We start from the raw sequence: 71293 nt of genomic DNA, 5'->3' as shown, positions 1-71293 counted from the left end.
GCGATAAACCAGCATTCGTCGAACCTTGGATAATCGTGGAAAATGAATTAAGACGCGTTATTTGGGGCAGAAATTGAATAGTTTTACTCCTGCAATTACCTCGGACACGTGGTTGAAAAACGGGAAGAAAAAGAAACGTGGTCCGGTACGACCTCCTGAACGGCTCAAAATGAAGTCTAATGCACAGTTTTCGAGATTTTAGGGTCTCGAAAAAATTTCTCTGGAAATCAAACAAAAGTTTTCTCGGGTCACATAAAGCGGCCACACAAAATTTGAACAACGGAGGACATTTGAGGGTGCTAGTATGCGATTAACCAGCATTCGTCGAACCTAAAAAATCGTGAAGAATGAATTATTACTCGTTATTTGGGGCTGGAATCGAATAGGTTTACACCGGCAATGACCTCGGACACGTGGTTGAAAAATCGGGAACAAAAGGAACGTGGTGCGGTACGACCTCCCGAACGGCTCAAAGGAAGTGTATAATACACGGTTTTCGAGATTCTAGGGTCCCGGAACAAAATTCTCTGAAAATCACACAAAAGGTTTCTCGGGTTAAATAAAGTGGCCACAAAAAATTTGAGGAGCATTGGAGGACACTTGGGGGTATCGGTATTCGATAAACCAGCATTCGTCGAACCTTGGATAATCGTGAAAAATGAATTAAGAATCGTTATTTGGGGCGGAAATGCAATAGTTTTACTCTTGCAATAACCTCGGACACGTGGTTGAAATATGAGTAGAAAAAGAAACGTAGTCCGTACGACCTCCCGAACGGCTCAAAATGAAGTGTGTAATACACGGTTTTCGATATGATAGGGTCCCGGAACAAAATTCTCTAGAAATCAAACAAAAATTTTCTCGGGTCATATAAAGCGGCCACACAAAATTTGAGGAGGAACGGAGGACATTTGGGGGTACCGGTATGCGATAAACCCGCATTCGTCTAACCTCGGATAATCGTGAAAAATGAATTAAGACTCAATAGTTCGGGCGGAAATAGAATATTTTTACTCCTACAATGACCTCTGACACGTGGTTGAAAACCGGGGGGAGAAGAAACATGGTGTGGTGCGACCTTCCGAACGACTCAACATGACGTGTATAATACACGGTTTCGAGATTTCAGGGTCTCGGAAAAAATTCTCTGGAATTCACACAAAAATTTTCTCGAGTCATAGAAAGTGGCCACACAAAATTTGAGGACCAACGGAGGACATTTGGGGGTACCGGTAAGCGATTAAGCAGCATATGTCGAAACTCGGATAATCGTGAAAAATTAATTAAGACTCGTTATTTGGGGCGGAAATCGAATAGGTTTACTCATGCAATGACCTCGGACACGTGGTTGAAAAACGGGGAGAAAAATAAACGTGGTCCGGTACGACCTCCCGAACGGCTCAAAATGAAGTGTATAATACACGATTTTTTAGATTTCAGGGTCTCGAAAAAAATTCTCTTGAAATCACAAAGTTTTCTCGGGTCACAGAAAAAGGCTACACAAAATTTGAGGAGCAACAGAGGACATTTGGGGGTACCGGCATGCGATTAAGCAGCATTTGTCGAACCTCGGATAATAGTGAAAAATGAATTAAGACTCGTTATTAGAGGCGGAAATCGAATAGGTTTAAACCTGCAATGACCCCGGGGAGAAAAAGAAACGTGGCCCGGTACGACCTCCTGAACGGCTCAAAATGAAGGGTATAATACACGGTTTCGAAGTTCCAGGGTCCCGGAACAAAATTCTATGAAAATCGCATAAAAGGTTTCTCGGGTCACATAAAGGGGCTACACAAAATTTGAGGAGCAACAGAGGACATTTGGGGTACGGGTAAGCGATTAAGCAGCATTCGTCAAACCTCGGATAATCGTGAAAAATTAATTAAGACTCGTTATTTGGGGCGGAAATCGAATAGGTTTAATCCTGCAATGACCTCGGACACGTGGTTGAAAAACAGGGAAGAAAAGAAACGTGGTGCGGTACGACTGATGCGTGCATTTTATATAGACTTTTTACGCCGTATTTGCACGCATTTCTATGCATATTTCGTAGTATTAAGCTACAAATGTCTCTCGAATTGTCTACTTTGGTTTCTCTTGTCCTATTTGCAGGTATGAACTGGAGAGGAGCATAATCAAGCTTAGAACATCTATGCATGCATTTAGGAGATGAGTTGAGTCGGAACTTGGAAACTACTAATTTGTGATGCGCGTAGAAGTAAGGTGGCTAGGCGAGCAAAGGAAGAGCTTCAAATTACTAATACTTATTTTGAAGAGCCATATCTTGAGTTCTACAACATATATTCAAGTGATTCCAACTGCAGGTGAAAGCCTATCTTCTTAGCTTTCCAACGCCATGAAAATCGCTTGTTTTCGACAAGTAACGAAGAAATGACAGCCGTTTAAAGTTAGGTGCGCGAAGCAGGGATTACGCGCTGAAAACCACTCGATCGAGTACTTTTTGTGTTCGATCGAGTACTTTTATTCTCCCGATCGATTACCTTGATTCTTACTGTACTCGATCGAGTGCTTTTGTGCTCGGTCGAGAGCTTTTGAGGAAGAAATACTCGATCGACCAACTTTATGTTACTCGATCGAGCAAAATCAAGTCTGACGCAGCATATTTCAAGTCGAGACCTTTTAATTTTATCTTAGTTTATCTTATAATAATTATCTCTTATAAATAAGAGATTATTAGGTCATTTAGGGGGGACGAATGATTCAATTTCCAGTTCTCAGACACTTGTTCGTCGCTTGCTCACTTTCCCGAATCTTAGTTTGTGTAATCCATTACTCTTTCCCTTTTAATTTATGTTAATTCCTTTGCAACGATTCAAGTCTCTTGCTCCTTAATTTCCTTTAATCCACCTTTTTACCATGTTTACTTTAGTTTCGTTTATTGTTATTGTTTTATTTACTGTTATGAATAGCTAAATCCCTTGTGCTGGGATACAGGGGAGTCATGGTAATTAGGGAGATTGAGATTTAGATGATTAGACTAGGTTGAATTGGTTTTGTGTTGGTAATCACTGCAATTAACTGTAATTAGGGAGATTGAGTCGACGCATTTAGCTAGTTAATTTCGTTACGCCTTGACCTAGATCGGAATATTGGAAGGGGTAAGACCTGCAGTGAACATTAAGGCATTCTAATGAGGGCGAAAGCTAAGTTAGTAATGTTTTAGGGCAAATAGCGGACCGGAAGCACCTTTTCACTACCCCGCATACCGAATTTATGCCGACCTTTGACTCTAGTTTTGGATCCCTAGGAAACCAAGTGACACAGACGGATCTAATTAGACAAATAGATCACAAACAGCCTCCCTGTGGAATACGATACCCGACTTACCTCTACTGCATTAGTTAGAGCCGGTTAGGTTTATTTTTGATAGGGTTGCGACAGCCGTGTCAATGACCTCCCGAATGGCTCAAAAAGAAGTGTATAATACACGGTTTTCGAGATTTCATAGTCTCGGGAAAAAATCTTTGAAAATCACACAAAAGTTTTCTCGGGTCACAGAAAGAGGCCACACAAAATTTGAGGAGCAACGGAGGACACTTGGGGATACCGGTATGCAATAAACCAGTATTCGTCGAACCTCGAATAATCGTGAAAAATAAATTAAGAGTCGTTATTTGGGGCGGAAATTAAATAGTTTTACTCCTGCAATGACCTCGGACACGTGGTTGAAGAACGGGGAGAAAAAGAAACGTGGTCCAACGACCTCCCGAACGGCTTAAAATGAAGTGTATAATATACGGTTTTCGAGATTATAGTGTCCCGGAACAAAATTCTCTGGAAATCAAACAAAAAGTTTCTCGGGTCATACAAAGCGGCCACTCAAAATTTGAGGGGCAACGGAGTACATTTAGGGGTACAAGTATGCGATAAACCAGCATTCGTCGAACCTTGGATAATCGTGAAAAATGAATTAAGACTCGTTATTTGGGGCGGAAGTTGAATAGTTTTACTCCTGCAATGACCTCGGACACGTGGTTGAAAAACGGGGAGAAAAAGAAACGTGGTCGGGTACGACTTCCCGAACAGCTCAAAACGAAGTGTATAATACACGGTTTTCGAGATTCCAGGATTCCCGAACAAAATTCTCTGAAAATCACACAAAAGGTTTCTCGGGTCAAATAAAGCGGCCACACAAAATTTGAGGAGCAATGTAGGACATTTAGGGGTAAATGTATGCGATAAACCAGCATTCGTCGAACCTTGGATAATCGTGAAAATTTATAAAGACCCGTTATTTGGGGCGGAAATTGAATAGTTTTACTCTAGCAACTACCTCGGACAGGTGGTTAAAAAACTGGGAAAAAAAAGAGGCCACGGAAAAATTTGAGGAGCAACGGAGGACATTTAGGTGTACCGATATGCGATTAAGCAGCATTTGTCGAACCTCGGATAATAGTGAAAAATGAATTAAGACTCGTTATTTGGGGCGGAAATCGAATAGGTTTCCTCCTGCAATGACGCCGGGGAGAAAAACAAAAGTGGTCCGGTACGACCTCCCGAACGACTCAAAATGAAGGGTATAATACACGGTTTCGAGATTCCAGGGTCCCGGAACAAAATTCTCTGAAAATCGCACAAAAGGTTTCTCAGGTCACATAAAGGGGCCACACAAAATTTGAGGAGCAACTGAGGACACTTGAGGATACCAATATGCGATAAACCAGCATTCGTCGAACCTCGAATAATCGTGAAAAAAAAATTAAGAGTCGTTATTTGGGGCGGAAATTAAATAGTTTTACTCCAACAATGACCTCGGACATGTGGTTGAAAAACTGGGAGAAAAAGAAACACGGTCCTTTACGACCTCCCGAACGGCTTAAAATGAAGTGTATAATATACGGTTTTCGAGATTATAGTGTCCTGAAACAAAATTCTCTGGAAATCAAACATAAGGTTTCTCGGGTCATACAAAGCGGCCACACAAAATTTGAGGGGCAACGGAGGACATTTGGGGGTACCGGTATGCGTTAAACCAGCATTCATCGAATCTCGGATAATCGTAAAAAATAAATTAAGACTCGTTATTTGGGGCGGAAATTGAATAGTTTCACTCGTGCAATGACCCCGGACACGTGGTTGAAAAACAAGGAGAAAAAAAAAACGTAGTCCGGTACGACCTTCCGAACAGTTCAAAAAGAATTGTATAATACACGGTTTTCGAGATTTCAGGGTCTCGGAAAAAGTTTCTTTGGAAATCAAACAAAAGTTTTCTCGGGTCACATAAAACGACCACGCAAAAATTGAGGAGCAACGGAGGACATTTGGGGGTGCTCGTATGCGATTAACCACCATTCGTCAAACCTCGAAAATCGTGAAGAATGAATTATTACTCGTTATTTGGGGCTGGAGTTGAATAGGTTTACTCCTGCAATGACCTCGGACACGTGGTTGAAAAATCGGGAAGAAAAGAAACGTGGTGCGGAACGACCTCCCGAACGGCTCAAAGGAAGTGTATAATACACGGATTTCGAGATAGGGTCCTGGAACAAAATTATCTGAAAATCACACAAAAGGTTTCTCGGGTTAAATAAAGCGGCCACAAAAATTTTGAGGAGCATTGGAGGACACTTGGGGGTACCGGTATGCGATAAACCAGCATTCGTCGAACCTCGGATAATCGTGAAACATGAATTATGAATCGTTATTTGGGGCGGAAATTCAATATTTTTACTCCTGCAATGATCTCGGACACGTGGTTGAAAAATGAGTAGAAAAAGAAACGTGGTCCGGTACGACCTCCCTAACGGCTCAAAATGAAGTGTATAATACACTGTTTTCGAGATTATAGGGTCCCGGAACAAAATTCTCTTGAAATCAAACAAAAGGTTTCTCGGGTCATATAAAGCGACCACAAAAAATTTGTGGAACAACGGAGGACATTTGGGGGTACCGGTATGCGATAAACCAGCATTCGTCATACCTCGGATAATCCTGAAAAATGAATTAAGACTCGTTATTTCGGACAGAAATTGAATAGTCTTACTCCTGCAATGACCCAGGACACGTGGTTGAAAAACGAGGAGAAAAAGAAATCTGGTCCGGTACGACCTCCCGAACGGCTCAAAATGAATTGTATAACACACGATTTTCGAGAATTTCGGGTCTCGGAAAAAAATTCTTTGGAAATCACACAAAAGTTTTCTCTAGTTAAACAAAACTGCCACACAAAATTTGAAGAGCAACGGAGGATATTTGGGTGCGCCAGTATGCGATTAACCAGCATTCGTCGAACCTCGGATAATCGTGAAAATTGAATTAAGACTCAATAGTTCGAGAGGAAATAGAATACTTTTACTTCTACAATGACCTCTGACACGTGGTTGAAAATCGGGGGGAGAAGAAACATGGTGCGGTGCGACCTCCCGAACGGCTCAACATGAATTATATATTACACGATTTCGAGATGTGAGGGTCTCGGAAAAATTCTCTGGAAATCACACAAAAGTTTTCTCGAGTCACAGAAAGCGGCCACACAAAATTTGAGGAGCAACGGAGGACATTTGGGGGTACCGATAAGCGATTAAGCAGCATTCGTCGAAACTCGGATAATCGTGAAAAATTAATTATGACTCGTTATTTGGGGCGGAAATCGAATAGGTTTACTCCTGCAATGACCTCGGACACGTGGTTGAAAAACGGGGAGAAAAAGAAATGTGGTCCGATACGACCTCCCGAACGGTCAAAATGAAGGGTATAATACACGATTTTCGAGATTTCAGGGTCTCGGGAAAAATTCTCTTGAAATCACACAAAAAGTTTTCTCGAGTCACAGACAGAGGCCACAGAAAATTTGAGGAGCAACCGAGGACATTTGGGGGTACCGGTATGCGATTAAGCAACATTTGTCGAACCTCGGATAATAGTGAAAATGAATTCAGACTCGTTATTTGGGGCGGAAGGCGAATAGGTTTACTCCTGCAATGACCCCGGGGAGAAAAAGAAACGTGGTCCGGTACGACCTCTCGAACATCTCAAAATGAAGGGTATAATACACGGTTTCGAGACTCCAGGGTACCGGAACAAATTCTCTGAAAATCGCACAAAATGTTTCTCGGGTCACATAAAGGGGCCACATAAAATTTGAGGAGCAACGGAGGACATTTAGGGGTACCGGTAAGCGATTAAGCAGCATTCGTCAAACCTCGGATAATCGTGAAAAATTAATTAAGACTCGTTAATTGGGGCGGAAATCGAATAGGTTTACTCCTGCAATGAACTCAGACACGTGGTTGAAAAACAGGGAATAAAAGAAATGTGGTGCGGTACGATCTCCCGAACGGCTCAAAACGAAGTGTATTATACACGGTTTTCGAGATTTTAGGGTCTCGGGAGAAATTCTCTAGAAATCACACAAAAGTTTTCTCGGGTCACAGAAAGAGGCCACACAAAATTTGAGGAGCAACGGAGGACACTTGGGGATACCGGTATGCGATAAACCAACATTCGCCGAACCTCGAATAATCGTGAAAAATAAATTAAGAGTCATTATTTGGGGTGGAAATTAAATAGTTTTACTCCTGCAATGACCTCGGACACGTGGTTGAAAAACGGGGAGAAAAAGAAACGTGGTCCAGTACGACTTCCCGAACGGCTTAAAATGAAGTGTATAATATACAGTTCTCGAGATTATAGTGTCCCGGAACAAAATTTTCTGGAAATTAAACAAAAGGTTTCTCGGGTCATACAAAGCGGCCACACAAAATTTGAGGGGCAACGAAGGACATTTTAGGGTTCTGGTATGCGATAAACCAGCATTCATCGAATCTCGGATAATCGTAAAAAATGAATTAAGACTCGTTATTTGGGGCGGAAATTGAATAGTTTTACTCCTGCAATGACCCCGGACACGTGGTTGAAAAACAGGGAGAAAAAGAAACGTGGTCCGGTACGACCTCCCGAACAATTCAAAATTAATTGTATAATACACGGTTTTCGAGATTTCAGGGTCTCGGAAAAAAATTCTCTGGAAATCACTTAAAATTTTTCTCGGGTCACATAAAGCGGACACACAAAATTTGAGAAGCAACGGAGGACATTTGGGGTTGCCAGTATGCGATTAACGAGCATTCGTCGAACCACAGAAATCGTGAAAAATGAATTATTACCCGTTATATAGGGCTGGAATCGAATAGGTTTACTCCTGCAATGGCCTCGGACACGTGGTTGAAAAACCGAGAGGAAAAGAAATGTAGTGCGGTACGACCTCCCGAACGGCTCAAAACGAAGTGAATAATACACAGTTTTCGAGATTCAAGGGTCCCGGAACAAAATTCTCTGAAAATCGCACAAAAGGTTTCTCGGGTCAAATAAAGCGGCCACACAAATTTGAGGAGCAACGGAGGACATTTAGGGGCACCGGTATACGATAAACGAGCATTCGTCGAACCTTGGATAATCCTGAAAAATGAATTAAGAGTCGTTAATTGGGGCGGAAATCGAATAGGTTTACTCCTGCAATGACCTCGGATACGTGGTTGAAAAACAGGGAAGAAAAGAAATGTGGTGCGGTATCAAAATGAAGTGTATAATACACGGTTTTCGAGATTTCAAGATCTCGAGGAAAATTCTCTGGAAATCAAACAAAAAATTTCTCGGGTCAAATAAAGCGGCTACGCAAAATTTGATGAGCAACGGAGGACACTTGGGGATACCGGTATGCGATAAACCAGCATTCGTCGAACCTTGGATAATCGTGAAAAATGAATTAAGACTCGATATTTGGGACGGTAATTGAATAGTTTTTCTTATGCAATGACCTCGGACACGTGGTTTAAAAATGGGGAGAAAATGAAACGTGGTCTGGTACGACCTTCCGAACGGCTCAAAATGAAGTGTATAATACACGATTTTCGAGATTATAGGGTCCCGAAACAAAATTCTCTGAAAATCACACAAAAGGTTTCTCGAGTTAAATAAAGCGGCCAGCCAAAAATTGAGGAGCAACGGAGGACACTTGGGGATACCGGTATGCGATAAACCAGCATTCGTCGAACCTCGAATAATCGTGAAAATGAATTAAGACTCGTTATTTGGGGCGGAAATTAAATAGTTTTACTCCTGCAATGACATCGGACACGTGGTTGAAAAACAGGGAGAAAAAGAAACGTGGTCCTGTATGACCTCCCGAACGGTTCAAAATCAATTGTATAATACACGGTTTTGGAGATTTCAAGGTCTTGGAAAAAATTTCTCTGGAAATCAAACAAAAGTTTTCTCGGGTCACATAAAGCGGCCACACAAAATTTGAGGAGCAACGGAGGACATTTGGGGGTGCTAGTATGCGATTAACCAGCATTCGTCGAACCTCGAAAATCGTGAAGAATTAATTATTACTCGTTATTTGGGGCTGCAATCGAATAGGTTTACTTCTGCAATGACCTCGGACACGTGGTTGAAAAATCGGGTAGAAAAGAAACGTGGTGCAGTACGACCTCCCGAACGGCTCAAAGGAAGTGTATAATACACGGTTTTCGACATTCTAGGGACCCGGAAAAATATTCTCTGAAAATCACACAAAAGGTTTATCGGGCTAAATAAAGCGGCCACAAAAAATTTGAGGAGCATTCGAGGACACTTGGCACTTGGGGGTACTGGTATGCGATAAACCAGCATTCGTCGAACCTCGGATAATCGTGAAAAATGAATTAAGAATCGTTATTTGGGGCGAAAATTCAATAGTTTTACTCCTGCAATGACCTCGGACAAGTGGTTGAAAAACGAGTAGAAAAATAAACGTGGTCTGGTACGACCTCCTTAATGGCTCAAAATGAAATGTATTAATACACGGTTTTCGAGATTATAGGGTCCCAGAACAAAATTCTCTGGAAATCAAACAAAAGGTTTCTCGGGTCATATAAAGCGGCCACACAAAATTTGAGGAGCAACGGAGGACATTTGGGGTTGCCGGTATGCAATAAACTAGCATTCGTTGAATCTCGCATAATCGTGAAAAATGAATTAAGACTCGTTATTTGGGGCAGAAATTGAATAGTGTTACTTCTGCAATGACCCAGGACAGGTGGTTGAAAAACGGGGAGAAAAAGAAATGTGGTCCGGTACGACCTCCCGAACGACTCAAAATGAATTGTATAACACACGATTTTCGAGATTTCCGGGTCTCGGAAAAAAATTCTCTGGAAATCACACAAAAGTTTTCTTTAGTCAAACAAAGCGGCCACACAAAATTTGAGGAGCAACGGAGGACATTTGGGTGCGCAAGTATGCGATTAACCAGTATTCGTCGTACCTCGGATAATCGTGAAAATTGAATTAAGACTTAATAGTTTGGGCGGAAATTGAATAGTTTTATTCCTGCAATGACCCCGGACACATGGTTGAAAAATGGGGAGAAAAAGAAACGTGGTCCGGTAGTCGGTACGGTCTTCCGAACGGCTCAAAATGAAGTGTCTAATACACGATTTTCGAGATTTCAAGGTCTCGGAAAAAATTCTCGGGAAATCAAACAAATGTTTTCTCGGGCTAGATAAAGCGGCCACACAAAATTTGAGGAGCAACGGAGGACATTTGGGGGTGCTAGTATGCGATTAACCAGCATTCGTCGAATCTCAAACATCGTGAAAACTGAATTGTTACTCTTTATTTGGCCCTGGAATCGAATAGGTTTACTCCTGCAATGACCTCGGACACGTGGTTGAAAAAACGGGAGGAAAAGAATTGTAGTGCGGTACGACCTCCCGAACGGCTCAAAACGAAGTGTATAATACACGGTTTTCGAGATTCAAGGGTCCCGGAATAAAATTCTCTGAAAATCACACAAAAGGTTTCTCGGGTCAAAATAAAGCGGCCACACAAAATTTGAGGAGCAACGGAGGACATTTGGGGGTACCGATATGCGATAAACCAGCATTCGTCGAACCTCGAATAATCGTGAAAAATGAATTAACACTCGTTTTTTGTGGCGGAAATTGAATAGTTTTACTCTTGCAATGATTCCGGACACGTGGTTGAAAAACGGGGAGAAAAAGAAACGTGGTCCGGTACGATCTCCCTAATGGCTCAAAATGAAGTGTATAATACACGGTTTTGAGATTTCAGGGTCTCGGAAAAAAATTATCTGAAAATCACTTAATAGTTTTCTCGGGTCACATAAAGCGGTCACTCAAAATTTGAGAAGCAACGGAGGACATTTGGGGGTGCCAGTATGGTATTAACGAGCATTCGTCAAACCTCGGAAATCGTGAAAAATGAATTATTACTCGTAATTTAGGGTTGGAATCGAATAGTTTTACTCCTGCAATGACGCCGAACACGTGGTTGAAAAACGGGGAGAAAAAGAAACGTGTTCCGGTACGACCTCCCAAACGGCTCAAAATGAATTGTATAATACACGGTTTTGGAGATTCCAAGCTCCCGGAAAAAATTATTCTGAAATCACACAAAAAGTTCCTTAGATCAGATAAAGCAGTCACACAAAAATTAAGGAACAACGAAGAACGTTTGGGGATTCCGGTATACAATAAATGTTAATGAGTAAAGACTAAATGAATCTATAATCTCGTATTGACCAATATTATCATTTCATCAAAATAATTAGGCTACAAAAAAAATACATTTACTGAAAAAACAAAAAAAAAAAATAATATGGCTCCAGAAACATCTCGGCCATCTCTGATAATTTTCGCTCATTATCGACTGAATCTTATATTCGTTGATTCTTTGACCGATACTTTTCAGGGATACGGCATGTATCGAGTGAATCTTGAGCCATGTATGCATGATTCACCTAAACATCAGACTGAATTTGTATGCAGCTCTTCTGTATTAAACAGTATTTGCTATGTCAAAAAGGTTATTTTCTTCTGGAGTCTTACTGTCTTGAGGCAAAATGTGTTGAAAAGTTCATACAAAATCTTCAAGAAAGACTAATATTTCGTATGAAGTATAATAGTATTGTTTTGATTATAATTTTTGATGAATGATCGAATATGAAGAAGCTATGTTTAGAATCGTATATGCATAAATCTCTATTTATTGCGTGATTTCGAGAAATGTGTAATTAGTTTTGCTCATCTTATACTACTAATAATAAGTAGGATTATTCATGTGAATAATCCATCATACCTGCAAATAACACTTCATCCTATCAATAATTTCAATTAAATCCATCCTATTCCCTTTTCTTCACAGAACAAACTTACCCAATTTTTTGACCGGTTATATTAGGTCACCACTCACCACTCACCTCCCCCTTCTCGTTATAACCAAACTCTTCCTTCTTCCTCATTTCCAGATTCTCCTTCACCACCATCACAACTCCCATTCGCCCATCACCACCACTCAACAACCTCCAAAATCAGCACCGTCAGAAACACCACCACACCTTCGTTGAACTCCGACAACTCTTCAAAACTAGCGCTGATCCGACATCAGGGATTGCGAGGTTAACGAGTAAGGGAAGAGAGGGCGTGTGTAGTGATGGTGTCAATGAGTTGCCGGAGAGCAGAGAGCACCACCACCTTCGACCTGGAGTTCTTATCAGCGCCGTCACTTCTCCTCTAATTTTAAACCCACTTTCAAACACTAAGTTTCATTTTTTTTTCAATTTCTATTACCAAATTCGACACTTCAATTGTCAATCTTGTCTCGCAAGTTCTCAGTTGGTTTTTGGTCCAACCAAATAAACTCAGAAAAATTTGGATTTGCTTTGGAATTATGTGATTTTGTGAATCAAATTAAAATTATGTGAATCAAATTTTTGAATTTTTTTTCAATTTCTATTACCAAATTCGACACTTCAATTCTTTTTAAAAAAAATTGTGAATAAAATTAAAATTTGGAATTGCTTTGGAATCCTTCACAGTTAGGGTCACTGATGTCGTTATAGCAGTTTCGATTAGGCGGTAATCCGTATTTAACAGGACAAATCCCTTCTCAGTTATTGGGTTTGCTTACTAATCTGACTACATTTGGAGTTGCTGCAACTAGTTTATCAGGTGTTATTCCCTCAACATTTGGGAACTTGGTTAACTTGCAGACATTTGCAGTGTATGAAACTGAGATTTTTGTGTCGATTCCACCCGAGCTTGGTTCCTGTTCTGAGCTTACTAATATGTATTTGCATATGAATAAGTTGACGGGTTCGATTCCTGCTCAGTTAGGCAAGCTTCAGAAGCTCACCAGTTTGCTTTGATGGGGAAATTTTGTGTCAGGTTCTAATAGAACGGTTCTATTCCGAAAGAGATTTCTAACTGTTCTTCGCTCATTGTGCTTGATTTATCAGCTAATAGTCTATTAGGGGAAATTCCTGGTGATTTGGGGAAGTTAGTTCAGTTACAGCAACTTCATTTGTCTGATAATTCGCTATCAGGGTCGATTCCGTGGGAGTTGAGTAACTGTACTAGTCTTATCACCCTGCAGCTTGATAAGAATCAACTGTCAGGTTCAATTCCATGGCAAATTGGTAACTTGAAGTCATTACAAAGCTTAATCTTGTGGGGGAATTCGATTTCTCATATTCATGGACTTTCATTCCTTTTCAAAAACCCGGCTTTATTATCGACAACATATTAGATTGCTTGAAAGATGAAAATATCATCGGAAAAGGATGTTCTGGAGTTGACTATAAGGCTGACATGCCTAATGAAGAGTTGATCGCTGTCAAAAAGCTATGGAAAACAAAGAAGGAAGACGAGATAGTGGCATTTACAAGGGTAACTTGTTCTTCAGGTTGCCCGTCTTCCGAGAGTGTTATGAGAAGAAAGGAAGATAGGATGGATTTAATTGGAATTACCGATAGGATGAGGTGTTATTTGCAGGGCACCCATAGGATGGATTATTCCCATGAAATAATCCTAATAAGTATTAGAGTTCATCTATAAAGTTTTGATCCTTACTTTACTCTCTTACTTTTTGTCCCAAATGTAATCTTATATATACTACGGAGTATATTATTATAACACAAAATGTGATATTTTAAATATATGTAACCTTTCCTTGGAATTATTCGGAATAGTTGTTAAAGTTGCTCACATAAAAGTTCACGGCCGTTTCTTTGCAAGATAAACATAGGGCCAAGTACTTTAAAATGCACCAAAATGACAATAAAAGTAATATCTCCATTCAAGGAATAAAAAGGCAAGTTGCAATGTTTGTTGATGAAGAAAACCATTCATATTCTATGATCTTTAGGCCGGTCAAAGCAATGGTTAAATAATAGTAAAGAGACAATGGAAGAATCACTACTTAAAGAGGCAATTGAAGAACCATTAATTAAACAGACAATTGAAGAATCATTAGCAACTCAAATGAGAAAATTGAGAGTCATTGATTTTCTTTCTATAAAATCTCATCAAAATACCAATTCATATTGTCTTATTTGATATCAGGTTGTCCAAACCAATATTATCCGTCCTTACAAAAGTCAGTTTTTTTTTTTGTTCTCTCTGTAATTTAGAATATTTTATTGGAATTTTGTGTCTCCGTTTTCCTTTTCTTTTTGTTCATGTATTTATATTTAATAGTGTTAATTGGAGGTGCCAATTCAATTAATTAACTTGATAATTTAATTAATGATATTATTGTAGGAGGTATGTATATCTTAATGCGATCCTAAAATGAATGTGCTTTGAACTTCGCGTAATTATTTTGCATACCCAATAAGAAATATTTTTACGAGACTAGCATAATTATCCATTAGGATTTTGACGGGAGTATTTATTTAAATTCTATATCTATATGTGTATTTACTATAAGTGAAGTAATAAGAAGGTTATATTTTTGTAGAGAAATAAAGGATAATGAATGAAAAATAATCACGCTATATATTTCGACGTTAGAAGGTTTTTAACTGCATATGTAGTAGAAAATAAATTTCAATGCGATTTGTTCATATGGAAGGGTGACTTCTTTTAATGTTTTGTTTTATTGGTAGAAACTTGTACTCATATTTTTAAATCCTTTGAAAACAGGGGACGACAATTGAGTGCAAATTCATGTTCCAATACTTCTATGGCGTCAAGATTGTTCATAAGACCAAAAGTACCCGAAAATTCAATTTGACGGATTGTGTCCTCGCTTCAAAACAACCAAGCTATTCACATTTTGGTTTGCGTATCATCCCGAATCAAAATTTTGGAGTGTATTAAACTTTTGTTTAAAATACCGCTCCCTCAGTCGTGTTCATTTATTTACCTTTTTTTTAATTATTTGTGAGTGGTTTTTTAATTAAAATTAAACAAATGATTGAGAGAGGGGGACTACTCCATATAAGTTATTCACAAATTAAACACTTAAACACAGTCAATTATTAACGATCCCGTGATTTTCACGGGCTCCAAAACTAGTTACAATATAATTAAAAGGCTACTTAAAACATCTTATAAATGTGACGTGGCAAATTTAGTATGACATGGACATCCAAATAAATGTAACGTGGCAAATTTAATGTGACATGACAATATTATTATCCACATATTATAAACTAGTATAGATCCCGCGCAAATGCGCGGTTTTTTACATAAGAATATTAGAGAATTTAATAATTATATTATTGGTATTTAACTCCATTTGAAATTTTATTATAAAATTTACTATTAATAATTTTGTATTAAGAGCTAGAAAAGAGATTTTTCAACACTTTTTACTCTGTATAAGATTGACAGTTTTACTAAAATTATTTAATTAACTTTGTTTTAATAAAACGTTGTTTTTAATTATATCACTATATCCTGAAGGCGTTATATAAACAATTAAAAAAAAGTAACCAAAATTTAAGTTTTCATATAGTATGGAGCAAAGATGAATATTAAGTTAAAGTGTAAAAAAAATATATCATAAGTAAAAATATTTATATCCGTTAATATGTCTATGCAAATTAAAAGAATATTATCCCTTTGTTAAATGGTATATAGAAATTATTTATTGTATGAAATTAATCAGTATGGCCCAGTTGTAGATATGATATTATGAAGCCCATTTATAGCTTAAGTCGAAATTGATCAAGATGACCCAGTTGTAGATATGATGGTATGAAGCCCATTTATAGCCTAATTCATTTAGGCGGGAAAACTTTACAGATTTCTTATTCTTTTAGTTTAAGGGGGATTTATTGTTAGATTTAATTTACTCATCTATAAATATAATAAAAAGGCAAGACAATTAACCACATTTCATCATTCCCTTTTTTATAAGATTTTTAAAAAGCCACATCATCTATCTATAAATATAATAAAAAGGCAAGACAATTAATCACATTGCATCATTCCCTTTTTTTATAAGAGTTTTAAAAAGTCACATCATCTTCTATAAAAAAGAAAAAGTTCAAGGAACTTGTAGCATTAAACACAAGTTAATGCTCAAACATTAAAATGTGTTTTTTTAATTATTAAAGCAAATTAAATATGAGAATAAATTTTATATTTTAGGTTTCTTTTAAAAAAAGTTATATAAGACAAATAAAAAATAAGTCACATTATTCTAATTTTTTACTTCATTTGTAAATCTTATATACCCCTCAATTCAATACATTGGATACATACAGAGACAATAAAAAGAAAGCAACTTATTTGTCCATGTATAGTAAATCCTACTGCAAGATAATAAATAGCATATCCGAAAGGAACTCATCTAAACCAAGTTATCCTTAAAAAAATGTAATGCGATGATAAAAAAAAAAAAAAAAAAAAAAAAAAAAAAAAAAACATGCTATAAGTAAAAACAAAGAAAAGCGCAACAAAAAGAATGGTCAAATGAAAAAAACTCATTGCAGTGAGATATTATGGCACCAGAAACATCTCGGCCATCTCTGATGATTTTACACTCATTATCGACTGAATCTTATATTCACGGATTCTTATACCGATACTTTTCAGGGATACGACATGTATCGAGTGAATCTTGAGCCATGTATACATGATACACCTAAACATCAGAGTGAATTTGTATGCGGCACTTCTGTATTCAACAGTATTTGCTATGTCAAAAAGGTGTTAAAAGTTCATACAAAATCTTCAAAAGGACGGTTTCACAATAATTTAGTTTAACACTCATACAACGGTGTCGTTCAGTAGTCATTACAGCTGACATTGAGTGCGTAAAATTACAACAAATGACTAGTGGAGCTGGTAATCTGAGTACAAAAATGAGTAATGGGCCGCTCCAATGAGTGAATACCTCCTGAAAGATTTTCGATTCAACGTTGTCAACCTCGGGTTTTCCTCGAGAATAAATGAGGAATAACGAACTCATCTTAATTTTTGAGAGGGGCCTTCTTTTGTCTGTCAGAAATTCTTGCCGGGGCATCTGAGTGCGACTTGAATCGCCCTCTCCCCCCTTCATCTATCTCCTGGGAAACATAAATTACGATTTAATTACACAACTACAGAGTAATCAATAAGCAATGCTGGGTTCCATGGGCGAGTTTTTTTACTTGCAACAGAAAAAAATGCTACTGCAGAAAATGACACTTCATGTTAGGGCAGAAATATCCAGAAATATAAATTTTAGAATGGCAGTGTGCAACAGATTCGCATCCGGGATTTGCAGCCAAATCGCATTTAATATATGCTAAAACTTTTGACTGAAATGAAGAAAGCACACTAACCTTCTTTTTAACAATTTGGACAACATCCTCATCCCCAAGGGGATGAGAGAGTCCACAGTGCTGAGGATAATGCCTCGCACTAATGCCCCAAACCAGTGCATACTTCAGATCTTTCACCAGCGTTCTGTGTATATGGTTACAGAAATCCTCGACCGTGCAGCCACCCCGATCCTAGAGGCGAATAAGAAAGAAGTATCAAATAAATTAGAAGAATGTCGGCTGTGTGACCAACAGTAATGTTACAAGATCAACAGCCTACACATGGAAAATGGCAGCATAAGCTATAAAGTGTGAACCCTAAACTCCGAATGTGAGATTGAGTGAGTCTTGTATGAGATAGTCTCACGTGAGAGCGTGAAACAACCCAAACCCTAATGTCTCATTTAGTTATAGGATTAAGGGGTTGGGTTGGTCAGATCTAAGACCGCCTCAGAATATTTGTGATAAGACATACCATTGAAAGAACCACAGGTTCAGAGAAATCTGGTTGCTGGCCCTGAGGCTTTGTATAAACTCTAACTAGTCCCATTTCCTCCCACATCTTTGCCAGTAGTCTATCCAAATTCAGCTGTTCACAAAAAAAAAAAAAAAAAAGGAATTGAACGTCAGTGTCAACCAAAACATAATGTTGTCAGTGCACAACCAAATAACCAATCAAAACTGTAACAATATATGGACTCTAGGCCTCTAGGGCAAGTTCAAATTACTATGTTTGATACTTGAATTGAAGAAGAGTTTCAGAATGGTACCCTCATATTGGCACTAATGACGATAGAATTTGGCTGCCTGGCTAGCCTGTCAACATCATCGATACCAACAACATCTATCTTGTTGTATACATATACACATTTTATATATTTACGGTTCCCTTCAATCACATCAATTAGATCATCAACTGATGCATCCTCACGGAACAACACCTGGAGCAAGAAGCAAGAAACAAACATTAACTGAATAGGTAAGAAAATTTCGATGTTCTATAAGGCTAGAAAATTCGATGTCAACACACGCACAAATCACTGCGCACATCTGAAGGCTCTAGAAATAACATGATTAAGGTAAGAAAATTTCGATGTTCTATAAGGTTGAAAAGTAATGAATGTGCTTACGCTCCTTGACTAATTCTTGAACATCAATATAAGAATCACTGTTGGCAGGTAGCATATTCCATGTTAAAAGGCAGCAGCGCAAATTATAACAGCCTCTTAACAGTTGCATAGGTTGCTCGCCTCTACGAGAATCCACGCCAACGAGTTCTCCCCCCACCCTCCCATAGAGCATAAGACACCCTTTGGCCCTTCTAAAGGTAAGGGTTTGCTTGGAATGCCGGTTAATGTTATGAGGGAATAAAGCTTATAACAAACAGAAAGAGGAACAAGTGGTGGTGGTAGTGGATGGTGAAAAGTGGGGGTGATGGGTGGTCTATCTATGTTGGGGTAATGCATTACCCCATTAGCACGGAGGGAGATGGGTTAGTATGATCACTCTTTATGGGGTAACTATTTTCCTCCCTTCATCAATTTCACCCTCTGCCACCACTATTCTCCATTTTCTTGTTTAGAGGGTCTATAACTCACATAACAATTACCTTCATCCCGAGCAGTCCCTAAGGAAACACGATCTATTTAGAAACCTGGCTTTTGTAGAAGAGCCGAATTCGATAGAATTTCTTGAAACGCCAATAGTCCTAGCTGACCTTAGGGTATTGTTAAGGAACAAATGCACCAATGATAAGTTTCTTATTAGAGCAATAGCTTCACGTCTCCGACGGAACCTATACAAGGGTCCTTACAAGAAATATACCGCAGAAAGAGATATATATATATACCATGAAGGAAGGCTAGTGAGAAGATATTTCCTTTCACTAAATTTTACATCAGAAAAGAAACAAAGCTTAATCATAAATCTATAGCAAAGGAGTTGGTTTTTATTCAAGAGGTCACAGTAGAGTTTAAGATAATACCTCTGCATTATGGATCTTATATTCGTGGAGAATCTGGTAGCAAAGCTTCTCATCAACATGGGTCAAAGGCATTGTGCTGTTAAATGAAATACCCCCAGTCTTTTTCTTTTTGAAGTAAATCTGACAATGAACCACAAGTTAGCACGACGAGCAAGAATTTAGTTGAACACATACTTCCTCGTATCAAGTTGAGGACAATTAAAAAAAAACAATAACATATTTTCATTGGAACGAGTGATGAATACATCGGTCTCATATGTAAACAGCACGAAGCACCAACAGCTACATGTGCGAGAACCAATTGACTGAAGCAAGAACTAATATATCAGCACGCACTAGAAAAGAACCCAGTGCTGTGGAACCCAAAGAAAATGATGAAATATTCTTGTTTATGACTCACTCTTACAAAAAACCTAGATGAATCATACAGAAAATGCCAGGGAAAATCTTTATGTATTGGCAGTAGTATCCAAACATGGCTGAGTAAATTGGCTTGGAATTCACTTAGCAAAATATGAAAAAAGAGAGTATTACGTTAGGGGGCTTCTTGTTGAGACGCAGTCCCACAGCTTCCAGTTCCCTTGTCAATATCTGTCGATGTCCCTCACTCTAAAGCAAACACGACAGAATAGATAAATAAACAATTGTATCAAAAACCATCAACTGACGACTAGTGAACAAAATACCAAAAATACAAAAGCCAAGCCTCATTTTATGGGGGTGGAAGAATCTCATACATTGACATAGTGAGTGGTAAAGGTACTGCCTAAAATCACTCTATCAGGTACAAGGCGCACTAAAGGGGCACACTTTTATGTTTCTGAAAAATTCGCTCAAATTCATAGACCAAATACTTAAACAAGCATCCACAGTATCAGTAACTTACTTTTGAAGCATCAAGAACCATAAGTACAAGATCAGATGATTTGGCCACAGCAATAACCTAAAATAAGAAAAATTGTCAAATATCTAAAAGTTACCAAAAGGGGTAATATTGACAAGAACCAGCCATGCAGTTTTTAGAAAACAATATCATGTATCTCATAGTGATTTCGGTGATCGTTGAGTTCCCGGTTAATGGGATCAAGTTACCATCTATACACTAAAAGATACATGTAGTAGCACTAGAGCTGTTTCATTCACCTGCCTTCCACGTCCCTTCCCTTCAGAAGCACCCTCAATAATTCCAGGCAAATCAAGCAGCTGAATTTTGGTGTCGTTGTAGTGAATAATCCCAGGAATGCATGTAAGTGTCGTAAATTCATAAGAGGCGGCTTCAGAATGGGTTCCAGTCAACGTGGTTAGGAGTGTAGATTTTCCCACACTGCAGAAAGAAAGAAAATAATCAGGAACATGTGTAATAGTTTCCTTCATCTAAGTCTTTACCACATGTGAATACAAGAAAAGAATCTGGGAATCACTAATCACATTTTTATATGACATCATTTTAATCGAATATATTCTTCCAGATAGATAACCTTGGAAAACCAATAAGTGCAACACGTCCATGTCCAAACTTTGTAACTTCAAAACCATCTCCTCCTCCACTGGATCCCTAATCGAAAGTTCAACGAGCAATTAGAAACAAGGATGAAACAAATCCCCGGATCAAAGGACGTGAGGCATTGAAAAGGGAGAGTATGTTGTTATAGAGAAAGGCAACATTGATAAGAACGTACTTTAGGAGGCTCTAACAGTTGGGTTCTCAGCTTTGCTATCTTTGCTTTGAGTTGACCCAAATGATATTCTGCAAAAGAATATTATAAGAACCTTAAGCATAAAGAAGTATAAAGAACAAAAAAAAAATGTGTATCACACACAGACATAACCCAACTAAGTAAACCTTACATAGTGACTATTACGGCCTGAACTCTAGCACAAAAAAAAAAAAAAAAAAAAAAAAAAAAAAAAAAAGAAGAGCGCTTTATAAGGCAGAGAAGAAGAAAGGGTACTAGCAATACTAGACCAAGGCAAGATGACAAAGGATGTCAAACATTATTGTATTTCTGTTTTACTTCCATGTATTACAACAAAAAGTTGCGACTCAGTCCAAAATAAAGACAACCCAATAAAAAAGAGCGAACAGCATCAATCCTGCAAGATCCCCCCGCCCCCATCATGAAATACACACCTGTGGCTTTATTTTTCTGTGTCCGAGCCATTTCGGCTTCAATTTCCTTGATCCTTTCTATGATCCCCATTGTTCCTGGATTTCAAATAGATCAACGGCTTCTGATGCTGAAAATTAGTGAATTATTATTGAGTTATATACTTATATGCTGAGGAAAACAAACAGTGAACAGAATGCCGCTTCCATTTGCTCTTGTTGCTACTACAAAGAGTCAACGAGACACAATACAAGTTTATATTTCTAACCAAACACACATACATCAAGACTTTGTTTGATAGAAAATTATGAGGGATGGAGGAGAGGGCGATGGAGGGTGGGCAGAGGAGGGGGGGGGGGGGAGGAGCATGGATGTTTTACTTAGAAATCTGTCCTTCATTGATTCAGCTTGGAGAAAGAAATATGGATCCCCCATTTCCGTCAACCCAACTAGCTAAACAAAGAGAAAATTGGCCCCCTGTGTCCCCCACCAAATCTCTCCATCTAAAAGGGTAACCGGTTAAGTAGCCTTAATATTGCTCACCAAAGAGTCAAAGACACAATACAAGCTTCAAACATGCCCGCGATACACATAGAAGTTTGCTCTCCACAAACTCGTAACTGCCTGCCCAAAAGACCAGTTTATGAACCACAAGAGCATAATCCCTTGGGTCTTGTTACCAGCTTCAAATTCCACACAATATAGACAGAATCAAATACATACTCTCATATTATACTTACATAGAACATCAACAGAAAAAAAAACGAAAGCTAGGGTCTTTCCCACAGACGAAAGATAAAACCCGAGTGATTGTGCAGGCGAATCAACATTGATATCGGTCTAAATAGTAGGATTATACATTATCAATCTCAAACCAACCGAATATCTCATCCACTCGATCTAAAGGAATCGAATTTCTAATTAAACTCAAGAACATCAATCAGCATTCAGACTTTCAGAGCAATTACACAGAAATACACTCAAAGTTACGATTTTTCTCTTCGAAAAAAGGCGCAACAATCAACAATCTTTCCAACGACAAATCACCTTAAACTAATCCTACATCTTTACTGCTCCACTATGTCAGTACGATTGAAAATAAAGCAATTATTACAATCAACAGTAATTTCAAAAAAAAAATCAGCTAATCAAACATTGAAACTCATTAAACATACAATCAAGAGCACTAGTTGATCAAAAATGACATGAATTAGGGATTTACTAGGCTTGATTTTGCAGGAATTTAAGAGAGTGTTTAATCGAAATCGAACCGAAACCGAAACCGAAACCGAAACGGAAAAGAAAAGAGAGGATTAAAGAGATTAAAACCTGAAGATTAGAGTAATCCAATCCAAGTGCAATGAAGATGACTGGGGAAGTATGGATGAGGGTTTGGGAATTTGCGGAAATTAGGTTTTACACCAATTCCATGTCCTTAGTTTTTTTTTTTTTTTTTTTTTTTAATAATAATACCTTAAAAGAATCTAGTTTTAACAAAAAAAATAAAAAATATTTTCCTAAAAGATGAGAAAAAAAAAAGTTTTTGAAAGTCCGATATATATAGTTAAGGGTACTTATGTCTTAAGTAGATGACGGTTATGTTCTTCACTCGAATTTGGAGACGATTTTTAAAATATATGGAGTATAATTTTTTTCTCTCCTATTTTTCTATTTTTTTTTTCATAATATTGTATGACTATAATTGTATAAATATGTATTCCTTAATCATGCTCATTTTCACAATGCAACGATAGAAGTAAATATATTGAAGTTCGCTATATTGTCCCTTGCTCATATGTTAATTATGAGGACGCAAATTGGTCAATTATCGGGACATTGTAATATGGTAGTTTATTACTGAATTATTGAAATTTAGGCTGGGTTTGGAGGTGATAAAGGACATTGGGTTTGAGCGGGTGAAGGAGTGGGTGGAGGCTATGATGAGGGAGTCGGGGGTTAAGAAATGCGTAATAAGGTCATTTTCGATGGGGTGAGATAGAATGTAGAAGGAGTGCTACGGAGGTGAGGGAGCTAATTAGTGAGATGAAGGGGACTGAGGTGGAAGGAGAGAAGATGCGTGGGAGGAGGCTCGTGATTGGAGGAAGCCAAAGCCAGGGTGGGTGAAGATCAACGTTGATGCGGGAAGAACGGAGGGCGTGGGGATGGGATTGGGTGCGGTATGTCGCGATGATGAGGGGAAGGTGTTATGGGGAGTTACTTTGCAGGAGGGGGAGATTCGAGATCCGTCCTTGCTCGAGGCGGAAGCAGATCTTTTGGGGCTCACCGAGGCAAGGAGCAAGGAGCAAGGAGCTGATGAAAATTGAGATCAAGAGCGATAGTTTGACCGTGATTGAAGATTTGCGCAAGCGAAAGCAGGGCCGAAGTGACATGTGTCTTGTTTATGATGACATTTCTTCGTTATGTACTTTCTTTACTGTTGTTGAATTCCATTATGCTAGGCGTTCGAGCAATAGGGTTGCCCATGAGCTTGCTCATGTTAGACCTTTGTATTTTGGTAAGCGTAGTTGAGTCGATATACTTCCGTTAAACATTGACGAGCTTGCGTCGTTCGATTGTGCTAATGCTAGTTAAGCCCTTTTGGGTTTTTTTCCAAAAAAAAAAATGATACGAAGTACTAGCATTTTTTGTTACCGATTTCCAAAGACCAAGGCACCTAGCCATACAAAAGCTCTCCTTGACCTACAAAGCTACAATTGATTAGCGTCAATTGACCACTTTCCATTCTTTCAAAATTGAAGCGGGTAAAATGATAGATATAATCCCGGTTCATTTTATACAACCTTATGCCCTGTCAAGGACGAAGTGCGCTTGCAGCGCCAACGGACAGTCATCATGCACTTACAACACAATTCCATCCTAGCAGAACATCACAGACGAAGTCAAAAACTGAAAAACAATACTCGTATTAACATTTGCACAACCCTGAAGCACTTCAAAAACAAACATCACCAGTTCACCCAGATGCCTCAAAGAATCCCGCACATTACTGGTAAGACGAGTATGTTGGACTATATCTTACCCATCTGTTAGCGGCACAAAGTTGAATTCTTGATGTTCCACGTTAACTGACGGGATAGAAGTACAATGGGAAGACACCGGGAAGTATAGGCCAACAAGACAACAAGTACATTTCCTTGCAGAAAGTGTCACCACACATCATATCTCAGTGTCACCACACAGGCACGCGTCATACATCTCTATAATTCTAAGGGGGTGGTAATTATTTATATACATGAGATTATCAGATTGATCTCTTATCTGTTTTAATTTACACTTGACCAGTTGACCTCCCGTTGTCCCTGCTTATTTTGAATATCTGTGGTGACTGCCCATTTAACTCTGCAAGCTCCCTCACTTTCACCAAAATAGGAGCCGGAATCGGAATAGGCGCCTTCGCACGAGGATTCATCTGCATCAATCAACGAAACCCTAGTTAGCTCCTCAAGACTCTCAGAAAGCAATAAAAGCATCATTAATCTTCTTAGTAACATGTCAGGCGATCAGCCGATCATGGGATAAGTTGCAGACTTGCAGTAGTCTTATCCTGGTCATTCAGCTAAAAATGAGGCCGATGCTGGATAACATTGGGTCGCTATAACCCCCAGAACATGCTAATGTTTGGCAGTGTTGCGGGCCATACTTAACATCACAATTGAGGGTAGATTCGTAGACATTTTCTTATTGTGTTTCTCGTTACTTTTCTCTTTTCATTATTTTACGTCATTAGAAGGGGTTCTAAATGATGAATAACGTTAGCCAACCCCTGTAATTTCATTTGGGGTTAAGGTTGGGGCCTGGGGGTGCGTAGAGAAAGAGAGAGAGAACAATACCCCTTTTTCGGCTGGTAAGTTATACGAACTAGCTTTCAAGAGGTTTCTCCACTTGTCCTGAAAATTTAACACCCCAATCAATAATGTGAACTGAACATCCCTTTTCTGAACTCTGTATAATCCTGTAATCTAAAGCAATAAAAATTCAATAAATTACCTTTAAGTCTACAGCGGTACGATATGAATAAGATGAAAAGGAAAGCCGTTTAATTTCAGACCAGCGACCAGGTCCAAACCTCGAGACACCATCAACGAGCTTCATAACTTCTGCAAGAGTCCAAGCTCGATGGTGCTTCCTTCTCATTCCACCCTTTGCAGTTGGAATAATTGCTATATTATCATCAGAATTGGTCCCAGTTGTGGTATCTCTAGAAGTACAGCCCCCCGAATCCACGCCTTTTGGCTCTCTATCCCGAGAACTGTCTGACATACTATCTAGACTTTGTTTCTCTATGAAATCTTCACAAGAAATCTGTGAAAATTCAAATATCCCAAACAAAAGCGATGATTAATGTAAAGTTTCAGCCCATTGATCTTATTGCCTTACAGATCAATTCAAAGTCATAATAAGTTAATAACTAATGGAGCTCAACTCGTATTAAGTAAATGCTATAGAAATCGCTCTTGCCAGTCTCTATACTCATCAGCAAGTCAATCCATGCGATCGGAAAGTGAAGAGGAATAGTTGGCAAACGAACTTGATGGAAGGCTTTATGTATTAAGTGGAGAGCTGAATCATTTCCGAGAGTGATTTCCCAAATCAAGTCAAATGTAAAAATACCCTAATACTATCTCTTGTATAGTTCTATAATTATCTTAAAAGACTTGAACTAATACCAAGGTTTCTGAAACACATTTACAGATGAAATATATATTTATAAAAATACTCCCTCTTCCATCGAACAACCTTCGGAAACAAAGAGGGAAGATAAGCTCACATACAAGAAAACGAAATTTAAAGGCAAAAGCTGAAGGCGGAAGCAAGAGATTATTTTCCACTTACCGCATCTTCTGAAGGATATTTAGTGTCCACAAGTTCAGCCTTGCAGCCAGTACCAGGGTGGAGAGTATTTGGTGCATCTGAACTTTCAGTAGTTTTACTCGTTATAGCCATGTCACATGAACCAAATTTCTGCAGAAAAAAAAATAAAAAATGCACAGATGGTGAAAGTCGGGAAAAAAAAAAACATGAGATTTGGCCGAACCCAGAAAAGTTTATCCTCAACTTGTCATTGAAAGTACATTTAATTGCAACACACGCAAGTACTTGCCAAAATAACCTTCCTATATTAGTACGAAATTTGACTTTGGTGGTCAAATGATGTCAACTTTCACAATTAATTTTTCCAAAACATAAGTTGGGTACAATATAAAATTTGCCAGGCCTAATTTATCAAAACAGAGATTTTTTCATGTTATCGTTTAAAAAATGTTGTGGCTATCATATAATAACAAAAAACATGAGTCCAAGTTGACATCCGAAGTCAACCGAGGGCAATATAGAAACAATGGGGGGACTACAAGAAAATAGCATATCTTGAAGTATGACAAAGTGGAGCATAGGAAGAGGAAAATACTTACAAAGAGGGTAGGGATGCTTTGCCTTGGACGGCATCTCCGGACCCGGGAAACATATGGTACCTGCACACCAGATCCTCCGATTGAATCACGCCTGGTCACGAAAGCACCTGTGTTGACACTCCAAGCAGTTTTGATTGCTGAACTCGAAGAAAACTTGCCCTGCTCATTACGCTTGGATGGGGATATTGACTTCTCCGGAGGGTCGTTTGTTTCTTTATCAGATTGTTCTTCAATGTACCGCTTCGTTGGTTTTCGGACTCTTTTTGCAGCTCTATGATCAAGGCTATCATCACTTTTATAAGCAGACTCTAGAAGACAACTCTTAAGTGCCATATCAACCACCACATCTTTTCTTGAATTGGAGTGTGAGCCTGAGATGACAGACACGTCATCCAATGCACTGCCGGCTTCTCCTGCCATTGAATCCTCACAGGCCATGGTTTTGCACAAATCATCCATCTTATTCAAAAGCTTTCCATCATTGATAACAAAACTTGTCACAGATACATCACAAGAATTAGTTAACCCCATAGAGATTCTCCGCTTAAGCCACGCCTTGTCTTTGACAGAAGTTTTACGTCCAAATGTAGCTCTGAAAGTTTCCTGGAGCTCTCGAACATTTAACTTATCCAAATTTATCTCACCCTCCAACAAAGAGAAATTAGGTCGGGAGTCCAGGTCTGGCTCATCCATAATGTCATCAAATATATCGGTTCTGGAATTTATACGTGATGTGTACAGAGAGTCCTGAAACAAAAGGTCCATATTGAGTTCCCCATCGCAACAAGGACAATGCAAAATAGAATATAGAACTCTCATAGTTGATATGTTATTGCCATGCAAGCAGAATAAACAAAGATCCAAATCACACAAAGAGGGGAAAACCCAGCACTAAATTTGATTTCAATTTGAGAATTTACGCATATAACATTGGCAAAATACATACCTGAATGAGTTTCACACTAACTTCATCACCTTCTTTGTTCTTGATTTGTGGTGAGCCTAAAAACATAATATGTCACAATCATAAGAGACAATCCGAGGAAATATTATCATGCAGCATGTAAAAAAAACATGGAATATTGTACGAAGAAAATGCATATATGCAACCCATAGAATTGTGCAAGTGATGATTATATCAGGATTATTCTCTGAAAGTACTGCACGAAAGCTACCAAACAACTCTCCACAGGGTTTCATAACGATAAATGTTCAAGGAAATGGTTGCAATACAGATCCCAATTGAAACTGTAGGACGTATCACTATATTGAGAGTGACATGCCTTTAACCATGAAAAGGGAAAGAAGAGATAGAGAGGGACACAGCATTTACCTTTGTTTTGAGAAGCCTTTGAGTCATCTTTGTCCAAGACTGGTTTAACAGTTTCCATGACATCAACAGTTTCATTTTTCTCTAACTCCAACAAATTCTCTACCTCCATAAGCTCATCATCAGTAGCAGGCACCAACCTTCCATCGTAATCAACCTAGAAAATGAAAAAAGGCTAAGCTTTGCTGTTTCATAAAATAAAATCCTGAACGTAGGGTAGAGGCATAAAGGACTATGGTGACAAGTCAAGATAGTTACAAAGCAGGCATAACTTCTGAAGAAACAAATGAATTGTTCACTTAAGGACTTAAACAGTAATAACTGGTTTTCGGAAGCATTATGCAATAATATGCATACTAACACTAGTAATTAAACAGCGTATAAGAACCTTGAGCACAGTAATCCATATATGCTGAGTTTTCGAAACAATAACTGGCAAAATCACGCAAAAAATGCACATAAGAGTGACAACATGTATTACTTAGAAACTTCACTGTTTCCGACACGATTTAAAACTTTAAAGCTTCATAGTTCATAATTAAACCAAAAAAGTGAAAGGCTTTCAGAAAATCCGTGTATGACACTTGACACCACGCCCAACACCCGCAACCAAATCAACATATAGATGACAACAATGCAAACATATGAACAAATTAATCTGTATCTCCACATGTCAATGACTACAATATTTGGTCCACTTTGGTCCATTTGGTCCGGTCCGGTCTGGTCCACGTGTTTTTATGGTCCAGACCGGACCGGACCAATATTAATATGGTCAGATCCTCGGTCCACCTCTTAACCCTTATTTGGTCTTCGGTCCAAAGAGTTTGGTCCGGTCCTGTCCGGTCCCGGACCAATGAACACCCCTACCAATGAGAGAGTGTGTAAATGGAGAGCAAAATAGGTGCTCTCCATATTTCATTAGTGCACATGCTCTCACAAGTATAATTTAATTTAAAGTTTATGAACTGAATTTAAAAGATTTTTTTGATCTTCACTAAACTGAACTAAAATTTATAGAATTTGACCTTAACTGAACTTATAAGATATGAACAGAAATTATAGAATCTAACCTGGATCTATAGAAAGTAAACTAAACTTAAAAGTGTAATTTTTTTTTTTTTTAAAAAAAAAAAAAAAAAAAAAAAAAAAAACATAACCTAACCTAACTCATTAAATTCGATGCCACCTAAGACTCTCCCATGTACTAGCTTTGTTTAGCCCTTTCTATCCAAACTAAAATGTCCCTTGACGAAATCTGAGAGTTATAAACTATACTAGAAGCTAACCTCGTGTCTTTTGAGAGCAAAAATATTTAGTATATAAGACATTACCCAAACCTACGAAAGAATCAATTGTGAAAAAGCGGAATTACCAAGCAAAGGCAAGCTCTTTGAGGTAAGAGTTGATATGCAACATATTTTATACACACATTCTATGTAGAGTAAAAAAACTTAAGTAATCAAGAAGATTGTGCAAATAAAAAAACTTAGGTAAGAGTCAATATGCAACATATTTTATACTAGAAGGTTTTGCTTATGCCGTCACAAGTTTATGACCACTCAAAGCTCATATCTCACTTGTTCATGCACTTGTCTTCCCGCTTGCAATTTGTGAGGGGTCATAAACTTGTGACAAAAAATGTCCACTACAAATTATTGTTCTCCTAATTTTAGCTTACAATTTGTGAGAGGTCACAAGTTTATTCTCCATATATATTGTACACTACTCATAAATGAACAATCATCCAAAACCTAAACGTTTATATTGTGCAAGAATTTATATATTGGGAGTTTTAATTGTTTCAAAATTGAGGGCATTATTTAATTTACCCACTCTTTCAAATCGATAAGGATATTTAAATGAACGACATTACATAACATAAAATATACTCCCTCCCATTCACAATAAACCTCCCTATTTCCTTTTTCGGTTATTCACAATAACCTCCCTATTTCCTTTTTTGGTAAGTGTTTATGTGGTCCAAATTTAATTGTATGCACGGTAGTGTATTTGTGTGGTCCAAATTTAATTATATGGTGGGGTAGTGTGTTTCCTTAATATTTGTGCCAAAATGAAATGGGAGGTTTATTGTGAATGGGAGGGAGTAATAGTTAATTTATAGAAGACGCAAAATTATAAGACATGTTTATTTAGATATTGAAATTTTTATAGTTGAATAAAAATCGAACATCCCTAAACTTTTCATGTTGTAAAATATCCAAAACGAAAATTATGTTATTGGTGATGCATTTACAATTAAAAAAAAATTCAACGTATATTTATTAGGTTTGGTTTTCATAATACTCTATACAAGTATTGGTGCCCGGCTTCGCCCGGGCTACCTTTACTTACCATTATTTTTTTTTCATTAAATAAAATTACTTAAAGTTGCATAACCCATAAATTTATCATTAACAAATTTTTTATAACATATCCTAAAATTACGATGAAATACATTTTGAGACAAATTCACTACTCCCGCTATTACAATAGTAATAACATTTCACTACGTGCCCGTAAGGCCGTAATTATTGTTACTTTTACTACTCCCGCCGTAATTATTGTTACTGTCACTACTGCCGCATTAATATTGATAATTTCACTACTCCCGCCGTAATTATTGTTACTTTCACTATTGCCGCATTAATATTGATTATTTCACTACTCCCGTTCAGGGTTTCTATGCGATAAAGATTTGCCCCAAAGATTAAAGGGAAAATTTTATCGCACGGCAATTAGGCCTGCCTTACTTTAAGGCTCAGAGTGTTGGGCCGTGAAGCATTGTCACATTCAAAAGATGAGTGTGGCGGAGATGCGCATGTTGAGGTGGATGTGCGGACATACAAGGAAAGATCAGTTAAGGAATTAGGTGATTAGGGAAAAGGTAAAAGTGGCGCCAATAGAGTTTGGCCATGTGAGAAGGAAACCTATGGACGCACCAACAGAAAAGGTCCCTAGAGGTAGAGGAAGACCGAGACAGACATTGTTGAGAGTGATAGAGCACGATATGAGAGTTCTGGGGCTTGAGAAGAGTATGGTGACGGAGAGGGCACAATGGAGGGAAAGGATACATGTGGATTTTTAGTATTTGATGTTTTTTTGACATATTTAGTGTTTTTTTTATTTAATTTAAAGAAATTAAATTATTTATTCTTCTCTCCTTTATTACACTTATTTACCAACCACTTTCTTATAGATTTTACCTGGTTCATTTCGGATCCTTAATTCTATTTCGGTTTTTAAAAATCGTTTTAATCTTTTCTCTCGATTTAAAATTTTAAGTTTTTATAAAAGAAAGCCGGAATTCGATTTTAAAACCCATAAGTTTACCTTGACTTTCCATTACATTTTCGTTCTTCCTTTTTGTTTTTCATCTTCCCTTTTTTTATTCGCATTTTGAGGCGTGCGTTCACCCATGGACGGTTCGAAAGGATGATTCATGTCAGCCGACCCCAAATCATTTTGGGATTAAGGCTCTGATGTTGTTGTATTTCACTACTCCCGTTGTTTCTACCACTCTCACTAATCTCGTTGATAATATTGTTACTTTTACTATTCAAATGAGTGATTACTATCATATAACTATATCCAATGTAAACATATGAAGATAGTTGCAGAAGAATTAAGAATATGATATATAATGGCAAAGGTGATCAGTATTCTCCAAGGAACAAATTAATAGAAATCAAAGAAAAATGTTACTTCAGGTGAAGAACAAAAGTTCATCCACGATGATACGGAGTAATAACAAGGATAATTCAATTTGTCAACAGGAAAAAAAATGAGTTGAAAAGAGTTCTATGGTTCCTATGTTAATCCCATAGGAAAGATGACAAATTGAATTCTATCAGTATCTACTATTTCCTTCCACCCAAGCAACTCCATTCATCAGTCAACCGACAGCCAACCCTACCCCATCCTATTCACCAGCCAACCACTAGCCCCCACCCACCCACCCCACAATCACTGCCGGAATGCCGGCACAACTCAGATCATCGTCACCACTACTCAACTCACCCCGGTCCATTTTTCCTCTTCGTCGTTCCTCTTATCGTTAGAAATGAGGTCCTGATACTCCTCTTTCACGGCATAACAGATCTGAGCTGAGACAAATTAAGAAGGGTCTTGAAGATGGTGGTTAACGATGACTGGGGAAGGGGAATACTGACCGGTGGGGTGGGGTAGGGCAGGATTGAAGGAAAGAGGGTGACAATGTGAGAGTAAAGTTACAGTTACAATATGGGTAAAGTTGTACAAGACACTCCCACTCTCCCAGCCCTAAACTCCATCCTGGTAGCAAATGCAACCATCAGTGGGAATGGAGGGAGTTATAGGAAAGGTTCTTAATTATAACATGTACATTCATACATCCCTACGAGGCATAATCTTAGGCATGGTTCTGCAAATGAAGCTTGAAGTTCGGAGCTGACTTCATTATTTCTTAAAAGGGAATCAATACTAAATATATCCTTCCAGGCATCAAGGGACAACCAATAATCATGTTTTCTCAAATCATTGAAAAAAATTAAGCTTTACTCTACAGATTACATTCAGAGTTCCAGTCACATAAACAACAAAGTATATAGAATGATCAACTATAGACACAAGGCACATACTTCACCCAACTTTGCATAGATCGTTTACCTTAACAAGTTTATATACAACAGGATCAGCAACTGGATCCAGTGTGGCTAATTCGGAACCAGGTTTCCCATGATCCTTGATAACGCCTTGCTCACTCTCTTCAACTTTGACCACCACTTCCATTGATCGATCACTGTGATTAAGTCAAAAGGGCATACCTGAAACCCAAAGCACATAACATTGATAATTTGTCATCAAAATTCAAAATCGAAATTTTGCTCAATATACTGACTCATCAACTCGAAATATGCTCTATAAAACTAATTGATTCAAGGGAGTAAATTAAGAGTTACTCCTATCAGATAAAGCAATAAAAATTGTCTACGAAATGAAACCTATATAACAAACACAAAAATTGCAAAAAGATTGATTCCCTTCTTTTTTTTAGCCCAACATTCTAATTTTTCACCTTTTATGTAATCAAATTAGATTATTATCAACATTTCATAAGAAAGTAGTAGTTTGAATCAACAAACACATATCAAAATGGAACAAAACTTCAAATTGACTACTTTATCACTACAAAATATCATCATGGTTACTTATAATGCTTAAAATACAAGCATACAAGCATCATAATTATGAGTAATAAAATCAAACAATAACAACACAACCTGCTCAATATCATAAACAAAGTTCAAAACTTAGCAAATATGGCGAACAATAATTCCACAAAAAATTAAAGTGGCAACTACAAAATAAACAAAATTCTTTCAAAGTTCACAACTTTCTTCATTTTAAAGCAAAACAACAAATACCCGATTACGAAAAACTCACCACAATCACACAACATATGCTATATATCATTAAAAACATTCCCATCTAACAATAATAATGTAAATCAACAAAATTGAGTTAAATTAATCAAAATTAAACTTAAATTAAACTGACCCAGATGATAAATTAGTACTAATTCTCCTAAAGTTCACAACTTTCTTCATTTATAATCAAAACAACAATTACCCAATTCCAAAAGAACTCACTATAATCACACAAAACATCCAACAAAATCACTGAAAACATACCCATCTAACACTAATAGTGTAAATCAACAAAATTAACCTAAATTAATCAAAATTAAACTAAAATTAAACTGACCCAGGTCATAAATTACTGCCAATTCTTCCAAAGTTCACAACTTTCTGTAAATTTAAGCAAAAAAACAATTACCCAATTCACAAAACTCACCATAATCACACAACACGTGAAAGAAATCATTAAAAACAACCTTATCTAACAGTAATAATGTAAATCAACAAAATTACCCCAAATTAAACAAAAATTGAACAGACCCACATGATAAATTAGCACCAATTCTTTCAAAGTTCACAACTTTCTATAAATTTACAAGCAAAATTCCACAAAGCTCACTATAATAATCACACAAAACATGCCAAAAAAAAAAAACAATTAAAAACATGCTATCTAACAGTAATAATATAAATCAACAAAACTAACTCAAAATAATCAAAATTAAACATAAATAAAACTGACCCAGATGATAAAATAGTCCCCAATTTTGACACCATGTTATTTAATTTGTGATCATTTTACACTATGATCAAGACTAAACTGTACAGTCCACGGATTTTAGAGAGAGAGAAGGGGAAAAAGAGTGGTGAAATTAGCGGCAAAAATAGAAATGACAGTGACTTTATAGAAAGGTAAAAATTTTGTAGACTTATTGTGCAAGAAATTGAACTAAGTAGAAAATTTACAGGGAGTTGAAGAGAATTACAGAAAGATTAATTAATTTGATTTGATTTTTTTTACTATATGTTTGGAGTGTTTGTTTGGCTTTACAGTTCACGGATTTGAAATGGATTTTAGGAGTTTCTTGAGTAAGTTTTGGAATCCGAGGGAAAAAACTGGTTTTGAGTAGAGCTGATCAAATGGCCCAGACCCAAAGCCCGATCCAGCCCGGCCCGCATTTTCCCCGGGTTTGGGCTAATTTTTTGGCCCAAAAAAAGCCCAAAGCCCAGTCCAAGCGGCCCATAGGAAAAATTGGGCTGGATTTGGGCTTGACATTCAGCCCATTTTTTAGCCCGGCCCGGCCCCAATTGTAAACCTATTGCAAATTTGCAATTAGTTCATAGTCCTTCATACGGTTGTAAATTGTGATGCATTGAAAGTTTGAAACAAAAACCCACAACTTACCAAGTCCCCATAAACTCTCCGTCTCTCCTTCTTCCTAAATTAACTCCCATCTTCAATTACCCTAACCCCCAAACTTCCTCATACATTTAACCGCTATATATGTCGATTATTTTGCACGATTTGCAGTGTTCATTGCAACTTCACCATCTACATCTTCATTTTCATATTCTCTTATTGTTGGATGATACAAATTCCCAAATTATACGATTGACAGGTATGTATCAATATATTTGAATCTGCAAGTCTAATGTTTAATTGTTTAGTAATCATGTACATCTTATTCAGTTTTTTGATGAATATCTTTATCTGGGTAGTTGTCTTTTGATATTTTGTTGGATTAGTAGGATTAATTATCTCTCTGTTAGATTAGTTACCTACTTGAATGTAATTTGGGTACACTAATTTTGCAGTCATCCAATGACAACTGAGAAAGACAGTCCGATGATGATTGATGTTGATGAAACTGACGACGAGTATATGGGTGACGATGTTGAAAACAATATTGAAGAAGGTGTTGAAGGGGTGACACAAGTTCAGCGAGCTTCTCTTACATCATTAACCATTGAATCACTTGCTTGTTATGAGGATTGGTTGCGTGCAAAGGACTTCTCTCTTAGTAAGTAATTTAATTATTTGTAACTTATTTACATATTTTTTCCACATAATCTATCTAATAGAGTTTTTATACTCATGTTTCTTTAAAGGGTCATTGGTCTTTGCTCCTATCCAAGATGACGACGATGATGATGAAGACGTTGAAGCTAAATGAAATTGCGTGTTTCTTCTTCTGTCATGCTACAACATCATGCTAATGCTGCCAAGTCTTTCTTAGCTTTGGGCTATTGTTATCTTGCTACCAGGAAATTCCTTTTTGTTTGGAGATAGGCTGACTGTCTCAATTGATATGCTACTGGCTGTAGTCTTTATACTCATGTTATCTAGATAAGTTTGGGTTCATTTGACTTGGAATAGTGGACTGGAATTTGCTAAAACGTTGTTTTAAGTCTTGGAAGTTGTATTGTAATCTCAAATTTTAGCAGTTATAAACTCCGATGTCTTTGATTTTGGATGTGCGCTCTTTTATATTTTTAAGGTGTCATGAGTCGTAAGGGCCAAAAAAGCCCGATTTAGCCCAAGGGCTTGTTTGAGCTCGCATGGGTTGGATTTGGGCTGAACAAACAGGCCCGTTGTTATGGCCCGGCCCAGCCCAGCCCCAATGCATGGGCTGTTTTAAGCATGTCAGCCCGGCCCAGGCCCTGTCAAGCCCGGCCCATGATCAGCTCTAGTTTTGAGTTGCCAAAAATGTTTCTTTAACCACTTTAATCACAAATTCTCATTGAAGACATGACATATCCGTCACAAGCTGAAGACGGATACCATTTTACCTCACAATGTACCCACTTTTTCTCTCTCTGCAACACTATTCATGTGGTCCCCTTTCTCCACTAACCCATTTTGTTACCATTTTATCTCACAAAATATCCGTCACAAATGGTAACCCGTCACAAGGGAGACCAATTGCACTTTAATGAACTCTGATTGGTTGAGTGTTTAAAAATGGATTAAAATTTAAATTTAAATTGATGTCATTTTGTACTTTGAACTCCCTCTGTCTCGATCATAACTATTTATTTTGACACAAAGATTAGAAAAATGAGAAAAATAATGAAAAATAAAGGAGCTCTTTTAAATGTCGACTTCTCCGCATTACATACCCATCTGTTCACTTGTATAAATTTACCAAATTAAAAATAGATAACAAATGAGTAATACACTGATACGCCTCAATTGTTAATACGCCTCAATTGAACGGGGCGGAGGGGAGTATTTGTTTATTTTGAGATCTGATGTGTATTGTCTTGTTTTAATTTAGTTTAGTTTATCTCGTTGGAATAACAAACAAATTTGAGATGTTAATATATTTTGTGTATACGAAGTACCAGTATCGTTGCCAAATACGAAGTATTGATAACTTTCGAGAAGGATAATGAGGAGTTGTGAATATAGTTTATCTTGTTGGGGAAAGCGGGGAGGGGTCCATGTGGGCCACCACACGGGTGGTTGTCGGCCATACATGGAGGCGAAGGAGGGGCGTCGTCGTTCGTGTGGTCGGTGGAGCAGAGGCAGATCTGTAGTGATTAGTTAGGTAGTCGATGGGGTCTGGATCTGAGGTTGGGGTGGTCCTGTGGTAGGCTAGTCTGAAAGGGGCGGGTATGGGAGTGACTCAGTTTGGCTAGTCTATCCGGTGTGGGCAGGGAAGTGACGCGGTGGTTTATTGGGTGGTAGCAGTTGATAGTTGGAGGAAGTTTAATGACGTGAACAAAATTGTAAAAAGAGATTTTGAAATGAGAAGGACAAAACGGTCAATTATGTACATGCTTGAATAAATCATGTACATGAAAGAGGAGCACCCTAAAAATTATATGAGATAATGTTTATTTTGCACATTATTAGATTGAAATACTTCTATTAGTGACACTTTAGTAATGTTAATATTTAGCTTTAATAGTAGAACTCATGAGAACCACCTTATTAAAGATAATTTCTTCATGAATTTAAAGCGAGATGATATAAATGAGCACAAATACTTGCGTAAGTTGGTCTTACACAAATTCATTGTAAAACAAATTTTGTAATAATTATTTTGACTAGTGTTACCATTATGTTTAAATTCGTTTTGTAATTGTGTAAAACCGTCTTATAACGACTCAAATTGACAAATGAGAGAGTGCTAGAGCACAAAATCTCATTGAAGACGGGCACTACCCGTCACAAGCTGAAGACGGATAGTACCTCTCTCACAATATGCAAGTGGCACTATCCATAGGGTGTTCTATTTGCCCCCTATTTGCCCTCCCACTTACCTTATTGTGAGAGGAACACTATCCGTCTTCAACTTATAACGGATAATACCCGTCACAAGCAAGACCAATTGCTACTAGAGTAGTAACACCCCCTTGTCACCTTATCTAAGAAAGAAAGGGGAGATAGCAACCAAAGTGTGATCACCAAAGAATGGCTCGTGTGATCCCCTCAACATTCTCTCTATACAACTCAAATGCTCCTTCATCTTTTCATCCACCGTTTTCAATTGTAATTACTTCTCCATTTTTCTCAACTAACCCTCGTTTGCAATGCAATGCAACCAAGAAACCCAGCTTTGTTGATCAAATTCTCGATTATATTCAAGGTCTACTCTTCACTTTAATTCTTTTATCCTTAATTTCCATTTTTCAAACCTTTACATTTGTTTTCTATATATATTATTATGTACATATATTAATTAATCTTATGTAATTTGTTATTTCCTCTGTCCCATCCCCAGTGAATAGTTTACGTTTACTTTATTTTGTGAGGGGACAATTAAGTTAATGTAAACTATTGACTAGGAAAAAGTATTTTACAAATATCAGGTGTATTAATTTATCGTATGTATAGTGGTGTAGTCCAATGACATGGTTTACGTTATGTTTTCGCTCTAGAATGATATTCATATTACCTTCATGCCAAATTTATTTATCGACTTATCGTCCCTTAATATCAGCTGCTTTTCTGGGTTTAAAGGACTAAAGAGGTCTTACCTTAATGGTTAAGACGGAGGTCTGGTCGAATTCCTCTCCCCTATATATTGTACTGGCCTTGCACCTCATTTGACACCAAAAAAAAATAAAATATCAACTGCTGTTTCTAATACTCCCTCCGTCTCGGTCATTTGTTGTCCTATTCCATTTTGAGGTGTCTCAGTCAATTGTTGTCCTTTCTATTTTAAGAATGAACTTGATGAACAGTTTGATTACACAATTTGGTCCACTTGTCATTTAGTAATTGACCTCCCCCCCCCCCTCTTTCCTTGGTTTTTGTGCCAAAACTAAAGGACAACAATTGACAGGACGGAGAGAGTAGATTTTTGCCAATTTTGGAGGAGTTACGGAGTGTAATTCTGTACTTTGCAGGAGGACCAAAATTAAGAAAATGGTATGGAGCACCTGAACTCCTTCCGAAAGACGGATCAGTAACCCAAGAAGAGGATGATCCTGGTACTACTAAGTACTAATACTATACATAAGCATGTACTTACAGTCTAAAACTATATACTGGTACTGGTATGAGCAGAGAGCTGTCTGACTGGCCCATGTTTCCCTTCCAACACATTGATGTTTTACCTTATGAACTTGAAAACAGACGTAGAAGACGCTAGGGATGCCGTATTGGTAACTGATGGAGACAGCGACATTGGCCAGGTATGATCAGCTAGCCATTGTCTATGTAGGCGAATTTTTGGCCGTTTTAAGTTCATCAACATAACATTTCATTGAAGAAACTAACACGTAGCGACTGTTACCCCCTATGGTTGAGCACTGACTGCTTTCAACCTTCGGATTGAAATGTTGAATAAAACTTACCCATCATTGACTGTTTTTGCTGTTGTTCTTGAGGGTTTGAATCTTAGCCCCTTTGATCAGGAAGAGATCCAAGTTCAGTTTCGTTTATAGAGAGAATCCGATCATTACCACTATTACCATAGTTCATGGTGACTACCATGAGTCCGTGACCATAACTGATAATAGTAATATTGGTTTCCTGTTTATTATCTCAATTCGATGTTTTGTTACCATGGATGAATTTTACATCTATCGATATACTCCGTAACTGATAACAGTAGCTTCCTGTGTCTCTCAATCCTATGTTCTGTTACAACGGATGAAGTCTAAGCCTTCTGATTTTAGCTTATTTAGATGGTGATTCTGTCTCTAATTGTCAAACGAGCCAAAGTGAAGGCACTAGTTAAAGATAGGCGGGCAGCCCTTGAAGCCTTCGGAACTTATGTTGAGGTACTTGCCTGATTATTTAAGACTCTCATCCTTCTGATTCCTGTCAAGACGTATTTGTCCAAAATTGCCTTCGAGGTTTTAACATGATCGCTGTCCGGTGGTTCAAATATGTACAGTCATTTTCCGGAGATGCAAATGATAAGACAGCTATTAAGAAAGTCTTGAAGGGTGTTCGTGCAGTTATATGCCCTAACGTATGTACATTGCATTCTGTTTTAGTTAATACCTGTAGCAGTAAAATATGTTGCCCTGAAAGGTTTTACTTTTCCGAGTACCTGTAGGCTGTAAAATCTGATCCCCTAAATTAATTTACTGTTCTACAGGAAGGTTTCCTATCCAAAGTCGGGAGCTTAAAAGGAGTACAACACGTTATTCTCTTATCGCAGGTATTTCTAGCTCGTCATGGTAGATTGCGTGGGAGAATGGCGGGAATTACTGAAATAACCCCGGCATGTCTGTTTGATAAGATCACAGTTATCTGTGTATAAAGGTGCTGATGGCATTCAAGCTTTAATGACTAGCACTGCAAGAAAGTTGGCTGAGCAAGATGAATCTACGCTGACGGCCTTAGGAGTTCCGTATACTATTATCAGAGCAGGTTCGTTGCTGAACTCCCCGGGCGGAACACAAGGGTTTAGCTTTCAAGAGGTATGCTTATACACACTCTTTTCAGAATAAGGTTCTTATTTACTCGGAGCTCCAAAACATTAGATAAAGTAAAAAGAAGAAAAATTGAAGCTTATTGACGGGCTGAAAGGTAAAGAGCGAACCTAATACCCCACTTGAGAAGTAATTCCTTAACGATCAGTGTACCTTGTTTCGTTGACAGGGTGTTATATTTGCTAATTCCGATGAAATTAATAGAAGCATTGGGAATAAAGATAACAAAACTGACGAGCATATCTTGTTTCATTGACAGGGTGTTGCAGCTAAGGGAAGTCTGAGCAAGGAAGACGCGTCCTTCATTTGTGTTGAGGCTCTCGAATCCATTCCAGACACTGGACTAATAATAGAGGTCAGTTTAACGAAAATACATTTATCTTAAATTCAGATGCACATGTTCCTTGTGCATACCGTAGATAGCATCACACAAGACAACACTAAACGGCATTTATTTTCTCAGAGATCTTCACCTTATTTTTCCGTTTCCAATGAAGTCAGAGAATCGATGATCTTTGATTCTGGAATATGTTGGAATGCAACAAAACTGCTCACTAAGCTATACACGCGTCTTATATGGATGGTTTGAAACTGTATATTTTTGTTTTGAACACAAAGGTAAGGCCGTGTATGTACACGACCTTGTTGACCTCGCAAGACTCTGGCTGTCTGGGGACCTTTGAGGCACTAGTTGCGCAAGCATTTATGTGTCAACTGTTTGCTTTGAATAATAGGTAGCAAATGGAGAAGAGAAGGTTTCAGACTGGAAACAATTTTTTGCAGAGCTCATGGAAAAACAGCGCAAAACCCAATGACGTTTCGCAGAAGCAGTTCTATGATCCATTTATTTGTAAATCTCTACGGTTTTTATTTTATTTTATTGTCGCTACTGATCTCTCACATTTATTTGATCACGTCAATACGCCTTATAATTTCCTGAGCTGATTACCTAAGTTATATTTAAACTCCGAAATAGCTGCTAAAAAACGCTTCAAAAAGCTCTTCCAGAGCAAACAGGCCAGTTGGCACAGCCGCTCAAGCCATGAAAGAATTTATAGCTCGACTACAATGTCAGGTCGTTAAGCAAAGTTAGTTTCATCCAGTCTTTCGGTCTCCTCATCTTGTATCTCACTACCTTCGCCATTTGTCACCTCGTGTTAGTTTAGGTATATAAAGAAGAAATAGGAGATAATTACGGGATAAAGAATCTCAAGTCTACACATTTTCGGCAAGGGACGAAACAAGAAACTTCCAAAGCAACATCAAATCTTTTCACAACTAAAAAAGGCAAAATATATATCACAACAAGGTTACTATATCTTCTCACACCCATTCTCCCTCGTATAAGAATTACCGGTACAATTCCTAGCGCTCTGCTACTGTACAACATACATGATTTGACAGCATGAGCAAAATAACTTAATGAAAAAAAAAACAGAAAAAAAAAAACAGGAGAACAAAATGGATAAATCAAAACTCTCCTTCGCCACCGTTTGTTTTTTCATCGACACCGTTGGCTAACAAATCCCGCTGCAAGCCATTTTGGTTGCACCAACACAAAAACTCAGGAAGTGGTCCATCTTCACCAAGAACCCATGGATGTTCAGCAACAACCTCTAGTGTCATCCTCTGTTTCGGGTCTGCCACGGATTTAAAAATTCAAAATCAAAAGGGAAACAAGGCCAAGAATAAAACAAACTAGGTAGTATAGAACCCAAAATTCTGTGCACCCCAACCCTACCTGTGACGGTAACCGATAAGGCGATAATCAATACAATCCAATGTGTCCCACTCAAACCCGAATTGGAATCGACCTATGGTGACCCGTGACTGATGACAAGATGATCACCCTATTCAAAATCAACTGGTCTCAACTGCCACAGTGCCACTTATAGATAACCTTATACTCCCACCGTCCCGGTCATTTGTTTACCTTTGGTTTTGACACAAAGACCAAGGAGAGGGGAAGACATGTTATTGAGTGACAAGTGGACAATGAGTTATGTGGATAACCAAACTACCCTTCAAAAATATTCCCAATATAGAAAGGTAAACAAATGACCGAGACACCCATAAATGGAATAGCTAAACAAATGACCGGGACGGAGTGAGTATTACTCAAAAAAGACATGAGTTCATTACCTTTGCAAAGAAGCCCCTCTAGCAAATTTCTGAGTTGTGGATTAATATTGTCAGGGAGATTCAGTGGATCATTAACAATCTGCACAATAAGAGAATGTCAGATATACAAAAAACAAAAACAAAAGCTACAAAGATATAAAGTGGCACAAGGTATTGGGGTAACTAGACTATGAGCAGAAATCAGACCTTGTCATAGGTATCTTGCAGTGTCTCTCCAATGAAAGGAAAGCTGCCCATTATCATACAGTGTAATGTGATTCCCACTGCCCATGTGTCAGCCGCTTTCCCACGATAAGATATACCTGTTTGTTCAAGGAGAGCCAAATGGTTATAGGAATCTTCACGAGGCACTACCAAAATAATTCAACATGGTCGATGGACAATAACTCACCTAAGCAACATTCGGGAGCAGTTATAACGGGTGTACCAGGAGAGCGCCTTAGCTCATCATTATCACCCTGAAGGCAAAATTAGCAATGATAAGAGAAAGCAATCAAAGGAACAAAACAAAAATGATTATTAAATGTGTACCCGTAAATTGTGGGGTAAGGGAGGGTTGGGTGCACGCGGTCGTACCCCTGTGTTGCTAACAAACACAGGCAAATTGTCATCAAACTATTACTCTGGAATAAGAAACTCTTTTTTATGTCTTGAGATAACAATTTGATAATTTACTGTTCTCAAGAAACTCTTTGAAAAACATGACAACCTCGATTTCATCACTTTCCTCTTGCTATCAGAAAGTCTTATCTAAAAAGAACGACCATGGTCAACTCGGATCACACATTGATAGTTTGATACCGACAGTTTTGTCTAGAAAAATCATTCAAATTTAAAAAAGAACGGCATTTAATAGATTTTTTTTCTTTCTGTGAGGAGAATATTATATTCTTTAGTTTCATACGCAATAATATCAGATAGCACACTAAATAACAAATGTACGACCGAAACTACTTATTAAAAGTCATCTCCAGCAGAAATATATTTGGCAGTAACTACATTACCTCAAATACTTGGCTGACACTAAAGTCTGCTATCTTCACAGTGCCATTTCGAGTAACCAAAAGATTCTGCGGCTTTATATCCATATGCACTATATTCTGTTTGTAAAAGGAAAAAAATGACCTGTAATGATCTCAATCATCATATAAATGCTAACCACCATGCACACATCAAGGTGAAAAAGAAAACTCAGTCGAGGACAAGAAGTCAAGAACACAACCACAGAATCTTAAATTCATATGCACTATACTCTGAATTTCTGATTGTAAAAGGAAAAAAAATGACCCGTAATGATCTCAATCATCATACAAATGCTAACCGCCACACACAGTCGCATACATCAAGGTGAAAAAGAAAACTGAGGCCAGGAATTCTAGAACACAATCACAGAATCTTATAGAGTTAATTTTGGATTGATCATGAAAAAAGCTATTGAAAGAACCAAAGGCTGTCAACGAAAAACATATGAGGGACAAAAACCCACAAAAAAAGTCACATAGAAGAGAAAGAGGAGAGGGGGTTGGGGTTGGGAGGTCATGCGATTTTAATCTTCGAACAATTACCAGAAACTATGGGAGCTTAAGGATGTAATGTCCACAAACAAACTAGCACCTCTGAAAAATCTTCTACGCCTTGCTGGATACCAAAATACGAGGGAAGGGAAGGGGAGGGGGGAATGGAGGAGGTGAATTTCCCTCCAAAGTTTTCCTTTGTTGGAAGGGAAATAATTTGGCTTGGAGAAGGGAAAATGGAGGGTTCCAATTCCCTCTACCTCCATTTTGTTAACCAAACAAAGGATTTTTCATCCCTCCAAATCCCCCAATCAAAACACGCCCCTAAAGATTTCTAATTGTTTCATAAACTTCACCAAAACCCACATTTGATTTGACCAATGAGAATATGATTTAGTTAGTCGGACCAAAAACATAAAAAAAATGAATTTTGAATTGCATATCTATCGTCTGAATGTGAAAAATCATTTGGAATAATAGTATTTCACCTCCCAAATACAGAAATAAGGACATTTTACCAGACCAACTACAATCGCATCAACTATGGGCAGGAAAGAACAGTTGTTCAATCACACAACTTTATGTATAGCAATGGACACATTTGCTTTAAGATACCAGTTTCTTATTGAAGATGATTACTCCACGATATAGACGTACAGGTAACAGATTCGTGAGTAAGTTACCTACGTGGCAAAAAAAAACTTTTTGAGGAAAGGGGGCTCTGCTAAAGGCAGTATCACGGCTCCACAACCAATGATAGCACATTAAATTGCTAAAAGGACCAAATCCGTTCCACCTATGTATTCTGAGAGTGAAGTTCATTATAATAGTGTTAAAGGAACTTACATGTGAATGAAGATACATTAGACCAGAAACAATATCGCGCAGATATTTTCTAGCAGTAGCTTCTCCTAAACCACCTTGTGGACCAGCACCCTCGTGGTCCCATTTCTCCTCAACATACTCGAGAACTAAATAGAAGAACAGTATCAGTAACAAGGGTCGCCAGGCTAAATAACAATAGTTTTCCAAAGTCAAACATGTAAATCATAGCAAGGGGAATTGATTAAGTGGTAGTCAGAATACCCATATAGAAGTGATCAGTGTCTGGGTCATCAATCACCTCAATGAGATTGACTATGTTAGGGTGGCTCACAATTTTCATAATTAGTACCTGCATGCAATTGGAATAACTGAAAATAAGTAGCTAATAATATTAATAGCCCGATGACCAAAAAGAGTCGTGCTCCATGGCGACTGCCATATAAAGCTTATCACATATACGAACCATATCACATATACGAACCAAAGGAAAAAGTAAGATGCTTTAGCGACGACATTTATTGTGTGTTTGACCTAGCTTTTCAAAATGTTCTTTGTTTAAAGAACACAAATTGGCCAAATACACAATTATTTAAAAGTTAAAAGTAGTTTCTTAAAAGCTCAAAAACCATCTTTTTCCCCTTTAAAAATAGAAGCACCATTTTGGTGTTTCTAGTTTTTGAAAACCAATTTTAGAAAATTAAGCTTGAGAAACAAAAGCTCAATTTTAACAAATTAGGCCAAACATGCTCTAAACAAGCATGAAGGACACTTTAAAACGACCACATCAGTGCGCGGCAATAGCTTCTACTTTTAAAGTGTTAGGAAGAAAAATCATATGAGAAGTTCATACGTATCGAGAGTAAAGGAAATGCTATTGTAACAGGATACTTCTTAGGTACTGGAACAAAATTTAACTTCGGTACAAGACAATTTCCAAAAATTACGTACCTCCCGTAGAACATCTGTCATAGCAGTTTCTGAGGGTGCAACCCGTTGCTTTAGCAAATGGGACTTGTGGAATGCCTGCATAAATGTAGCATCACTCTAGCAGGTCAGTAAGATAACTCACCAAAAACTGAAACAATTTAAATGCTCAACAGACGCATGGAGTAATTTTATAGCAAGGTGAGTTCGTCCCATTATCCTCACCCTCATTTACCAACGTATCATTTAGAACATGCTGAACAGTATCGTTTAGAATGGAGAACTAAATCATTGAATCCTTAATCATCTTTACGGGAACATGCTTAACATGTGACATGCCTGTCTCTGGACATATTATATACGAAAATCTGACATACTAAGGCAGACTTAATCCCAAGATCGAAGTTGGCTCAGAGCATCATAGACGAATTTTAGCTGCCTCAACTTGAGACTCGTGAATAGTGAAATGTGAGCGGAAAAATGGGTGCTACATATAGTCGTAGAGACTAGCTGTGTTACTCCGACACGGCAGGTCAGTCGCATGTCGGAGACGACACGGTGGCCGACACAACAAGTGACACGTGTCTGACACGTCCTTGATAGACATGAGACTGACACGGATGAGAAGGCAACTTACATGCCGATTAGGTTAAAGGCTTCACTGAAATATGACCATTATGAAGCTTAGATCTGGGCTTGATGTCGCAGAGGAATGAGGTTTGCAGGGGGTAAGGAGAAGAAGAAGAGCATTCATTTATTTTTAATTTAATGTGGAAGATGAAGAGTGGGAGAAGAAGTGTGAACAGGTGCACCGAACAAAAAGAAGAAGAAAAGTTGAGATTTTTTATTATTATTAATTAGTTTAGTTCACAGTTTTCAAGGGTACTTTCTTTCCCCATATACAAGTTGTGTAAACAGTAAACGCCACTGCATTTTTACTTTGAAATTTGAACACAATTTAATTTATTTTTATTTTCATACAAACTTTGTGTTTTTTATTTTTATTTTATTTTCTTTATAAAAAAAGTTGTAGGATTAGAAACAAATTTTGCCGTGTCGTGTCGTGTCTATTATGTTGGTCAAGACACGCCGACACCGTTGCCTGTGTCGGCGTGTCCTACAAATTCAGGAATTTCGTGTCGGACACCGACACGTGTCGGCGTGTCTAAGAAACACAGGTAGAGAGTTTTTGAGTCTTTAAGGGGTAAAGTGGAAAAATATGAGTGTTCGGACTGAGTCAAAAAAAAAATTATATATCAAATCTTAAGACTCATTTAGGGTCTGGGAATAAAGATAGTAACAACATAAGATAAAGATGGAAAAACACCTTAATTGCGTAATTTATCCCATCTATGCTGCTCCGATACAGAACCTGTCACATTGTAGACAGATGTAACCTGGAAAATTTTATATTACTAAGCCACCAATAACACAAAGTACACTAATATATAGCTCACCACTTTGGCATAACTCCCAGAGCCAATTTTACACTCTCGAACGTACTCATTTATCATCTTATTTCCATTTTCATCCTGAAAATGCAAAAAGCCGAATTAAACTGCGGCAAACACCAGAAGGCAAAAACGAATAAAGAAGGAGGTAAATGATCACGATTCGACGGATATTTTCACTTTATGCGTAATCAGAACAAATACAGCCATTTACACTATCAAACATGGCAGTTGACATCTTTCAGACACAACAAGGTATAAGAAGTAAAAGGTATGAACACAATATTTTAAATAAATTTAGAGAGGCAAAACAGCAAAAGTAGCACGACAAAGACATTATTCCAGAAAAACAAGGAGAAAGAAGCAACCTAAATACTCCAAAAGCAGACAAGTTTGCTACACAGAAAAGGAAAATTATAATGGTAAATCAACAGACATAGTGAAAAAAACAAATGATAACGGAGAGTACAACGTTTCCAAATCAGATTCATGCAGTTCAAAATGCAACTGCATCAAGTACAAAACAGGATAAAACGTGGCTTGAGATGGCACTGCCAGGCAAAAGAATTCTACAGCAACAATGCACATTGTACTCTCAAACTAAATGCATTATTGACTCACGAATCCCAATCTGAGATCATATTGTCCCATCTAATGTGCACTCAATCGTCAATACTGCTATAAATCGACAGAAGAACAATCAACACAATAAATGTTAACATGATAACAATGTAGAAGGGTGGAATAGATCGAAATGACTCGCTAAAATGGTTACGCCTCTGCTTATTGTGAAGAACAAATAATGCAATACCCAACCCAACTTTCATCAAGGGTCATCCAAAACCAAACCCTATTTGTTGTTAGCACATGGGCAAGCCTCCATACACTGAAATCAAACCCCATTACCCCATCGTTTGCAGAGCCTCTGAACTGGAGTACTTTTTGAGTTGTTAAAAAAACATTATAAAAGGAACAAACAGCAGCAAAGTTTCACAAAAACACCACTAAGAATAACTTGATAGCGTCTAAATTTCCCAAGCTATTATTATACAATCTATTTCCCGAGTAAACCCCACATAAAAAATAAACTTTCCATTCACATTCAATCAATTTAATCTCTAGTCAATACTACCATTGGCAACAACAAATATTCAACAACAACAAAAACAGAGACAATGATCACCTCAGATCGAACTAATTTGCAAGTTTCCTTGACTTGAAATTGCCTACAAATCAACCCATTCTTGATCTTGAAACTGAGAACCTCTTCAGACCGTTTAGCTGTGCTGGGCATATCACTGTCATCTCCTTGAGTCATACTAGTAGACTCTCCATTATACAGCCTATCGTTGTCTTCGTCTTCGTCTTCTTCCTCCTCTTCCTCTTCCACTATCCCCGGCCTCAGCAACTTTTCTCGGGACATCCCGCCCGCAAACCCACCCCATCGAAATCTCGGCCTTGCAATCGCTTTGTGCCTCCTCGAGAACCCAAAGCAACCAAAGCAGCCCATCTCCATCAGTCTACAATTTACAGTACACACAATTTTAACATATAATTCAATTAATCGCATTTCATCATCATAAAATAACATCATATCCATATAAAACAGCAAAATTAGGGTCAGTTAGTCAATAATACTGAATAAACATCAAACATAAAAAACCTGAAACCGATAAAACTATACACAGAATTTCAACAATTCAATCTCATTACTTCATCATACAATAACCTCGCCTTCATATACATTGCATCAGCAAAACTACGTTTAGTTAGTCGACAAACTGGATAAACATTAAACACGATAAGCTGAAAGATAACAATAGAAACAGAATTTCATCTATTAAATCTCATTACTTCATCATACTGTAACACCGCATTAATATACATTACATCAGCATAGTTAGGATTAGTTAGTGGAGAAATTCACATAATAAAGCGGAAATCAATAAAAATATACTCAGAACTTCAACGATTCAATCTCATTACTTCGAGACATGAATTACATCGCATTCATAAACTTTACGTCCGCAAAATTAGGTTTACTAGGTCGAGAATTTGCATAAACATTAAACATAATAAGCTGAAATCTACAATTCAATCGCATTACTTCATTATACAATAACATCCCATCCATATACACTACATCAGCATAATTAGCGTTACTTATGTGATAAATTACATAAAACTCTACAACTGATAAAAAATCAATTTCAAAACGAATTGGGGAGGAACAAAGAAGCGTTTCAATCTCATTACTTCGACATACAATAACATGACATTCATATACATATCGACATAATTAGGGTTACTTACACAACAAATTGCATAAAATTAACCATAATTTACTAAAATTGGGACGAAAAAAGCGATTTTCAATCGAATTGGGGAAGAACAAAGAAGTATACCTGCAATCAAATCGTCATGATATAGAATTGAATTCGATGAAGAACATCTAGGATCGACGAAATTGAGGTTAAAGGGGATGCGAAGAATAAAAAGAGAGGATCTTGCGATTGTATCAAGAATCTAGGGTTTCGTAGATCAGAATTTCGCAAGAGAGAGAATTTGGGGCGACTTGCGAGTTACAACAGTGGTATTCGACGTAGACTTCAATCGTAAATTTAAGGAAATTACAAATAAACACGTATTTATGTATTTTACAAATTACCACCACGTATTTACGATTTTATCAGTGATGATTCATGCGCAGGCTAGCGTATTTCCTTTACATGTTGATTGTCGTTAAACCTAAAACGATTGTTGTTGTACTCAATTGATGGTTAAATCGTGTTTAAACCAAATTACTTAAATATCTTGATTGTTGACGTTTTATGCGCAAGTTAATATCCGATTTTTTTTATTACTACTATTCCTCCTCCCCTTACTCCTCATACTACTCGCCTTTTTCCTCCCACCCTTTACTACTCCTCCTTGTTCAGTCATCCTCTTTCCCCTACCTTTCTTTCTCTCTTGTCCTCCTTTTTCCTTCCTTACCTTCTCTCCGACGTCCACCTCCGTCTTCCCCCTCTTCCTCCACGTTATTTCATAATACTCCTCTTCCGCTCTATAGCTATTCATCCTTATATTTACCTTTTTCGTTCTCTTCCTCATCCTTTCCTTTTTCCCCGTATGACTCGCATCCTGTGAGTTGGGGTTACATAATCGAATCATTCATGATTGATCTTGTGAGTCGATTACTTCAAAACGGGGTGTGTGTGTGTGGGGGTGGGTGTTATAACATAGTGCATCATATCTAAATTTTGTAATACCCCTTCTTACCCGATCAAGGTAATGGAGATGTCACCATGTTGGTTTCCCGAGACAGTGAATCGAAACTACAATTAAGTAACATTTTATATAAATAACATGTGTAGTGAATTACATAATGAATAAATGAATAATACAACTGATTTCTATACATCACCACTACTGCATCTACACCAACTATAATACGACTAAGTAACTCGATTCCAACTCCGTGTCTCGGCTCGTGATCCCGCGCGCTACCAAATCCAAACATGTATTCAAAACGCTCCCCTTATAACCGGAAATATCATATGGTTCATCACAGGCCACCCCAATTAAAGTAGGCGACAATTTACACGCAATCAACACAAGTCAGTTTCAATAATACAAATACTCATGAAATGACATGTGAATATGAATATGAATATGCAATGCAACACAATAGTAAATAACACGGCCTCCAAAACCACCTCACTGGTATCGGAGATACACCAGGGGCACCAAACAACCCGGTGACGGCACCGCCACCGTCCACCAAACAGCCGGCTCGCAATCGGTAAAACAGGTAATCGGGACACAATCGTGGTATCGAGCCCGAGCGCTAACCGGACCCCTGCCACACGTCGTGACACCACACGAGTTCCTCCATAACTCAAGCGATTAACGTGCACGTCCCTCTTAAAGTAGGAAGTCCCAGGAGGCAACCCAAAGGTAAGATCAAAACATACAAATTACAAAAAAAAAAACATTGAATTTAGGGTGTATGGTGTATCCCAATTTCCTTGCAAGTTCTATTCCACAAAGAGACAGGTTGTTATTAGTCTGTCTGAAAGTCCAAGAAAGTCGCATATTTCCCCCAAAAGGCCAAAATTAACGCAATTTCATTGTTATTTTACCCTTCTCAATTTTCCAACATTTGTTTTGGGGAATTCAATCGAGAGGGTCAATCAAAGATTCCCTCTTTCTTCCCCAATCCCTCAATTATGAAGTTGCTTAGTCAATTAATGGTAATTTCCAGACACTTATCTTCATCCTTTTGAATTTATAAAGTTTGAATTTTTTGTTGGATTTTGGTGATTTGAATCAAGAATTGTGTAATTGGTAGCTGAATTTAGGTGCCCATATTGTTGGATTTTTGTGATTTGAGGTGATTTTGTGAAATTGGTTTGATTTTTGGGATTTGATGTTAAATTAGGGTTTCCATTTTGGGAAAAATATCCTACGGAAAGATTTGATTTTTAGGGGATTTAGGATAAATCCCAAGTGCCCAGTTTGTTGATTTTGTGAAATTTGAAGGATTTTGGGGGGAAAATCTAGGTTGGAAATTATTGTTCGATGTATGAAATCTTTGAGATTTGGTGAAAGTTTGAATGTTTATAACAATGGAGGAAAAACCACCATTCAAATTGGAATTGTTTGTGAGTTTAGTGATTTTGTTGGCTTTTTTAGCTATCAATGTTGAATCACAACAACAACCTCCACAACAACAACAACAACAAAATGGGCAACAAATGAATGCACTGTCACCGCCTCTGCCATCACAACCACTACCATTACCACCCCCATCATCACCACCACCTCCCCGGCTTTCGCCATTGCCTTTACCACCGCCTCTTGTACCTCCTCCCCCATCCCCACATCATTCGCCACCAACTCCGGGAAATTCTAATCATTTAGCACCTCCTCCATACCACTTACATAAGGTACATTCCCCTCCAAAGTCCCCCAATGAGTTGGTTACCAATTCTCAACTTAATCATCGGGAAACACAGCGGAAAAAGCATAATCTTAACAAGGGTCAAACGATTGGATTGTTATTTGCTGGCATTGCCATCATTTTACAAATTGGGGTGGTCGGTTTCTTGGCTTTCAAGAGTAGGCAGCTTCTAAAGATGCGTGACTGATCATGAAGGGAGGATTTAGTTTGTATTAACTTGTTATGCCTACGTTTGATTAGGAAATTTTTTACTATTCTTTTTCCCGATTTGAGCCCAAATGGAAGAGAAATGTGGTTGGTTGTATCGTGTTCGGTTGAGCATTGGATTGAATTGATGGCCATGGTGATTATCTTGGCTGACAGTAACTATTGTATGAGACCGTCATTGTATTTGATATTTCTCATTTAATTATACGAGTAATTAATTAGCTTGGTTTTATGGATGAGACGTCTCGTACAAGTACTTGTGCTTGGATAAATGGTGTGGAGGGGTGGCATCAATCGGCTTCCTTGGACATTCGATATTGGTTTGGGAGATTCACCTCAAGTATTTGGAAGCAGGGCAATTGATGTATTAAGTAGTTTGGGAATCTACTGGTTTTCTGTAAATGGGGTAATTCTTTGATAGACTTTCTTGTCCTTGGAATTCTTTTTCCGCCTTCTTATACCATGTTAATATTCATATATCTTGTTTCTAGTACATTGACTCTTAATTCATATACAGGATAATGGAGATTTTTCTGACCAAGTTCATGTATCGGTTCTATATTATAATTCATCTTGGCTAACCTTGCTGATTTAAGTGAGAGAGCTATATATTTATGTAATTATTATGTTGAATGTTTTTTTCTCAATTACATTCCCAGGTTGCAATATAGTTTCTGATAGAATGCTGCATTCCGCTGCGCAATGCATGATAGTCTTGCTCATTGTTCAAACGCCGCCTTGCTAAAGGCATGAAATATTTGTCGAAGCTGAACTGATTTTCATTTTAACACGCAAACATTTTGTGATATGTGAAGGCCGTAAAAAATAGTCTTATGAGTACATTATACATACGATACTTGGCATATTCCCACTGATACTGGTTTCAGGAACGATACAGTCGATATCACTCATACCATCCATGAGTCCATAACACAGTGTCCCCCAGTACTACTGTAAACTGAACATTCTATGTTAACTATTCACTGGCTATTAGGCTTTTTGACGGAAGTAAATAATTACGGGAAAAACATTACTCCAATGCTCAATGGCTCAATGGCTCCCGCATGTGACTCCATATGTGTCGAGCCTTACACAGTTACACTTACGGCGAAGGGACTCTTGTCTCTTGTGTGTGTTACGCTTTTAAATAACTTTTTGTACTCGTAATAAAGAACGAAAATTACGTGTGAAACCAAGAAATGAAGATTCATAAAGAAAGAATTTGTGTTCAAGAATATACCTTACTCTAAAAACATCTCTAATTCAAATGCTCCTTTTCCAACTTTATGGACGGCCACTTTACATCTTTTGCCACCCAAAATTCAGGACTTTACAACTAGATTCCTTAATCTACATTTACCCAATCTTTCCCCTATATAAACCACCCCTACACAAACATACCTTCCTTCAATCTTACATTGATCAAATTCTCCTTTTAATTCAAGATCCATCGATGGCAACCGAGGCGTACTCAACCCAAATATCGTCTCAAAGGCCCGTAGCCATGGCGCTAGCTTTAGTTTTGGCAGTTGTATTATCGCCGTTGTATGTCACAAGGAGTAATGATGCTATATATGACATAAGGTGGAACTCTGGATTCGTTCTTCCTATGGTGTTAGCCGGACTCATAATCGCGATTAAGACAACATCCTCGTCATCTTCCGGAAACAGAAAAGAGATTTTAACTTCGTCTGACCCGAGCTCAGTGGTCCGGTTTGGAGGCTCTTCTTGGGGACTTGCCGGTGTTTTGGTTATGTTGATACTGGTGCTCTCTTGGCAAACCTCAGTTCAACATTTCTTTTGGAACTGAAATTTATTAGTTCTTTCAGGCTTGCGGAATGTAGCTACTTGCTGTATGTTATAGATTCTAGATTTGATCTGTTTACCAGAATAAATTTATAATGTTATCAAAGATTTATGAAATCTGAAACATTACTTCAATGCCATATAGCTTCCGTCTGTCGCAGAAAGGGGATCTGATGTATGAAATTTTGCCCTTGTGTTATAATCACAAAGACGATGTTTCTAAACGATCCATAATATAAACTGTAATGGTAGACACGAGAATACTAAACGACTTTATATAATACAAGAAGCGTAAAGATCTGAAAGGATCATTCCGCCTTAGTCTATAATGAGTCTCGGAAGATCAGCCATAATGCTTGAACATTGAACATTCAGATTAGATTATAGACATGAGTCGGAAATTGCAGTAAGCATATCAATTTACGGGAATACTATTTACCTTTTTTTTTTGCTAGTAATTACATTTCTGCAATTTGTCATGTTTTGTTAGACAAGAATATTACTATAAACAACGAAATAAATATTTGATGTTCTGTACAGAACTACAGATGATCTATGTACAAGAGTAAAAGCATCGGGTTATTAGATTTTATCCACAGTTTTACGCTTCTACCAAGTCACATCCTGAATCTCGGTCAGTTTCTCCAGCCAACCACCCTCGGGCGTGTGGTAGCATTGCCTGACATTGAGACAGAACGACCCCGATTGTACATGCGTTGTATCTCTTCCCGGTACTCAACAAGAGACTTGTCGGGAATGGCAGGAGTTAGTTCGATAACATCACCCATTTTGAGCCGGCAAGTCGGGTCACTAACAGGCTCGTGGTTGAGGCGAGGCCTCAAGTCCTCCTTCACAGGGAAGCCATAAGGTGTCCAGCGAGGACTGCCGTGGCCTGTTCTCTCTAAAAGGTCCATCATGGTGGAGTTTGTCGGGAATTCTTGGACAGACATCTGAAGTGAAAACCATGGATTAGTTAGTGCTATCGCACTGAAAATGCGCTAAAATTGGTTACTCGATTATTAACTGCTGCACAAGCAATAATGAAGCCCTCACCCTCAAATTAACGGATTCTCGTACAAATTACAAGTAAAAAAGCAAGAACGCAAAAGACAAACCTTATCATTATCTATCAAGATGACGAATACTGGTCCGTCTTGATTGCTTTGGGGCTTGTACGAATACGGACAGTCCTCAGAATGAGTGGGGAACTTACACGGTCGCCTAACTGAATCGGCAAAGACACCAGATGACTGGTCGTCGTTCATATTCTCACAATGCCAACTGACGGCCCATCTAGCCCATTCGACCATTTGGAGTACATAAGATGAGTGCTTGCATTCACCCTCCTTGTACCTCCAGTGAGCTGCAAATCCAAACTCTGCTTGAAGGTGCATTTCATGGGTGCGGATTTGAACTTCAAGTGGAACCATTCCTTCACCAACCACAACTGTGTGAAGAGAACGATACCTAAAAATAAAAAAAGAACAAAAACCATTACAAGACGGATTATGGACAGCATCGAGGTAATGTTGATACAACAAGATAGCCTTAACCCGTAATTTGGGGTTAGCTAACCTGAGTGAGTAATCATTTGAAACCGGTAATGAAAACTAAAATAATGAAAAGAAAAAGCAAAAAAAGGAAGAGAACTTTGGAACCGTAATTATTCATATGTTCAGTATAACATACCCATTAATCTTCGGATGATCAATGTAGTTCTTGAGCTTCCCAGGCACCTCAGGCCATAACTGATGAACAACTTTCAGGGCTTTATAACAATCATCTTCATTCTCAACAATCAAACGTAATCCATGGATATCATGAACCTCGTCCATCGTCAGTTTCTTCCTATAGAGAAATGTTCACGATCAGTCCAAACACCCACCACAACAAGAAACTAAACTAACAGCAAAGATATGTAGATTTTCTAAATAAAGCTAGCTATGTTACTCTGATTCAGCTGTGACACGTTGTCGATGGTCAGTTACGGCTATATTTGTAAAAAAAACTTCCATGGTATGCTCTAGGCTTGTGTCGGGGTGTCCGAGTGAAGCATCAAGGTAATTTAGGCGTCTAGTATTATAAAAAAAAACAATGGGAGAAGGGATGAAGTGAAATCATACTTGAGCATTTTGCGATAAATGCTGTATAGGCTTTTGTGACGGCCAGATAACTCGTGACAAAATATATCTTCCTTTTTGAGAGCCTGGTCAAGTTTCTCAGTAGCTGACTCAATCACTGCTTGATCAAAAAATTTGTCAAGCTTGGAGGACATTTCATTATGCTTATTTGGGAACAGATGCTTGAAACAAAGGTTTTCTAGCTGCTCTTTCCACGTAGATATACCAAGTCTGTTAGCCAACGGAGCAAATATCTCCAATGTCTCTTTCGCAAACCTGTACTGCTTGTGCACAGGCAATGCTTCCAACGTCATCATATTGTGCAATCTATCTGCCAATTTTATTAGAACTGCCCTAGCGTCGGCCATGGCAAGAAACATGGTATGCATGCGATCTGCTTCGATTATTTTGTACGCTGTGCCATTATCACGTGCAAGCTTGCTCACGTTGCTTAGTTTTGACACCTGTAAAAATGATTGAACTAATCACAATCAGAAAGCAAATTATATTTATAATTGCTGCTAAACTCAATCAAAATATCAATTTTCAATATGAATCGAAAAGTGAATTAAAAGTGCTTTGACATGGCCGTACCCCTTGAACTAAATCAGCCACTGCCTGTCCAAACATGGCCAAAATGTAGTCATAAGTGAGAAAAGAATCATCAATGGAATCATGCAACAACCCAGCTGCTACGACTGTCGAGTTTGCTCCAATTGAAGCCAGAAGCATAGCTGTTTCTACACAGTGCTGCAGATATAAATGGCCACTAGCTCTCAACTGCCAAACAAATAATGAAATTAAAAATTAGAACTCGAAAATACAACAATGGAAGCGCGGTTCATTAATAACATCAGATTTAAAAGCTACAAAAAAACAGCAAACATTACTAGCTTCAGTAAGATCAAAGTGTTATACACATTTCTAAGACTCCATGTACGTTAAACATCCGATCCCAAATCATGAGAAAATAAGATCCTTCACATCTAAGGCAACAAAATACACAAGTCATACCAAGATCAAACTATGAAACATCCTCATTCCAAAATCGCGCTTTCAACTCAAGAATCATTCCCCCAAATACTAAACAGTATGCACCCATCCTCCATGTTACAAGAAATACTCCCTCCGTCTCGGTCAATTGTTGTACTTTGGTTTTGGCATAAAGACCAAGGAAAGAGGAAGGAGGAAGGGGCCAATTACTAAGTGACAAGTGGAACAAATTGAGTGTGAATGATCAAATTATTCATCAAATTCATTCTTAAAATAGAAAGGACCCCAATATGGAAAAGAACAACAAATGACCGGGACAGAGGGAGTAACATATTAAATGGATAACAAGATTCAATCTTTAGAACATTTCAAATTTCTCAATACGCCATAGTATGATATCTTATTGTTTTTACTCCCAAGTCCTAACACATCTTCGCAATCCGAAACAATAGATCCCACACTACCCAATTCCTAACAAAACTTTTCAAGCAACAACAAAATCCCACTAAAGTAATCAAACAAAGATAAAATCTTTCAATCAATCACCAGCATATAATCAAAATTCAAATAAAACATTATCTCACACTACCCAATTCCAACATTAGAGCATCGAGGGTCAACCCGACATGAATCATCATTTGAAACCATCAATGATCAAGTACAATCCCACCCAACTAAACCAAAATAAAATCATTTCAACAGATCACATCACATATTCACATCCCACACAAGCCAATTCAACTACTATAATAAATTATACTAAGATAGACATGAATCATCATTTGAAACCGTCAATTAAACAAAAGACAATCATTATACCTGTCCTCTATGAGCTAATTCAGCTTGATAAAAAGCCTTAACAACGAAATCATCACAAAATATCTTATTCCTAATTTGCGCGCCATTCAACAATTCCTCCACCACATCACCACAACCATCATGATCATCCCCCAAGTTAAACTCAACCTCGTCAACCCTAAACCCTAATCCAATTCCACCATCATCAAAACTCCTCGACACCGAACCCGAAACCGGTCCTGTTAACACCGACACCGGACTACTCTGCGGATAATCCCGTTTCAACGGCGAACACCCTCCGTACCTAAACGAACTCCCCAAACTCCCACCATCATCTACACCGCCACCACCTCCGCACACGGCGGTCGACCCGGTCGCCGTCGACGATGATAATAACCGGGTCAACCCGCCGATTATTCTAGATGATGACGTGGATGTTGTCGATACTGACGTGGATGGTATTTCGAAATCGTGTATACTACTTGTCGGTGGACTTGCGTACATCGCGATTGTTGATACCGCCATTAGTTCAATTTAACTTGATCTTCACAATAAAATAAAATAAAATAAAAAAATTGAATTGAATTTAACTATGATTGCAATTGATTAATTGATTGATTGATTGATTATATATACATATACAGTATATGTGTAGGAGTAAATTTAAGACTGGTAATTTGGGGTTTTTATGGCGGGAAATTAAAAAACAAACCCAGAAAATTGAAGATTCAACCCTGATTTAAAAAGTCAAATTTGATGTTTTGGTGATTATGAATCGTGATTTATATGTACAGGTTATGAATTGAGATGGGAAATTGGGAATTAGAAAGAATCTGGGATTTCGGAAAGAGCGAGGAACTTAATGGGAATTTGATTTGTTTTTATTGGGGATTTTAGAGATGAGTGGGGAAAAGACGAGATTGCCCCTTGAAGAGTGAATGGATTAACGATTGATTAGTGACTTAGTGTATATGGATTATTGCTTGATTTGTTGATTAGGCAGATAAGGTAACGGTATTGCACTATTGCCTTTTTGGCCGTGATTTTAGGGATGTCCGGTTTGGGTTAATTTCGGGTTTGTAAATTTTGGGTCGGGACTGATCATTTCAATTTCGGATTATATTCGGTTTAACTATTATCAAATTATTTGTGGATAATAATTAGTTTGCAACAATAAAATTCGGGTCGGATTATACTAAGTCCGGGTCAATTTGAGTTCGAGGCAAATTCTGGTCTTGAGTTCGGGTAGGGTAATTAAGGTCGGGTTTAATGTTTCAAGTGAATTGGGGGCTCGAGTTTGACCTGTAATGATAATAAATTAATAATAAACTTCGTATTCAAACTCTCCAAAATTGAGTTGGGTATTGTAAAAAAATCGAACATAATATAAGATAGTTTTACCCAATAACTACTACTCCCTCCCAGTCACTATAATGTTCCCACTTTTCCGAAACGGATTAGTCAACTAATGTTCTCATTTCCTTTTCTGGTTAACTTTTACTCTTATTTTATTCATTCATCTCTCCTATCATCAAACCCCACACAACTCTTTTACTCCTATTTTATTACTTGCCTTTTATGTTTTAACCCCACAATTCTTTATTTAACTACTAATAATTCATCTATCTCTCCTATCACCAACCCAACACAATTCTTTTACCTTGGGTCACTATTGTATCCATATTAAATGAGAACAATATAGTGATTGAGAGGGAGTATTATGAAAGATAGTGTTGTAACTCTCCAAACTTCATTCCAGAATAACTAATTACTTGTTTTAGTAAGAATCTAGAAAAGTACGTTAGTTGCTTCATTGTGTCAACAATGAATGGGGTGAGACAAAAAAAATCTAATTAGGCATCAAAATAAAGTTAATACTTTTCTTGTTTCTTTCTGTTTATTTCTTCCATAATACTCCTTCCTTCTTCAAACACTCTCTTGTGACATGTGACTACACGTGTCCAATAACAAAATGCCTAAATAGTTCACGTGGTTAGGTTAATTTGTTCGGTCCGGTCCGGCGTCTTAGACTAAGTTGACCTGTGTTAACCTTGGGTCACTATTGTATTCGAGCGGATGGAGGTGTATGTAGGCTCGTTAAATAGGTTTATTTTTGTCGGGTTTGAGTTGGTTAAGTTTTAGTCGACTGATTTCAATTTTGGTGGATAAGCAGGGGCTAACCCACCTGATAGCAAGGGGTAGCGTCCGCTACCCCAAACGTAAAAAATTGGTTAAGTGGATCGATTTTTGCTACCTCAAATATTGTTGAATAGTGGATAAATACATATTAGCGCATAAAATATACAACAAATATCATGTGGTTTAGTGGTAAAGCAGGCTTTGTTTTCTCACTAATGGTCTTGGTTCAATTCCCACCCACTGCCCCCCCCCCCTTTTTTTTTGCTCTCCTTTACTTAAATGCATTTAAGTAAATGTTTGTGTGAAGTGTTAATGGGTAAAATATCAAAAGTTAACGCATTGATGCTTTAGGTACCACATTTTTATGTTCTCGAATCTTATTGTAGAGAATTTAATTTTTGTGTTATTTTAGAGAGCATGTATAAAAAAATTCTTCATATATAAAACAAAAGTAATAAAAATTCGCTACATTGCAAGATAAAAAAAATAGTGGATGAATTAGAAAACAAAATAAACTAATAAATCATAAATTAGTATGGGCTAAATTGCAAGTTATTATGTAAGTGGTCATTGTACTCGTTATAATGTGAATTAGATTAAATAAGTTATGTACTGTATATTTTTCTCGATCCTAAAATTTATTGATATATATGGACTAAAATTTTTTTTGCTACCCCAAATATTAAATCCTGGGTCGTCCCTGTTGATAAGCTAGAACTGCTTCAGTATCATGGTTGATTGAGAATGACTCTTTCAACTGATAAAAATAGCGTGTATGGATTACATTTTTAAAAATTTACAAAGATCTGACCAATAAATCTGTTCAAAACCGGCCATCAAACTTATTCATGGACAATTTTTTTTTTTTTTTTTTTAATATCAGCTCGTTTGTAGCCCACCCAAACCCACATTTGATGATCTAAGTACTCTACTACATATATACTTATGTATTAAGGTTTTGCTTTTCCATTTATTATAAACCTTTTAGTAATTTCAAATTAGTTAATGATGGAGCATATTCTGCACCCGCTGACCGAGTCAAACATATTGAGCAAGGTCAAAGATATCCAAAGCAAGTCAACACCTTGGACAAATTTAGCCGACGCAGCTGTCGGCTGTCCTGGGTCTCGGCACGGCAACTAGCGGTCGGAGACAAATCCGCGTACTCACATCCAAGACCCCTCGGCATGGAGTCAACAGGCCCGCCCGGCCTGCCATGGGTCCCTCGGCCGAGGGTAGAGCAGCTCTTTCCACCGCTTCGCCACTTGGCTACTACGTGACAAAAGGTGAAAGACTATAAATACTCCTCAACCCTCATTGAGGAAAGGATCCGCAAATAATCAATTAAACATACTAATCTGGTATAAACTCCCTTATCTCTCTACAATATACTTTGTGCCAAGTAACACACAACTTAATCCCTTTAAGTTTACTGACTTGAGTGTCGGAGTGAGTTTGCTCGGTATCAAGCCGAGCCCTCAGTTTGTTCATTGTTTCAGGAGAGGCCGAAAGGAAGAGTCAAGCAAATTCATCATTCTACAAGCTTACGTGGTAACAAATCTGCTCTGGAACTACACTCGGAACAATTGGCGCCGTCTGTGGGGAAGCCATACTAAAAGCTAGTCAAATCCCTTAAAAAAAAAACACACAAAACAAAACCCACCTATCAAGCTAAGAAGATGTCAAAACAACAAGAAGCAATTGTGACCGACTTAAATCGCATTCTATCGATGACACACCACACCCGAGATTGGCGATCCCCACCGGCCGAGTAATTCAACCGGCGTACGGGATGCCAATAATACAAACTGCCGCTCACGGCCATGTCACTATCATGGGACATGTGGTCGATGAAGCCAAATCAAGCCGCTCCCGACTGATGGGTAATACGCCGATCACCCCGCCGCAACGACGGTGACGGCAAAGACACCCCGCAGTGACCAGGGCCCATAAAGTGACTCCGATCAACTTGAACGGAGCAATACAAGGAGCCGAGCATGCAAGGACGCCGGCGGTGATCGTGGTGTCGCGGCGGACAAAGTCCTTCCCACCTCGCGGAGGACAGCGTCGCCGCGCAACAACGAGGCCACCCCAAAGAAACGAAGAAAGGAGCCCGACTCACCGTAGTCGGATAACAAGAAGCCCTTCCCGCTACGGGGAGGGAAGTCGGACTAGGAATGCGAGGAGCCGATCGCCGCGTGTCATTCGGCACGTGGTCGACACCCCTCCATGACTACGTCCTCGAAGTTCCGGTGCCGACCAAGTGAAAAGCGCTGCCGCCCCTATCGTACAAAGGGGACAAAGTGACTCAACCGACCACGCCGAGGCTTTCGAGTCTTACATTTCGGTATGGGAGCAGCCTGGTGAGATATGGTGCCGAGTTTTCCCAACAACCCCGCACGAGATGGCCCGAGTTGGTACAAAGGGCTACCTAATGGCTCGGTATCTTTGTTATGCCGACCTCGGGATAATTTCATAGCCCAAAGACGCTTGCAACAAGCGAAGGGCCGTGGAGACATCGGATCTCCCGACTATCCGACGGGGGGATGACGAGTCCCTCCGAGCTACGTCCAAGAGGTTCGACGCTAAGGTTCAGCAGATTCGTGAGCTAAACCCCGAACTCGGCGGCCTTCGCACGATGAAAGGCTGCGAGGGGCGATTTCAAAAATGAGCTCATCAAGTGCGAAGACCTCAATCTAGCCTCCGCTTGAGAAAGATGGCCGACCGAGCCATAAAGGTGGAGGACTACCACAAGACTGGTAGGCCACGCCGGCCGGGCAACCAGAGAGGAGGAGCCGCCGGGAGAACACTGACGAAGGTCGCCGTGACAATAATCGGTCACGACCTGAAAAATCTAACAGGAAACAGAACTCGGCGGGCCCCGGGGGGAGTTCGGGACCATACACCCAGAAGCGGTACCACGGTCTCACCCCCCTGGTCAAATCACCGGCCGAGGTCTTTGCCCTGAGCAAGAATGAAGGGCAGAAGTGGGCAAGGCCCCCCAAGACAAAGGCGGAGGGCGACGCAAGCCAATTTTGCGATTACCACGGCCAGCCCGGCCATAAGACCGACGACTGTCGGCATCTGAAGAACGCCATCGAGGAGCTGATCCGAAAGGGAGCCCTCAGCATGTATATAGCTCGGCCTGCGGAATCGAGCTCCGACGGGGCGAATAGGAAATCGGTGTTCCAGAGGATAGGAGTGATCCAGGTGGTTATCGGAGGTAACGAGAACGGAGGGTCAGCTAATGGGCACAAACGGCACCTAAATGAGCTTTACCAAGCCATCAACTTTGTGCCCACCACAGCGATCCCCGCTTCCACCGTCCCCGATATAACCATCGGAAAGAAAGACTACGAAGGAGTCGTAGCCCCACACAATGACCGGTGGTCCACCACCTTGACATAGCCAACCACTTGGTTAAAAGGTGCCTAATTGATACAGGCGCCTACACAAACATCATGTTCAGGGAATGCTTCCTCAATCTCGGTCTGAAGATTGAGAACCTGAGCCCCTGTACCAACCCACTATACAGCTTCTTGTAGATACCTCATTTCTGCACCTCCCGCAAACCACCCGGTGATGATTGGGCCGCATGTTTGATACGCGGGACGATTTGTGACAGTTCATAAGATTATCGTCAAGTGATTGCTCAAATATTAAATGTCTACCTCACGGTTGTCATCTGCGTACCGATACGGTCGTTTTGACAAGATAATTAGAGTACATTCGAGTCCGGGTCAAAAACCGTCTCCATTTCCCGATAATCGTTAAATCCCGAGTCGAATGTTCTCAAATGTTCCTGATATTTCTATTCCATATTTCATAAATTTTATCTTTTGGCAAATAATATCCCGTAATATTCATATAAGATATTAAGGAAGTCGAATTATTTTCGTCCTACCATAACTCAAACGCGAAATCTTTCTTCAAAGAGGAAAACCTCCTAGAACAGACGCAGCAGTGTGCGCGCTCTTCCAAGAGACGCACGCGATGGCTCTGCTGCGCCTCTTCCCGTGCCATTTTCTGCATGTTTCACGTATCTTTTTCATATCTTTCCGAGATTCACTTCCAAAGAGTCTCCGAAACCCTAATTCCTTCACGTGATTAGTATAAATAGGAGCCTTCGCTCCTCATATTTCTCACGCGAGTGTCCGCCCTTCTCTTCTCCCTTTGCATTCTAGACTTTGTTCTTACTTATTGGCGCCTCGTGCTTGAACTTTCGACCACGTAAGCTCGGATCTTCCGGTACCAGCCTCTCTCCGTTGCATGACCGACCAATTTGACCAACTACACTCAATCAACTTAATTAATCAATCGTTTTCCTCTTACGAGGGCACTCTCTTTGCATTCGCGTCGAGCATTCACTAATCGATATCTTAGTTCTTCTCGTTTCACAACATGTAAGTCCGAGGGTGTATAATCCTTATTTATTTATTGTATTTTACTTTTCGTATCATCAATTGTAAGGTTTACGTCGAAAATACCGTTAAAATCGATTTCTAAAACCCTTTGTTAAAACTCGTTTTTGCGGATTTCCGATAAGTAACCGTCGAGAAAGGACGCAAAGAATCGCTGCGCCTCTTGAAGGAGCGCGATTCTGCTGCGCCTCTTCGTGAGGGGCCGCCGCTTCTCGCTTCCTTTCTTCTTCGTTTGTCTTCTGTAATTCGTATTCAAATTATTCCTTTTGCTTGTTCGCTTGGTAATTCTTAAATCGTGATAACATATAAATTCCATGTATATTATAATCATCATTCATTCACATGTTTTAATTGTCATAAATCCGACTTAAATCCCAAGTAATTCATATTTGCGGGTTTTCGTCATTAAATTCAATTAAGGTTGTAGAGATTCAATTTGTTCATATTGGGTTTCGGAATTCGTCCTGATATAGTTTAATCCGTCTTTTGTCATATTCGTCGCATATTCGTCGTTAATCCGCCATATCTAATGTTAGTTAATTGATTTCAATAGAGGACTCATTAATATTTATCACTTCTATCATTATTTCATCATGTAATTAATCCGTTTGCATCCGCTCGTTCATGTTTTTTACTTGTTTTTATGACCTCTTCATATGTTAAATAACATGTTAATCACTTTCATCCGAGTAAATATCATCAATCGATCATTAAATTCACCAATCGACATTAACGGCTTGCAAATACGGCTTCACAGCCAGAACTGAGCCAAGGAACAGACGCAGCGTCTGCTGCGCCTATTCCAAAAGACGCAGCTCTGCTGCGCCTGTTCCTGGCTGAATTCTGTCCCTGAACTCCGTTTCTGCCTTGACATAGTTTTAATTAGCTTACGTATTAACTGACTATTATCCGTATTATCACGCTAATTCCTGTTCGTTAATTTATTTAATTCTTTCTTCCATTCTTTTATTCTTTTTCTCAAATTTTCCGTTTTAAAGGTATTTTCGACATAAATCGCCTATCCTTTGTAATTAATGTAATTTATATTTATTGTAATTCATAGTTATTGTATTTCTTTTATTGCTTGTATGTTCTCACATGTAAATGAGCATTAAATCCTACTTCGACCCAATTGTATGCTAATTACGTGTCAACCGACTTAGTATTAATTCTCACATGCTAGGATTAAAACTTGGATGTTGCATTGCATGCATATAGCCGACGATATATCGAGTATAGACAACTTCCCTAATCATTAGTAGAGGCCGCTATCGAGGCGGGCGGGATTAGGTGTTCGATCAAAAGAGCTTCCTAATACGTACCCTCACCCCTTACTCCAGATATCTGTGAGCACCCGTGTTCATTGGCATCCACGAGAGTCATTCTAGACATAGAATGCTAAGGGTAATGATTGCTTAGTGTTCATGTCACTACTTTGTGTCTTGACATGACACGAGGTATTCGAACGGTTCCAATTTCCCATAAAAATTGGTGGCGACTCCATACAAAATGCAAACGCTTGTTTCGTTTCTCACCAAGCGCCCAGTGCGGCTCTGCATCTCTGATTTGGCGACTCATGGGATAATACACTTACGTGTAGCCAAGGGTGAAACTTGAACAAGGTTAGGGAATAGTTTGTACAGAACAATTGTCGGTTTTCATAACTCGGTCTTCCTAGACCGTTTAATTCAGCCTTCCTAGGCCCAACCCAACCCATTCGACCAATCGTCCCATCTAAACGGTCCTAATTCTTATTTGGGCCTAAGGATGGATAGCGATTGACGTCATCCATACCATGATGCTTACTCTTGTTTGTATCAAGGGCCTTCACTACTTGAGGAAATGGACTAGGAATCGGCCTTACTCTTGTTTGGCACGAGCCTCTCCACAGACTTCGAGTTTGATGGTTCGGTATGGCAACCCACCCTTTAAACCAAAACCCTTTTAAATGCACTCAGCATCCCGTTATAATGTGTAAACCTTATGTGATCACCATTTCTAAACAAAACCATGACGAATTTTCAAAAAAAATCAAAACCCTCTTTCAAACAAGAATTTCGAAATAGGGCTTACAATTAGCGCAAAATCCGGTCAAAACTCTGTCCGTTTGTCGAGTCAAAATTCGGGCCACGAGCCCATTTCAAAACCTCACTTCGAGTCCACTCCTACAACTACACTACAGTTGACTAGGACACACATTTTCAAAGACCTTGTCTTTCTTCAAAACTCACTCAACACAAGTGGCACACACCCACTTCATGAGTCAAAACTTTTCCTCTTTTAGCAAGTGTGATAGAATGGTCGATCGTGTTTTGATTCGTCGCCGATCGCTTATCCAGTTTTCAAGATGCCCGGATCAAGTGATGAAACAAATCTCCACTACCTTCAAGACGGTAATGATCGAATCCTAGCCGCGCTAGCCCAAATGCAAATTACCCAAGAACAAACATATGCCCGCCTTGAGCTTATCGAAGGCCGTATCTTCTCCGTTGAGGGAAGGTTGCCTCCTCATGAAAGTGAAGTACTACGTAATTCCGATGATGAATCTAGAGATGAGAATCCTTTCATGGGAATGACTGCAGCTGAGAAAAGACTCCAATACCTAGAGGAGCAATTGATGTACCTTAAGGGTGATGACATTTATAGGGAAAACAATCGCAAGTATGAAGCCGTCAATTCCAAATTGCCAACTAACTTTAACATGACGGATATCCCTAAGTTCAAAGGACATGAGAACCCTTTGAACCACATCCGTGCCTTCAAGGATTACATGTTTATCAAAGGCATCAAACCCGAGATGTTCTTAAGGATCTTTCCTTCATCTCTTGACATCATCCCGAAGCAATGGTTCTACACTTTAGATCACAAGAAAGACGCTACTTGGGAAGACGCCTGATATAGGACCATTTTGCACTCTTTTTCCCTCTATTTTCATGCATATTCGACCCCATTTAAGGCGGTTTTGTACCCCCTTTACTCTCGTTTCTAGTCCCGATTCCCTTTACTATGACACTTTGGCCCCCTTGCAGAAATTGAGGCGGGAACGGGCGAAACGAAGCTAGATAGACGGGATTTCTAAGCCTTGCATGAAAGAAGAAGGGAATTATCTTTGAGGAGTACCCTCGGCCAGGGCCGGCAGGCTGGCCAGCCGGGCCGGGAGTACATCTACAAGGAGAATGGAGGAAGAATTGTGAAGAAGCACTCCCAGGCCCGGTGGCCGGCGGCCGGTGGCTGGCCGGGAGGACATTTGAGCTTAGGAAACAAAGAAATTGGAAGAATGTTACAGAAACTCCCAGCGGTCAAATGACCGTGTAGCCGGGCCGGGAGTTCCTCCAAGGCAAAAGTCAAGCTTCAAAGTCAAGCTGTCCCAGCCGGTCAGGGACCGGCGGCCGGTCGACCGGCCGTGCACACCTGATGACCTCAAAAATTGTTCAAAACTTCCAGAGATCTCCCAGCCGGTCAAATGACCGGCGGCCGGTTGACCGGCCGGGAGTGCATTTACGAGTTTCAAAGCCCATTTCCAATTTCGGTCCTAATCCTTGTATAACCTATATATACCCCCTCTTAAACCCCTTTGTACACACAACCCTAGATCCAGAAATTTTACCCTTTCAAGCTTTAAACTTTCTTAATCTCTTTGTTAATCTTTCTTTAATTAGAGAAGTTCTTCAATCAATTAGTGATTGAATTTGGGTTTGTAAGAAGATTGAAGGATTTCCTTCTTTATTATTTCTATCCAAATTCCTCTTTCACTATTTTGTTGGTATTATTTCTCTCCCTATTTTCAATTGTTTACATTTTGTTCATCTTTTATGTTTGTTTGATTGTTTATGTTAAAATTGTTGTTGTTGTTTGTTTGTTGTTGTTAATTCCATCATTGCTCATCTTATCATTGTTCATCTTTCCTTTGTTCCTCTTGCTTTTGTTCATCATTGGGTAGTTGTCCTCAAAGACTTAATCTTTGAGTTGATTTGGTTAAAGATTGTGTCTTTAGGTTTAAATCTCTCTCATTATTAGATTAAATCATCTTTCCTTCCACCCATTGTTAGATTGTTGCATGTTTAGTAGTGAATTTCATCTTCTCACCATGTTTGTGACCAAAGTTTCCATCTTTATTGTTAATTTTGCAATTAGAACCATGATTAGTAAGTAGTCTTCCACTAGGGCTCGGTTTGACCCGACATGAGTAATTTCATTAATTGAATTTCATAAAGGCTAATTATTTGGGAAATTGGTGAGGGTAGTTTAGAGGGATGACTTGGGTTATGGGTTGACTCTTGGGTAGTGTTGACTTACGACCCTTGACCACCAACGAGAGTTGGTTAGGTTGTGATTTGGGTACCCGAGACTTGACCCTATTGTTGACCTCGGTTGAGACCGAAAGGAGAACCGGGTAGGACACCTCTAAATTAGTGTTTGAAATCGACCCTCGAGAGAGGGAGTGGGATGACCCGGGTATTGATGGGGCTTAATGACCTTAGCGAATATCGGACTACCTCGGGAAAATGCATGTTTTTGGGGTAGTGGGGTATTGAGTTAGGGATTCCGACCTTCGAACCCGAGAGGGGGGTTGGTGGGTAGTGCTAGTGTCCTATTTCGAACCCGAGAGGGGGGTCTTAGGCGAATTAGAGCCGTCACCTCCTCACCTAACTACCTTTGTGATTAGCCTAGAAATTTAACCATGTGGAATTGCGAATTGTTTGGGAAGAACCGAGTCTTAGGCCTTTAAATTATTTGAATTACACCTTATCCTTCGTTCTTGCTTATTTTCCTTGCTTTTGTTAAGTTTGCATTTCATTTTGTCTTAGGTAGCATTAGTATAACAACCATCATCTTTTATTTTCGACTTAGCTAAACGATCGGATTAGAACAATTAGTAATCTTTTCAACTCCTTGTGGGATCGACCCTTAATAGTGTGCAACGATAGAATCGTGCACTTGCGAGGTATAGCTTGATACCATCAAGTTTTTGGCGCCGTTGCCGGGGAGTTCGGCTAGATATTAATTGTTTTCATTCTTGTTTAGACTAAGTCCTTTGTTACTAATCCCTCTCTTGAGTGTGTAGGACTTTTTGCATGAGAAGGAGAACTCGAAGAGGTCATCCAATACGTCCGATTGACCACGAGATCGAAGCAACCGCAAGAAGACTAAATTCACTTCGTAGAAGAGGGCTTATAGAAACACCGATTCCTCAAGAAAATCCAGTAATTGAGAACCTTCAAGGAGAACCACGGGTCTTTGAAACTTTCGAAAATCCTTTTGCAACACCGGAAACGGAAGTAACAATGGCCGCGGTTCCTATGAGAGATAACTTGGCTCCGAAAAAGGTGGTGAATCCGAGTATTGTGAAGCCACCTATTCAAGCCAACAATTTTGATGTGAAAGCCACCTTGCTACAACTAGTCCAAGGGAATCAATTCGGAGGGGGAGCCACCGAAAACCCCAACGAGCATCTCAACGAGTTCTTGGATAGTTGTGACATGTTCAAGGCCAATGGAGTGACGGAGGATGCCGTACGCCTTAGGCTTTTCCCTTACTCTTTGAGGGGAAGTGCCAAGGAGTGGCTTAAAAGTTGTGAACCCGACTCTCTTCGGACTTGGGATGATGTCTCTAAGGCTTTTCTCAACAAGTATTTCCCACCCCAACGAACCGCAAGAATCAAGAGTGAGCTCCAAGGGTTCACCCAACAAGAAGATGAGACCCTTTATGAAGCATGGGAGAGGTACAAGGGCCTCCAAAGGCTATGTCCTCACCACGGTATTGGAGATGATGAGCTCATCAACAATTTCTATGAAGGGTTAAACAATGATATGAAGATGAACCTTGATTCCGGCTCGGGGAAGGGAGCTTTGGATAAGATAGACCACAAGACGGCGAAAGAGCTTATTGAAGAAATGGCTTCTCGTACCTTTCATTGGAACAATGATAGGCACAAGAGGAAGGGGAAGTCAACGGTCGAGTCGGCCAACAATGTGGAAGTGAAAGAGATGATAGAAGAGCTTAAGCAACAAGTTGCCTTGATGAGCTCAAGCAAAACATCTAGCAATTCTTCTATGAGGAACCAAGTCTATAGTTGTGAGCTTTGTGGCGACCAAGGACACCCACCTAATGAGTGTCCTTTGGTGGTTGGAGATGGAAGTGGTATGGAGCAAGTGAACGGGATATGGGAGTCTAGTCCGGCCAAGCAAGCATTTAACAACAACCAATATCACCCCGGATTGAGAGCCCACCCAAACTTCTCTTATGGCTCTCAAAATGTCCAAAACCCAACCTTCCAACA

General features: G+C 38.8%; 5 protein-coding genes and 1 non-coding gene across 8 annotated transcripts; 1 reads left to right on the top strand and 5 right to left on the bottom strand.

Moving 5' to 3' along the window:
• Positions 1 to 16906: 16906 nt before the first annotated feature.
• LOC141622753 (developmentally-regulated G-protein 2) lies at positions 16907 to 23109 on the bottom strand. Its single transcript, XM_074438749.1, has 12 exons — positions 22982 to 23109; positions 21676 to 21782; positions 21224 to 21291; positions 21023 to 21099; positions 20688 to 20868; positions 20431 to 20487; positions 20079 to 20153; positions 19545 to 19664; positions 18331 to 18501; positions 18036 to 18149; positions 17582 to 17752; positions 16907 to 17323 (listed from the first exon to the last, which is right to left on the bottom strand). The coding sequence occupies exons 2-12, from the start codon at positions 21743 to 21745 to the stop codon at positions 17228 to 17230; spliced, it is 1200 nt and encodes a 399-aa protein (XP_074294850.1). The 5' UTR covers positions 21746 to 21782; positions 22982 to 23109; the 3' UTR covers positions 16907 to 17227.
• A 1264-nt stretch (positions 23110 to 24373) lies between these two features.
• Positions 24374 to 34862, bottom strand: LOC141622749 (uncharacterized). 2 transcript variants are annotated; one of them, XM_074438745.1, is made up of 9 exons: positions 34556 to 34862; positions 33062 to 33219; positions 28418 to 28571; positions 28031 to 28086; positions 27085 to 27831; positions 26507 to 26635; positions 25661 to 25975; positions 25504 to 25560; positions 24374 to 25082 (listed from the first exon to the last, which is right to left on the bottom strand). In XM_074438745.1, the coding sequence occupies exons 2-9, from the start codon at positions 33182 to 33184 to the stop codon at positions 24942 to 24944; spliced, it is 1722 nt and encodes a 573-aa protein (XP_074294846.1). In that variant the 5' UTR covers positions 33185 to 33219; positions 34556 to 34862; the 3' UTR covers positions 24374 to 24941. The 2 variants fall into 2 exon arrangements, with proteins under 2 accessions (XP_074294846.1, XP_074294847.1); XM_074438746.1 differs by lacking the exon at positions 34556 to 34862 and adding an exon at positions 33953 to 33964.
• A 3313-nt stretch (positions 34863 to 38175) lies between these two features.
• On the top strand, positions 38176 to 41655 carry LOC141622754 (uncharacterized). Of its 2 annotated transcripts, none has more exons than XM_074438750.1 (9): positions 38176 to 38408; positions 39172 to 39255; positions 39401 to 39459; positions 39955 to 40050; positions 40167 to 40244; positions 40374 to 40436; positions 40525 to 40698; positions 40970 to 41065; positions 41445 to 41655. In XM_074438750.1, exons 1-9 carry the CDS (start codon positions 38234 to 38236, stop codon positions 41523 to 41525), a joined length of 906 nt encoding a protein of 301 aa, XP_074294851.1. In that variant the 5' UTR covers positions 38176 to 38233; the 3' UTR covers positions 41526 to 41655. The 2 variants fall into 2 exon arrangements, with proteins under 2 accessions (XP_074294851.1, XP_074294852.1); XM_074438751.1 differs by having other exon boundaries at positions 38226 to 38408; positions 39108 to 39255.
• A 304-nt stretch (positions 41656 to 41959) lies between these two features.
• LOC141622751 (serine/threonine-protein kinase GRIK2-like) lies at positions 41960 to 50174 on the bottom strand. The gene is made up of 12 exons (XM_074438748.1): positions 49972 to 50174; positions 48750 to 49086; positions 47573 to 47647; positions 47443 to 47487; positions 46140 to 46214; positions 45453 to 45540; positions 45213 to 45337; positions 43857 to 43952; positions 43244 to 43310; positions 43039 to 43154; positions 42853 to 42931; positions 41960 to 42350 (listed from the first exon to the last, which is right to left on the bottom strand). The coding sequence occupies exons 2-12, from the start codon at positions 49080 to 49082 to the stop codon at positions 42181 to 42183; spliced, it is 1269 nt and encodes a 422-aa protein (XP_074294849.1). The 5' UTR covers positions 49083 to 49086; positions 49972 to 50174; the 3' UTR covers positions 41960 to 42180.
• Positions 50175 to 54943: 4769 nt separating this feature from the next.
• Positions 54944 to 59393, bottom strand: LOC141622748 (putative GTP diphosphokinase RSH2, chloroplastic). The gene is made up of 6 exons (XM_074438743.1): positions 58475 to 59393; positions 57257 to 57442; positions 56666 to 57126; positions 56232 to 56390; positions 55658 to 56009; positions 54944 to 55492 (listed from the first exon to the last, which is right to left on the bottom strand). The coding sequence occupies exons 1-6, from the start codon at positions 58976 to 58978 to the stop codon at positions 55178 to 55180; spliced, it is 1977 nt and encodes a 658-aa protein (XP_074294844.1). The 5' UTR covers positions 58979 to 59393; the 3' UTR covers positions 54944 to 55177.
• Positions 59394 to 70667: 11274 nt separating this feature from the next.
• LOC141624473 (small nucleolar RNA R71) lies at positions 70668 to 70774 on the bottom strand. The gene has a single exon (XR_012534279.1). It is a non-coding gene; the product is annotated as a small nucleolar RNA R71 (small nucleolar RNA).
• Between the last annotated feature and the right edge of the window lie 519 nt (positions 70775 to 71293).

The sequence above is a fragment of the Silene latifolia genome, chromosome X, assembly GCF_048544455.1.
Source record: "Silene latifolia isolate original U9 population chromosome X, ASM4854445v1, whole genome shotgun sequence".
Classification (NCBI taxonomy): Eukaryota; Viridiplantae; Streptophyta; class Magnoliopsida; order Caryophyllales; family Caryophyllaceae; genus Silene; species Silene latifolia.
The sequence above is the reverse complement of the archived record's forward strand: the minus strand, read 5'-3'. Positions and strand labels throughout refer to the sequence as shown.

Coding starts and splice junctions, on each gene's coding strand:
- LOC141622753 (XM_074438749.1), bottom strand. CDS start 21,745: ATGGGGATCATAGAAAGGATCAAGGAAATTGAAGCCGAAATGGCTCGG. Junction 19,665..20,078: donor TCAACAAGAAGCCCCCTAAC/GTAATACTCTCT, acceptor GTTCATTGTCAG/ATTTACTTCAAAAAGAAAAA. Junction 18,150..18,330: donor TCATTAGTGCCAATATGAGG/GTACCATTCTGA, acceptor TTTTGTGAACAG/CTGAATTTGGATAGACTACT.
- LOC141622749 (XM_074438745.1), bottom strand. CDS start 33,184: ATGGAAGTGGTGGTCAAAGTTGAAGAGAGTGAGCAAGGCGTTATCAAG. Junction 28,572..33,061: donor TTGTATATAAACTTGTTAAG/GTAAACGATCTA, acceptor TTCATTTTCTAG/GTTGATTACGATGGAAGGTT. Junction 25,976..26,506: donor AATATCCTTCAGAAGATGCG/GTAAGTGGAAAA, acceptor GAATTTTCACAG/ATTTCTTGTGAAGATTTCAT.
- LOC141622754 (XM_074438750.1), top strand. CDS start 38,234: ATGGCTCGTGTGATCCCCTCAACATTCTCTCTATACAACTCAAATGCT. Junction 40,245..40,373: donor GTGCAGTTATATGCCCTAAC/GTATGTACATTG, acceptor ACTGTTCTACAG/GAAGGTTTCCTATCCAAAGT. Junction 40,699..40,969: donor AAGGGTTTAGCTTTCAAGAG/GTATGCTTATAC, acceptor TTTCATTGACAG/GGTGTTGCAGCTAAGGGAAG.
- LOC141622751 (XM_074438748.1), bottom strand. CDS start 49,082: ATGGAGATGGGCTGCTTTGGTTGCTTTGGGTTCTCGAGGAGGCACAAA. Junction 45,541..46,139: donor TGACAGATGTTCTACGGGAG/GTACGTAATTTT, acceptor AATTGCATGCAG/GTACTAATTATGAAAATTGT. Junction 43,953..45,212: donor TAATGTATCTTCATTCACAT/GTAAGTTCCTTT, acceptor TTTTACAAACAG/AATATAGTGCATATGGATAT.
- LOC141622748 (XM_074438743.1), bottom strand. CDS start 58,978: ATGGCGGTATCAACAATCGCGATGTACGCAAGTCCACCGACAAGTAGT. Junction 57,127..57,256: donor TGGCTGATTTAGTTCAAGGG/GTACGGCCATGT, acceptor TCATTTTTACAG/GTGTCAAAACTAAGCAACGT. Junction 56,391..56,665: donor ATTTATCGCAAAATGCTCAA/GTATGATTTCAC, acceptor ATTTCTCTATAG/GAAGAAACTGACGATGGACG.